At 62.9% G+C, this 60948-nt stretch overlaps 6 protein-coding genes across 15 annotated transcripts in view; 2 read left to right on the forward strand and 4 right to left on the reverse strand.

Annotated features, from left to right (window-relative positions):
- NFE2L1 (NFE2 like bZIP transcription factor 1) overlaps positions 1-6220 on the reverse strand; it is a 13472-nt gene extending 7252 nt beyond the window's left edge. For 5 of the 7 annotated variants that reach the window (XM_064174701.1, XM_064174702.1, XM_064174700.1 and 2 more), the window contains exons 1-4: positions 6153-6220; positions 5262-5455; positions 4335-4846; positions 1-43 (exon numbers count right to left, since the gene is read on the reverse strand). The exon at positions 1-43 is cut by the window's left edge and continues 173 nt beyond it. In XM_064174701.1, the coding sequence (XP_064030771.1) occupies positions 1-43; positions 4335-4844 (553 nt within the window). In that variant the 5' untranslated portion in view covers positions 4845-4846; positions 5262-5455; positions 6153-6220. Of the gene's footprint in view, positions 44-4334; positions 4847-5261; positions 5456-5892; positions 5972-6152 lie in introns of those variants that run through there. The other 2 variants (XM_064174698.1, XM_064174703.1) reach the window with 2 other exon arrangements.
- A 14828-nt stretch (positions 6221-21048) lies between these two features.
- On the reverse strand, positions 21049-27750 carry CDK5RAP3 (CDK5 regulatory subunit associated protein 3). 2 transcript variants are annotated; one of them, XM_064174587.1, is made up of 14 exons: positions 27711-27750; positions 27483-27540; positions 26942-27073; positions 26208-26308; positions 26073-26121; positions 25173-25351; positions 24180-24316; positions 23591-23735; positions 23341-23457; positions 23143-23218; positions 22730-22818; positions 22437-22642; positions 21364-21535; positions 21049-21267 (listed from the first exon to the last, which is right to left on the reverse strand). In XM_064174587.1, the coding sequence occupies exons 1-14, from the start codon at positions 27714-27716 to the stop codon at positions 21202-21204; spliced, it is 1533 nt and encodes a 510-aa protein (XP_064030657.1). In that variant the 5' UTR covers positions 27717-27750; the 3' UTR covers positions 21049-21201. The 2 variants fall into 2 exon arrangements, with proteins under 2 accessions (XP_064030657.1, XP_064030656.1); XM_064174586.1 differs by having other exon boundaries at positions 21364-21538.
- A 274-nt stretch (positions 27751-28024) lies between these two features.
- On the forward strand, positions 28025-30758 carry PRR15L (proline rich 15 like). 2 transcript variants are annotated; one of them, XM_064174463.1, is made up of 2 exons: positions 28025-28855; positions 29971-30758. In XM_064174463.1, the coding sequence occupies exons 1-2, from the start codon at positions 28775-28777 to the stop codon at positions 30280-30282; spliced, it is 393 nt and encodes a 130-aa protein (XP_064030533.1). In that variant the 5' UTR covers positions 28025-28774; the 3' UTR covers positions 30283-30758. The 2 variants fall into 2 exon arrangements, with proteins under 2 accessions (XP_064030533.1, XP_064030534.1); XM_064174464.1 differs by having other exon boundaries at positions 28776-29051.
- Positions 30759-32199: 1441 nt separating this feature from the next.
- PNPO (pyridoxamine 5'-phosphate oxidase) lies at positions 32200-36991 on the reverse strand. Its single transcript, XM_064174695.1, has 7 exons — positions 36841-36991; positions 35751-35875; positions 35560-35659; positions 34968-35021; positions 34537-34665; positions 33512-33582; positions 32200-33408 (listed from the first exon to the last, which is right to left on the reverse strand). The coding sequence occupies exons 1-7, from the start codon at positions 36883-36885 to the stop codon at positions 33240-33242; spliced, it is 693 nt and encodes a 230-aa protein (XP_064030765.1). The 5' UTR covers positions 36886-36991; the 3' UTR covers positions 32200-33239.
- A 97-nt stretch (positions 36992-37088) lies between these two features.
- Positions 37089-43354, forward strand: LOC135191958 (uncharacterized). The gene is made up of 7 exons (XM_064174694.1): positions 37089-37144; positions 37592-37757; positions 37870-38282; positions 39599-39669; positions 39775-40023; positions 40569-40815; positions 41207-43354. Exons 2-7 carry the CDS (start codon positions 37657-37659, stop codon positions 41314-41316), a joined length of 1191 nt encoding a protein of 396 aa, XP_064030764.1. The 5' UTR covers positions 37089-37144; positions 37592-37656; the 3' UTR covers positions 41317-43354.
- A 39-nt stretch (positions 43355-43393) lies between these two features.
- SP2 (Sp2 transcription factor) lies at positions 43394-60677 on the reverse strand. Of its 2 annotated transcripts, XR_010308885.1 has the most exons (8): positions 60602-60677; positions 55235-55310; positions 53200-54153; positions 51881-52205; positions 48277-48451; positions 47458-47651; positions 45687-46593; positions 43394-45278 (listed from the first exon to the last, which is right to left on the reverse strand). XR_010308885.1 is itself a non-coding variant. In XM_064174693.1 (7 exons), the coding sequence occupies exons 2-7, from the start codon at positions 55295-55297 to the stop codon at positions 46493-46495; spliced, it is 1812 nt and encodes a 603-aa protein (XP_064030763.1). In that variant the 5' UTR covers positions 55298-55310; positions 60602-60677; the 3' UTR covers positions 43394-46492. The 2 variants fall into 2 exon arrangements, 1 of the variants encoding a protein (XP_064030763.1); XM_064174693.1 differs by having other exon boundaries at positions 43394-46593.
- Between the last annotated feature and the right edge of the window lie 271 nt (positions 60678-60948).

The following is a 60948-nucleotide window of genomic DNA, read 5'->3' on the forward strand; positions in this document are numbered from 1 at the left end:
GATCAATATCCTGTCTCCACAGGATGTCAATCAAATCGATGTCCTGAAAGACAGACCACATCATTTCCTTCAGCCCCGCGCAGGGTCCCCACCCAGGGGACATCCCTAAAACCCCACCACGGTCCGACCCGCAGCCCACCCGCTGGGCACCCCGCTCCTCCTCCGGGTTAACCCGGGGCTGTTCTGCCCCCCGGGGTGCCCAAGAACGGCTCTGCGGGTTCTGCATGGCGGGTGAGGCAGGCCCTCCCCTCCCCACCGCCCATGGCCACCCTCCCGGCCGCGCCGGGAAAGGCGGTCGGGGCCGCCCGGGCCCCCGTCGCGGCGGTGCCTGCGTCGTGCCCGCCTTGCATCAGCCCCGTGGTGCCATCCCGGCCATTTGCATAAGGGGTGGGGTGCGCCGGCAGGAAAATCCCCGCATTTCCACCCACCTGATGCAACTTCAGCCGCCGCCGTCCCCGCCATCACCGGAGCTGCCCGCAGCCTCCCCCGGTTAACTCCCTTCACGCCTCCCCGGGGGTACCCCCGGAGCCCTGCCCTGCACCCGAACCACCGGCCCCCGCCCCGCAGCCCCCGCCTCCAGCAGCCCTGCGCCGCCGCCGCGCCTCCCCACCCCCCTCGTCCTTCCCCACCTCCCGGTCCCTCTACCCGCGTCGCGGTACCGGTGATCGGCCGCTCTCCCTCTGCCTCCCTCTCGGTACCTTTCTCATGTCCCCAGCTGCCGCCCGGGCCGCGGCGCACGCCGATCATGGTCCCCGGGGAAGGAGGAGAAGGAGGAGGAGGCGGCGGCAGCGGGGCGGGCTGGCCGGGGCGCGGCACCGCGCACGCATCGCCGGCCGGAGCGGCTAAAGAGAGCCGAGTTCCGCTCCGCGCCCACCGGCCACAGGTGCCCGTGGCCCCGGTGATGACGGCGGAGGCGGCAGCAGCGAGCTAATGGATCAGGCTCAAGCTCGGGCTGGGCCGGGTTCGGTTCGGTTGGGCCGGGCTGGGCTCGGCTCCCGCCGCCCTGCCCGGGCCGGGCTGCGGCTCGCCCCGCCCGCCCCTCCCCCGCCGGTACCGTGGCTGCGGCGGCAGCCAAGCCCCGCCCGCTGCGCCCCGCCGGGCCACGCCTCTCCCTCCCTCGCCGCCAATAGGCCCCGGCCGCGCCCTCCGCCAATCAGCGCCGCTCCGCTCCAACACCCCAACCAATCCCCGCCGATGGGGGCAGCCCTCTCGACCAATGAGAGACCGCGCGGTGCTGAGTGGGGCCACGCCCCCGCCCTGGCGCAGCGGAGCCGCCGCCGCCGCCTCCCCCTCCCCGCCCCGGGCCCGGCCTCGCCCTGCACCGCGCTGGGGTGGGGGAAGCTCGAAGCGGGGCTCGCTGCGCTCCCTCCGGGCCAGGGTCACCTTGGAACCTTCCCTAGGGAGACCCCGGCCTGGAGGGGCCGCTCCCGGCCGGCCAAGGCCGGAACCCCTCATCCCCGTTAAAGCCCCCGCTTGCTCCTCACCCCCACCCCTAAGCCGCCTCCGACCGGGCCCCGGGACTTAGCGAGGGCCACTGGAGAGGCAATGCCAAGTGTAAGGAGATCCCAGTCCTGCGCTGGGGGCGGGAGGAACCGCAGGGTTGGCGGCGGGGCCGGGCGGGAGGTGGGGGGAAAGCTGTGCCGGCAGGGCCGAGGCTGAGCACCGGCAGCTCATCACATGTCTGGCGGCCGCGTATTTTTATCCTCCTGTTGTGGAAACGGGCACCGGGGCAGCGGCTGCCTGCCTGCCTCCCGCCCTCCCCACCCCCAATGCTGCAGCGGCCCTCAACCAAGCTTTGTCTAGGAGGATAAAGAGGGATTGGGGCAAACCCCCTCCCTCCCCCTCCCCCCCAAACCAGGATCCAAGAGAGAAAAAAAATCTCCCAATCCCTGCTTTTGGATGATTCCCAACCTCTCAGCCAGCACTGCAAAGCTCCCTGAGCTCCACCCAGGGGTGAGCTCCAGCTCCCAAAATTCTCACCAGCCACCAGATTCCCCCCAGCAAGGTCGTGCCTCACCCACAGGACCCAATGGGAATATTTTAATCACCAGGGGAAAAAAAAAAAAGAAGATACGATGGAAAAAAAAATTTAACCCCAAATCCCCCCCAAAAAATTCCATAAATCCATCTGCAGCTTCATCATTATCCCCCTAATGAAGAGGGAATGGGAAAGGGGGGGAAGGATGAAGCCCTGCGGGTGCCTGCCAGAGGAAGCAGCTCCAGGAGCTGCCCAGCTCACACAACACTCCCATTGGAAGGGCAGTGCAAGGTTCTAGACAAAGACACCCCCACGCACACATCAAAGACCCCACCCCACTGGGGTGATGCTTTCCAAGGAGGCTCTGAGGTGTCACAGCAGCCAGCAGGGTCCTGCTGGCCCCAGGTGGAAGCAAGGACCAGAGGGTGAGGGTGTGACAATGTGACGTGGGTGTGTGAACCCTTGTGAGGCAGATGGGAGCTCCTGGCGCTGGGCACTCTCCCTTCCTTCTCACAACCACCTCCCACCCAGCCCACCCTACCCCACCCACCCAGCATTTGGGGGGAGAAAAAGCCCAAAGCAGGGGAGAAAAAGAGCCGAGAAGCAGCCCCTCTGCCTGCTTGGGATGAGGGATGGTGCAGACCTAACACCTCCCCACCCTTCCCTGGAGGAGTGAAACTGCAGCATGGTTAAGAAGCCTCTTCCCCGACCTGGCAGCTCCCAGGTGGAGTTTCAGCCTCAGTAAGCCCAGTCCAGGCTGGCTGAGGGCTTGCAGCTGCTGGCTGGGTTTGCAGCTGCGCAGGGGCAGCGGCCATGGATGGCATCTACTGCAGGGCTGGCTTTTAACAGACAGAAATAAACAGGCCTCTGGAGATCAGCAGCGTTCTCGGCCTCCTGCCACTGGAAGCTGCAGCATTTTCTCTCCAAAAGCTGCTTACTCTCCCCTAGATTTCCCTGGATTTCTCCCATTCTCTTCCCGGTTTTCTCCACACTGTGCTGGCAAAAGGCTTCCTCAGCCCCCACCACCCTCAGCCACCAGACTCGGGAGGAGGATGGCAAAAAGTCTTCCACAAGCTGTGTGCATGACCTTGTCCATGACAGTTTTCATCACATCCTTCCCCCTTCCCAAGACAGGGAATTGCCTCTCCTTCATTTATCAGGGAAGAAGCTGCCTGTGTGAACACCTCTCCTGCCTCTAGCACCCTCCAACCAAAGCTCCCCTCGCTGACACCTCCAAGGTCGCCGAGCAGGGCTTTTTCCCCACCACCACCTCAGTCCCACATCCCTGAAAACACCTCCAGAGCCTGGGAGATCCCAAAACCCCAGGGAAAAGCTGGCTGCAGGGAGAGCTGAAGCATCATCCCCACCTCCTTCAGCCTCAATCCACCAAATCCCAGCCCTGAAACTCGCTGTCACCTTTGTCACTGCACCGCGCACGCCTTCACAGCGCCTTCCTCACCCAGCTCCCTGCCCGCCGCGCCGGAGCCACACGACAAAAAGCCCCAGGGCACCGGTGCCAGCTGCCTGCCAAACTGCCCACCCCTTGCTGCCGGTAGCGTGGGGGGGGCAGGGGACACACACACACGACACGGACGCCAGCCAGGCTCTGCTGTCCCCATGCCCAGCAGTTCACCCGAGCCACGATTTACACCACGCAAGAACGGAGGCTGCAAATGGGCACCAAACCTTTCCCCGCAACCACCACCGCGGCGGCGGCGACACCGAACACGCCGTGACAAAGAGAACGGTGCCAGAAAGGACACACACACACACACGGGAGGGGGGTGGAGGGGTAAGAAAAAAGAGCAGCAGCTCATGGGGACCAGGATTGCATCACAGCCTCCCGACAGCAGAAAATAAACCTCTTTCCAGTTCACCTCTCCCCACCCGCCCGTGATGAAAACCCTGCAATAAACATCGCCACTGGATGAACTCCAGAGCCAAGTAACCCAACCGCCTCGTTCGACACCTGGGACCAGGCTGTTACCCAATGCCCCCCCCTCCCGCCCCCTTGTTGATTTCCCAGCCTGGGTTTATCGGTTTCACAACGCCAAAGCTATGTGCACAGGTTGAAACGTTGACCTCCCCCCGACCCCTTTCACTGTTCGTTTCAGACTCAGAATAAAACAAGGAGAGGGGAAAAAACCCTACCACCGCCTCACACATCTCTCTCCCCTCCTTGGGGGCCTCGAAGCTGAGTTTGACACCGTTCCCAAGCGGGGATCCACTTCTCCCAAACGCTAAACACACAAAACAATGCTCCCTTGAATGGATACCGAAGGCCAAGACATCTCCCCACCACCACAGGGCCTCCCTTTCCTCCCCCCTAGCCCAGCTGAAAGCAGCTCCTGCCTACCTCTTTGGTCAAGTCTCCATTCCCCGGGGCAGCCACCGCTCCCAAATCTTCCAGTTCTTCCCCAAATCCCTGCTCAGCTCCACTCTCCCTCACTCCGTTGTCAGGGCTGTTGCCATCCTGCAGGCCACTGCCATTCTCTAGGGCGATGCCAGCGCTGGGCTGGTTCCCAGCCACGGAGCTTTCGGGGTCTCTGTGCACCAACCAGGCGTTGACTTCGGTGGTGGGCACCTGAAACCTGTCCAGGGCCCTCACTTGGTTGAGCAACCTGCGAGCAGTGAAGTAATAGTCCAGGTCTACGCTTTTTGGGTGGATGCCATATCCATCCAAGGTGTTCCTCAGGTTGTGAAACTGGGTCTGGGTGTAAGCAGAGCTCTGGCCAAGAATGATCTCCCGGAGAGGGGGGAGCTGCGAGTTCAGGTAGGTGTCCACGTCCACACGAACGCCGATCAAGCTGAGCAGGATGGTGAACTGGATGAGGCCTTCGGTGAAGTATTTCTTCAGAGAAAGCATCTCTGGGAGAGGGAGAGGGAAAGGGGGGGGGGAAAGAAACCGAACACAACAAGAAAACAGGTGGAGGGTTTGGGAAGAACAACAAAACAAGCCCCAGCGCCAGACGAATTCTCCACACAACAGGTTGGTTGGGTTTGGCTTTCCTCTGCCCCACTTTCCACACAAACAAAGCAACAGCTCCAACCTTGGGAGTTGAGCAGGAGAAACAAAGCTACGGGATAAAAGTTCGCAGAAGCTTCCAGGCAGCTTTGTTTGCCTTTTAAAATCCCGGGGGCTCGACGGCCAGCGGAGTACAGATCAAAGATCCCGGAGAAGCACCGAACTCTCCTCAAGCAGCTTCCCTCCGCCCTCTCCTGCCCTTTCCCTCTCCCCAGAGCTGTTTTGCAACGCAGCCACCCAAGCCCCCATGTGACTTACTGTCCACAAACTCCACATGCAGCCTCTTCCTCTCACCCCCCCCAGCTCCCCACGCTCCAGGACAGGGGGTCTGCTCCCTTCGACTCTGCTCCTTTTGCTTCTGCCCTCGGAGGCTTCTCGAAGCAGCCTTTCACGAGTCAAAGGTCCAGACCAAGGAAAAGTCCAAAGACTTCTGGCTGCAATTTCATCAGCAGCTGAAAGAGAAGCGGAGAGAAAGCGATAAGACACCCGGGCCAGGCACCACCCTCTCCGGACGTCCCACATGCACCCACTACGGCGACACACGACAGGTTCTCATGCAGCGTGGGGCAGTAGCCCTCGAAGGGCTGATTTCCTCGACCCGGGCCCGGTAACCCACGCCGCGGAGGTTCTCTCCGGGGACAACACCGACCACGCTTCCCTCCCTGAGCTATTCTTAGGCCGGTGCGTCAACTTCCCCTCTCTGAAGGAATCCAGCCCCGGCTCCTTTCACTCCTTAACCCGGTTCCCAGCACCTCTACAAAACTTCGTCACGGGTGTCCTACCGGGGACCGAAGACCCCCGAGCCCGCCCGGGCACCCTCGGCCTCACCCGCCCCGACCTTCCCGGGCCACCCGCCCCTAGCCCTCCGGGGCGGCTCCCTGGTTCTCACCAGGCTCCGGCGCCCCGCCATTCTCCCCTCCCCAGCGCGGCGGAGGGGAGAGGTCCCGGTGCCACCGAGCGGGGACCATGTGCCGCCGCCGCCGCCGCCGCCTCCACCCCCCTCACCCCCCCTGCTTGGCCGCCGCCCCAGGGCCCTCTAAGACCCGCCCCGGCGTCTCGTGACTTGCCTCCCGCCGTGGCCCCGCCGTGCCCTCAGCACCGCCCGGCCCTACCCGCACCCCCCAGCCGTGACCGCGACCCCTCCGCTACCCGCTGGCCGCCGGCCCCTCCGCCGCCGCCGGCCCCGCTCCCGCTCCCCGCCCTGGCCGGGCCCTCCCGCTCCCCTCCCGCCTCAAGCGTCCTCGCCGCCAATCAGCGCCCGGAGACAGGGGGGAGGGACGCAGCAGAGGCCCTATGGGAAAAGGTGACAAGGTGCTTCCTCCCGCCCCCGTCGCGGCCCGGATTGGCAGACCGCCTGACCAATCGGAGCCTGGAGAGCGCAGCTGTACCCCGTGTTTGGCCCGGCGGCCGCGTGATGAGCCAATCGGAGCAGAGACACAGGCCAACACGACCCGCCCCCGCGGCGCTGGAGTGACAGAGCAGCTACCCAACGGGACGCGGGGGCTCCGCCGAGCGGCAGCAGCAGCCACCAACGAGACGCGGCGGAGCAGCCAGCCGCTTGAGTGGCAGGGGGCATGCACCAATCACTGCAAGGCACGGAACCGCCCCCTCCGCCCGGGGCTGTTGCCATGGCAGCGGCAGCCCCCGGCCCCCGGCGCAGGGCGAGGCTCGGGGCGGCCATGGCGGAGGCTGCGGCGAGCGGCAGGCCCCGGCACCGCCCCGGGGGCACCCCCTGCCCCCGGTGTCCCCAGTCCCGTCACCCCCGGGCGTTACAGCGAGCTTCGGGCCTCCCCTGGAGGGTACTGGTTTGGGCCTCCCCTCTGCAGCAGGGAGATGCCTCCTCGGCCTCGCTGCCCCCTCCCGGGGAGGCGCAGGAGGCTCTGCTGCGCTGCCCACGGCCGCTCGGGCTGATAGCGCTGCCCAAACACGGCCCTGCCCTCCGCCTCGCAGGTCCCAGGCCCTCAGCGAGCCCCTGGTGGATGGAAAGACTGAGTCAAAGCCGGAGCCGGAGCTTCGCCTCAGGCCCTGCAGTGAGTCAGGGGCAGGGCTGGGAGCGCAGCCAGGGCAGCGCCTGCTCAGCCTCTGCTTTGCTTTCTTCATTACTCCAGCCCTGAGCTAATTAATGGTCTTTAATGCCATGCTCAGGCAGCTGCCTGGTTGCTGTGTCCCTGCTCGTTACGCCCAGGCCTGTTTTGGGGCCAGATCAAAACAAGCACTGCTGGTCAGCTGCTGCAGGTGCCAATGGCTGTGCCAGAGGGAGGTGACCCCCAGCCCTGGGCAGGCTGAGAGCTTCGGGGAGGGGGAAAAAACATGGAGGGGGGCACCAGGCTGCTGGTGCTTGGAGCAGGATGGGTCTCCCCACCTCATAGAGCTGCTGCCTTTGAGCTGCTCCACAGCCACTTGCAACTGGGCTGCAGCAAGAGCAGTGTGGGCACAGGGCAAGGAGGGGATTCTGCCCCTTGGCTCTGCTCTCCTCACACCCCACCTGCAGCCCTGGGTGCAGTTCTGGAGCCCCCAGCACAAGCAGGACATGGAAGTGTTGGAGCCAGTGCAGAGGAGGCCACCAAGATGCTGAGAGGGCTGCAGCAGCTCTGCTCTGAGCACAGGCTGAGAGAGTTGGGGCTGTGCAGCCTGGAGAAGGCTTGGAGGAGCCCTTGGAGTGGCCTTGCAGGATCTGAAGCAGGCTACAGGAGAGCTGAGGAGGGACTATTGACAAGGTCTGGTGATGAGAAGAGGAGGAGGAATGGGTTTGAAGTGGCAGAGGGGAGATTGAAAGTGGATGTGAGGAAGAAGTTCTTGCCAGTGAGTGGTGGAGAGACAGGCACAGGTTGAGGGTGGTGAGACACTGGCACAGCTTGCCCAGGGAGGTTGTTGAGCACAGAAGCACCCAATGTGATCAAAGATCACATTGGGTGCTTCTGTGCTCCACAACCTCCCTGGAGTTGTTCAGGACCAGCTTGGATGAGACCTTGAGCAACCTGTCCTGGTGGGAGGTGTCCCTACCTATGGCAGGTTGGAACTGGCTGAGCTTTGATGTTCCTTCCAACCTAAACCATTCTGTGATTCAATAAATTGTGCCATGGTCTGTCTGTCTGTCTGTCTGTCCCTTGTCAACCTACATCAGTTGTGCATGCCATGACACTGTGGCTATTCATGGAGGAACCCACCAGCCCACTGGAGTTTGACCAAGGAACCAAGGTCTGGACGTTCAGTGCCTCTTGAGGCAGTAACTCTCCAGTGGAGGTGAGGGAAAGGCCACAAACAGCTCATCCCAAACACCTCACCCATGCCTGAGGACCCAACAGGCAGCTGGTGGCTTGGAAGCCACTCCACAAAGCACAACAGGATCATAGAATCCAAGAACCAAGCAGGTTGGGAGAGAGCTCCAAGCTCCCCCAGCCCAGCCTGGCACCCAGCCCTGCCCAACCAACCACACCATGGCATTCAGTGCCCCAGCCAGGCTTGGCCTCAACACCTCCAGCCATGGGCACTGCACCACCTCCCTGGGCAGCTCATTCCAGTGCCAATCACTCTCTCTGCCAACAACTTCCTCCTCACATCCAGCCTGAACCTGGCACAGCTTGAGGCTGTGTCCCCTTCTTCTGTTGCTGCCTGCCTGGCAGCAGAGCCCAACCCCACCTGGCTACAACCAGAGCTGCAGGCAGCAATGAGCTCTGCCCTGAGCCTCCCCTCTGCAGGCTGCACCCCCCCAGCTCCCTCAGCCTCTCCTCACAGGGCTGTGCTCCAGGCCCCTAAGGATATTGACCAGGCCTGTGCCCAGCACTGATCCCTGGGCACAGCACCAGTGCCAGCTGCCAGCTGGATGTGGCACCATTCACCACCACTCTCTGGGCCCTGCCTTCCAGCCAGTTCTTGACCCATACCAGAGTGCACCTGTCTCAACCACGAGCTGCCAGCTGTGCCAGGAGCTTCTTGTGGCAGGCAGTGTCAAAGGCCTTGCTGAAGTCCAGGCAGACTCCATCCACAGCCTGCCCCACATGCACCACACTCATCCTGGCAGGAGCAAGGCTGGCATCAGGCCCACATCCCACCCTTGCCTCTCTGGGACCATCAACCTGCAAACCACAGCTGGGAGCTCCACCAACTTTAAATACCTAAGCAGAGAGCAAGGTTGGTGCTAAAGCTGCTCCCTCTGAGCAGGCTGTTGGTACCTCCCCACCAGCCCAAATCAATGCCTGGCACCCACAGGGTGCTGGGCAGGTAGGAGGGAAGGGCAGGCAGGCAGCACCACCCCTGCCAGCTATTCCTGCCAGGCTGCAGCTGCCAAAACCAGACACCCTCTTCCCGTGCCCCAGAAACAGGCTGGGACAAACAGGATGCCAGAGACAATAGTTCATCCCAGAAGGGCTGTGGAAAATGAGCCTGGGCTCCCACGCCTGGCAGCAGCAGCCTGAGCCTTGCCAGCTCCGGGGGTGTCTTCCCGGGGCAGCAGCACAAGCAGAGTGCCCTCCCCCTGCCCACCTTCTCTATGGCAAGCACAGGGAGATGAGGAACCTGCTGCTTGGCCCCCAGGCAGGGGTGAAGCCTAACGCTGGGCTGCAGAGCACCTGGGAGCATCCCAGGAGAGAAGCTGAGCAGGGAGAGGGATTGGAGCAGCCAGGAGGAGGTCTTGAGGAGGTTGGAAGTGGCCAGATCCAGGGGAGATGAGCAGGGAATGGGATTGAAGCAGCCAGGAGGAGGTTGGAAGTGGCCAGATCCAGGGGATTCTGAGCAGGGAATGGGATTGAAGCAGCCAAGAGGAGGTTGGAAGTGGCCAGATCCAGGGGAGATGAGCAGGGAATGGGATTGAAGCAGCCAGGAGGAGGTTGGAAGTGGCCAGATCCAGGGGATTCTGAGCAGGGAATGGGATTGAAGCAGCCAGGAGGAGGTTGGAAGTGGCCAGATCCAGGGGATTCTGAGCAGGGAATGGGATTGAAGCAGCCAGGAGGAGGCTGGAAGTGGCCAGATCCAGGGGATTCTGAGCAGGGAAAGGGATTGAAGCAGCCAGGAGGAGGTTGGAAGTGGCCAGATCCAGGGGATTCTGAGCAGGGAATGGGATTGAAGCAGCCAGGAGGAGGTTGGAAGTGGCCAGATCCAGGGGATTCTGAGCAGGGAAAGGGATTGAAGCAGCCAGGAGGAGGCTGGAAGTGGCCAGATCCAGGGGATTCTGAGCAGGGAAAGGGATTGAAGCAGCCAGGAGGAGGTTGGAAGTGGCCAGATCCAGGGGATTCTGAGCAGGGAATGGGATTGAAGCAGCCAGGAGGAGGCTGGAAGTGGCCAGATCCAGGGGATTCTGAGCAGGGAATGGGATTGAAGCAGCCAGGAGGAGGTGCTGAGGAGGCTGGAAGCAGGCAGGTCCCGGGGATTTGGGGTGGTGAGTTGGCTCTGCACCCCCTGCTCCGTGTCCCCTACTCTCCTCCTGCCACCCCCAGCAGGCAGAGCTGTGCCACAGCCACGCATCTGCCGAGGCCAGGGCGGGCGAGCAGCTCCAGCCCCACTGCCAGCGATGCTCCCTCTCGGTGCCCGCAGCTGCCACTCGGCACATGGCACCCAGAAAGGGAGGGACATGTGGGGGTGCTGCCGGCCCCCCGAGGGCTGGCAGGGAGGCTGCCTCGCTCCAGAGCTTTATCCAGGCACCATCTCCTCACTTCCCACTGCACCCCCCCGGGGAGAACTGCAGTGTGGGAGCTCCTGGAAGCCTCCCCGGGGCTGTGGTCAGCAACCTGAGCCAGGCTGCCCCTCCTGGGGTTATTTTTAGTGCTCCCCCCCCGGGGGCTATTTGGAGGGCTGGCAGATGTCCCTGTCCCTGCACCCAGCCCTGGCAGAGGTGGCACAAAGCTCCTTCCCCAGCGCTCCCAGGGGGCAGCAGCAGGGACAATGGTGTGGGGGAGGACTGTGCCCCGCAGCTGGCATCACCTACGTTGGCATCTGGGGGGAGGGGGCACCGACACCCCCACCCCCCACCAAGCAAAGGCCACATCCCAGCCAGGAGCACCAGACCAGCTCCTCCCCTCCCCAGCCGCTGCCTCCAGAAGCTCCTTGTCAGGTCCTGCACCCACCCACATCATTAATAACGCCGAGGAATAAATGAAGCACTAATGAAGGAGAATTGCTTCACCCTTCCCACTCGCTCCCAGCCAGAGCTGGCTGCTCAGAACAGTTCCCCTCCCTACTTTGGGGTCCTCTCTCAGTCAGCCACACGGGGATGGTCCCCAGGGGTCTGTCATCCCTTGAAGCCAGGCTCTGGGAGCTCTGCCACTCCACCTGTTTCTTTTGGAGGCAAAGGTGACATTTGGAGGCTTTCTGATAAGGGCAACTCATAGAATCCCAGAGCCAAGCAGGCTGGAAGAGAGCTCCAAGCTCAGCCAGCCCAGCCTGGCACCCAGCCCTGCCCAACCAACCACACCATGGCACTCAGTGCCCCAGCCAGGCTTGGCTGCAACACCTCCAGCCATGGGCACTGCACCACCTCCCTGGGCAGCCCATTCCAGTGCCAATCACTCTCTCTGCCAGGAACTTCCTCCTCACATCCAGCCTGACCCTGCCCTGGCACAGCTTCAGCCTGGGTCCCTTCTTCTGTTGCTGGCTGCCTGGCAGCAGAGCCCAACCCCACCTGGCTACAGCCTCCCTGCAGGCAGCTGCAGGCAGCAATCAGCTCTGCCCTGAGCCTCCTCTGCTGCAGGCTGCACCCCCCCAGCTCCCTCAGCCTCTCCTCACAGGGCTGTGCTCCAGGCCCCTCCCCAGCCTTGCTGCCCTGCTCTGGGCACCTGCCAGCACCTCAGCAGCTCTCTGCAATGGAGGAGCCCAGAACTGGACACAGCACTCCAGGGTGGCCTGAGCAGTGCTGAGTACCATAGCAAAACAGGGTCTGGCAGAGGGTGGGATTGAGCTGGGAGGAAGCCTGCAGGGCCCCACAGGGGCATGGGGCTGGGAAAAGCAGAGTGGGAACCTCCCAGGCGCAGGGCGGGGATGGGTGCATGCCGCTGGGCAGTCACATCTTACCCACGTGGGTGGCAGTTACGGTGCTAGCACCCACAGGTGCCCACAGTCTGCTCTACCACGGCCACACTACGCCAGCCTAAGGACCCCTCTCCATCTCGGGGTCGCCGTTTTCCCGGGACCTTCCCAGCCCCGGGACCTTCCCTACCGCGCAGCCTCCGCCGGCTCTTGCGCGACGCTCCCTAAGCGCCGCGGCCGCAGCCTGACTCTTGCGCGACGCTCCCTGGCGGCGCCACGGCGCAGCCCCTGGGCACGGCGCCGCCCCTCGCGGAGCGCGCACCTCACTGGCTCACCGACACGCCAATCACCGGCCGAGCGCCTGCTGTGGCGAATGACCAGGCCCCTTCCTGCATCGGTAACGCCCCCCCAGCGCTGGCTCGGCGCCCGGCGGGATGCGCATTCGCGGTCCTGTAGCGCCACCTGCTGGCGGCTCTGGGGAAGTGGCGGAGCGGCCCCGCTCTGCGCTGGCAGTGCTCGTCCTGAGACCTCCCCACACACCCCCCGGGACCGCCCCTCCCCGGGACCCTTCCCCGAGCAGAGATCACCTACCCCAGCCCGGGACACCTCCCTGGACCGCGACTCTGGTCCTGAGACTGCGCCCCCAGCCCGGGACTCCCCCTCCCAGCGACCCCCACCCAAGCTCGGGGCATGCCAGGACCCTCCCCACCACGCCCCCCCCACTCCGCTCCCTGCTCTCTTGAGCTCACCCAAACCCGAACGATGCTCCCCTGCGGGGGACATCCCTTACCCCCCTCCCTCGAGTTCCAGCGCCCCCCTCCCCCCAGTCCTAGGGATACCTCTCCCCTGGAGCCATTCCCATCCTGGGTCGCCCACCCACACCGCCCCCGATCCCTTTCCCCTCCCCGTTTTGGGACCCCCCACCCAGGATTTGCTACCAGCTTGAGTCCCCCCACCAGGGACAGCCCAGCTCGGGGACCAACCACTTCCCAATGCCCTCCTTGTTCCTCACGCCCCTCCTGGATGCCCCCCTCCCAGCTTCAGAACCCCCTCCCCACCTTCCCCAGCCCCCTCCCCCCATCCTGCAGCCACCTGAACCCCAAAGCCCCCACTCAAAACCCAAATCAACACCCACGAGTGACACCCCAAAGTCTCCCTCGCGACCCCTCTCCCCACCCAGCCCAGCTGCAGCGGATCCGAGGTGGGGGGGGGGCAGACATTGATGGATGTTGTCCCCCCCCAGCCTGGGACCCCACACCCCTCCCTCACCAGAGGGCCGAGCAGGGGCAGCAGCTGGCAGAGCTGCCCTTGTCTCCCCGGGGGGGGGGCAGGCAGATGTCCCCGCAGCTGGGACCCCCTCTCCAGCCCCCTGCATCTTAACTGTGCCCCCAGCCCCGGGTCCCTAAAGCGTCTCCGCTCCTCTGGGCCGGGGGAGTCCTTTCGTGTGTCCCCCCAAGGAGGGGACAGTCCCAACCGGACACCCAAACATCTCCCCCCGTGGCCGTCCCGGGAGCCTGCAGCCCCCCCCGCCCCAGGCTGCCCCCCGAAACAGGCACCAGAGAGCTGCACTCAGTGTTCCCCCTCCCCACGTCTGTTATTTCCCACCCTGGGGATCCCCCAGACCTAGAGACACCCCCCCCCCCCCGGGGACACCCCAAGTCTGGGACAGGGCACAACAGAAGCCAGCGCAATGTGGGACCCCCGCCCCAAAACGGGGGGCAGTGAGGGGGGGTTGGGTGGGTGATTGCCCACCATGGGGACACCCAGCCCCAGGGGCGCGCCCCCGCACCCCTCAGCCCAGGGTCCCCCCAAGCTCAGGGTCCCCAGCCAGGGATGGAGCCCAGGTCCCTTCCTCCCTCCCCCAGTGATGGAGCAGAGAACAAAGAGGAAGAGGAGGAGGAGCAGGAAGGCCCCCGGGTCCCAGCCGCGACAGCTGGTGCCCCCCAAGCGACACGGGGACAAAGGCCTTGGGGACAAAGGGGCTCGGGTCCCCTGGGGGGCTGCGGGGGGGCCGCGAGTTGTCACTCAGAGGGGACACAGCACACAGGGACTGAGTGGAACCAGGGCCGGGAGGGGACCAACCCACCCCCACCGACAGACCCACAGCAGCCCTGCCTGTGGCACCCCCAAAATGTCCCTGACACCCCCAAACTTACCCTGACCCCACAGCCGTGAGACCCTCCCTTCCCTCTGCCCCCCCAAACCCTGGCAGCTGGCAGCTGTGCCACCCTGCACCCCAATTCCCTGCCAGGCTGAGGCCACATCACCTCCAAACCCCTGTCACCCCCAAACCTTTGTCACCCCAAATCCTGTGCCAGCCCTGATTCCATGACACCCCGGAAAACGTGACCCCCACACCCCCCCCAAAACCATGGCACCCCCCAGCCCTGCCACCTCCAGAACCTTCTCACCCTCCCATCTCATGTCACACTCAACACTGTCACCCCCCCCAGGTTCATGTCACCCCCAAACCCTTCTCACCTCAAATCCATGCCACCCCCAGACCCTTGTCACCCTCAATCCCTTGTCACCCCCCAGCTCCTTGTCACCCCCAAACCCTTGTGCCCCTCAATCCTTTGTCACCCCCCAGCCTCACATCACCTCCAGACCCTTGTCACCCCCAATCCCATGTCACTCCCATCCCTATCCTTTGTCGCCCCCCAGCCTCATGTCACCCCCAGCCTCATGTCACCCCAAATCCCATATCACCCCCAGACCCTTGTGCCCCCTCCCAGTCCTTTGTCACCTCCCCCCCAGCCTCACATCACTCCTAAACTATTCCACCCCCAGACCCTCACCACCCCCAGTCCCATGCCACCCCCAACCCTGTGTCACCACCCTGCATTCAGGTCACCTTATGCCCCCCCCCCTTTACTCCATCCCATCTGGAACCCCCAAGTCCAGGGGGGAGCTGTCTGGGGGTGCAGGGTACCAGGGTATGGAGGGGACACACATGCTGGGCGGGGGGGGGCTGACAGAGCCAGGATGGCCATGCTGGGGGGGGGGGCAAAGTGGGGGTGTGAGAGGTGACAGTGTGGGGGGTGGCCCTGTGGGGGTGCCGGGTGGCAGTGGGCCGGGAAGGGGACTTTGGGCGGGGGGAGATGGGGCCGGGGGGGAGGTGGTTCCAGCGGCAGCCTTGATTGATGGTTTGGTCTCCATCCTGGCAGGGAGGTTTTGTCTGCTGCCCGGGGGGGGGGCGGAAAAAACCCCCAGGGCTGGGGGGGGGGACGCGGGGGGGGGGGGACACACACACGACACAGCCGCGGTTGAGGTGCTGAGGGAGGGGCTCCCTCCTTGCCTGTCGTGGTGATGGATGGGTCCAGGCTGTCCCCTTGCACCATCCTCACCCTGGGGGGGGGGGACACACACGCACACAAGACCCTCCTCTGGTCCTCCCTGCTCCAATCTGGCCGTGCTGGGGGGGTGTGGGGGGGCTGAAGCTACAATAAGCCCCCAAAACTCCCTGGTTGAGGTCTTCTCCTCTCCCCCAGCTCATCACATCCATAGGTGCTGCCTGGCTGGGGGGTAGCTGCAGGCAGAGCCCCCCCCCCCTTCCCCCTGCTCACCCCAAAAATGAGCCCCCAGGGTTGTGCCTTCTTTTTTCTCCCTGGAAGAACCCTCAGGACCCCCATAAACCCCCCCGGGGGACGGGGGGGGGGGGCACTGCCCAGTAATTTTCACCCTAACTCTGTGCCCCCAACCCCAGGTTGTTTGAACAGACATTTGGAGCCCCTTCAGCTGCTGCAGCATCTGCCCCTCGGAGAGAGCAGGGTGGAGGGGCTCAGGTGGGGGTCCTGGGGGGGTTATGGGGAGCAGGAGGTGCCCCTCTGCCTTCCTCACCCTCTGGAGATGTTGGGAACTGCTGCTTCACCATGAAACATTGGCTGAGAGGGGAGGGAGAGGGCGAGGAGAGAGGGCTGGAGGGAGGGATGCAGGGATGGAGGGAAGGATGGAAGGAGGGAGGGAAGGAGGGATGAAAGGAAAGAGGGATGGAGGAAAGGAGAGATGGAGGGAAGGATGCCAAGGAGGAATGGATGCAGGGACAGGTAGAGGGGGGCAGGAATGAAGGAAGAAGGGATGCAGGGACACAGGAAACAATGCATGGAGAGATGGATGGAGGGAGAGACAGAAGGATGCAGGGAGGGATGGGAGGAGAGATGGACAGAGGGATAGGATAGATGCAGGGATGGACAGAAGGATGCAGGGATGGACAGAAGGATGCAGGAACAGTGCAAGGACACTGGGAGGGACAGAGGGATGCAGGGTGGGATAGATGGAGAGACAGAAGGATGGATGCAGGGATAGATGCAGGGACAGGGCAAGGACTGGGAGGGACAGAGGGATGCAGGGAGGGATAGATGCAGGGGCAGAAGGATAGATGCAGGGATAGATGCAGGGACAGGGCAAGGACAGGGAGGGACAGAGGGATGCGGGGTGGGATAGATGCAGGGACAGAAGGATGCAGGAACAGTGCAGGGACAGAGGGGATGTAAGGGACGGGCAAGGGCACCGGGACCGGATGGCCCAGGGAGAGCTGCAGGGAGGGTTGGGGACAGAGGAATGGGGGGGGGTGGGTGCCCCCCTCCCACCCCCCGCAGCTGCCCCCTCCCCCGCTCCCGGCTCTGCTGCGCCTGGCAGCTAATTGAGCGGAATGGCTGTCAGGGCTGCGCTGGGAGCGCTGGGGCTGGCCCGGGCCAGATGGAAGGGCTCTTAATTGGTAATTAAATTCCTCCCTGGCAGGTGAGATGGAGCAGCAGCAGCCGCCCCCCCCCCGCCCCCCCGCCCCCCTGCTCCCTCCCCTTCCCCGAGCCGTGGAAAAGAGGGGGGGGGGGGGGGGCAAAGATGATTCCCAGCCCAGGAGGGGGCTGAGAGAGATGTGGGGCTGGGGGTCCCTGTGCCCAGCTCTGAGTCTGGGGGTCCCTGTGCCCAGCTCTGAGTCTGGGGGTCCCTGTGCCCAGTTCTGGGGCTGGGGGTCTCTGTGCCCAGCTCTGAGTCTGGGGGTCTCTGTGCCCAGCTTTGGGGGTCCTTGTGCCCAGCTCTGAGTCTGGGGGTCCCTGTGCCCAGTTCTGGGGCTGGGGGTCTCTGTGTCCAGCTCTGGGGGTCCTTGTGCCCAGCTCTGAGTCTGGGGGTCTCTGTGCCCAGCTCTGGGGGTGGGGGTCCCTGTACCCAGCTCTGGGAGTCCCTGTGCCCAGCTCTGGGGCTGGGGGTCCCTGTGCCCAGTTCTGGGGGGTCTTTGTGCCCAGCTCTGAGTCTGGGGGTCCCTGTGCCCAGTTCTGGGGCTGGGGGTCTCTGTGTCCAGCTCTGGGGGTCCTTGTGCCCAGCTCTGAGTCTGGGGGTCTCTGTGCCCAGCTCTGGGGGTGGGGGTCCCTGTACCCAGCTCTGGGAGTCCCTGTGCCCAGCTCTGGGGCTGGGGGTCCCTGTGCCCAGTTCTGGGGGGTCTTTGTGCCCAGCTCTGGGGCTGGGGGTCTCTGTGCCCAGCTCTGGGAGTCCCTGTGCCCAGTTCTGGGGGGTCTTTGTGCCCAGCTCTGGGGCTGGGGGTCTCTGTGCCCAGCTCTAGGAGTCCCTGTGCCCAGCTCTGGGGGTCCCTGTGCCTGGGGCTGGGGGTCCCTGTGCCCAGCTCTGGGGGTCCCTGTGCCCAGCTCTGGCTCATCCTTTTGTCTGCTGCTTTCTGGAGTAAATGTGGTGCTGAGCACACCCCCAACCCCCCCTCCCAGGGCTGTGGTCTCCCCATTCCCACAGCCCCACTGGTGACCACCACCTGGCAAGGGGGGGGGGGAACCAGCCAGGCAGGGGGGATAGGGACCCACAGAGCAGTCCAATATTTTGGGGGGCTCCTGGGCTGAGATTGCAGGTCCCATCCAGTCACACATGCCCTTGGTCTGTGTCCCCCCCCCCCGCTATGTGTCCACCCTGTTCTCTGCGCCCCCCCAGCCACACAAGCCCTGACCCCCCCCTTGCTCCCTTCCATCCATCCCCAGGGGGTGCAGACACTGGGTGCAAGAGGACTCTAAACCCCCTCAAGCACCTGCTGCTCCCAACCCCCCCACACCCCCACAGCACCCCCCCCCAGGCCAGGACATTGTCCCCCAGTCATGGGAACAGCAACTGGCCCCCATATTTCATGCCTGATGGGGATGGAAGGGACAGACCCCCCCCAGATAATGTCCCCACCCCCTTAACAAAGCCCCTAACATGGGGGGGGGGGGCACCCTGGCTGGTGGGGGCACCCTCTGTGGAGGGGTGCAGTGGGGGACCTCTTGGCTTCCCCTCCCCCACCCACACACACTGACTCCTTTCATTCTCCTTAAAGCCCCTCGGTGCCACCAGCCCCCCCCCCCCCCGCCAGCTGTGACCCCCAGCCCTTGTCCCCAACCCCAGTGACCTGTGGGGCTGTCTGGGGAGGGGGCGTGGGGGGGTGTGAGGGGTGTCTGGGGTCAGAGGTTGGGGTCTGGACGGCAGCCCCGCAGCGGGGGGGCATTAGTTCCAGCGGGGTGGGTGGATAAAGGGGGCTTTATGCTTGGGGGACACCCCCCCACAGCCCGACCCCCCCCTTGCTGGATGCCTTCCTCACCACTCGCTATGGAGACGATGGTGATGGTGACCCCACAGCTGCAGCAGGACCCCTCCAGACCCGCGGGGCCCCTTTCTGCCCAGCACCCACCGGTGTGAGGCTGGGAGGGGAGGGATGGGGGGACGGGGACCGGTGGCGGGGGGGGGGTGGGGGTGGGACGGGACGGGCCACGGACGGACCCTTCACGGTTCCCAGCTCCATCGCCAGGCAGTGAGGAGCTGCAGGCACCGTTTAATTGCTCCGTTAATCACCGTTAGCTGGGTAATGAGGGGCTCCCGGCAGCCAGCCTGGCTCCCGCTGACCTTCACCCACCTCACCGCGGGTGGCACAAGGCTGGCAGCAAGTCACCCAGCGCCGCTGCTGTGCCAGCGGGATGGGAGCTGGGGGGGGAGAGAGCTGGGGCTGGGCTGGGACAGGGATGGGGACAGAGACGGGGACAGGGATGGCACAGAGATGGGGACAGAGGTTGGGACAGAGAGGAGACAGGGATGGCACAGGGATGGGCACAGAGTTGGGGACAGTTTGGGACAGAGAGGAGACAGGGATGGCACAGGGATGGGCACAGAGTTGGGGACAGGGATGGCACAGTGATGGTACAGGGATGGCACAGGGATGGCACAGGGATGGGGACAGGGATGGGGACAGAGGTTGGGACAGAGAGGAGACAGGGATGGGGACAGGGATGGGGACAGGGATGGCACAGTGATGAGACAGGGATGGGGACAGAGGGGAGACAGGGATGGGGACAGAGATGGCACAGGGATGGCACAGTGATGGTACAGGGATGGGGACAGGGATGGGGACAGAGGTGGGGACAGAGAGGAGACAGGGATGGGCACAGGACCCCACACAGCCTCTTGTCTCAGTGGGGTTTGATCCTGGGGCAGGATCCTCCGTGAGCCCGTGGTGGATGGGATCCTCCCAGGCCAAGTGGAGCAGGAGCCTCCCCAGCTCCATGAGTGGATCCCACGGAGCCAGACTCCCCCAGATCCAGCGTGGCAGAGGATCCCCCAGCCCCACAAGTGCATCCCGCCGGGCTGGGATCCCCCATACCCCCCAGGGACAGGTTCCCTATGCCCCACACCCACCCCGGGGGTGGGGGGGGACACAAACCAGCCCCCTGCTGCTGCACCCCCGGCCCCAGCAGCAAGAGACCCTCGGTGAGGACCTGCTTGGAGGACCCAGCCCTGGCCTGGGGGGCGCCGGAGGGGCAGCCCGCGGCCAATGAGCGAGGGTAGGGTGGCAGGGGGTGGCACAAGGGCAGCAGAGGGACCAATGGCCTGGCTGGGGGGGGGGGGGGGGGCAAGATGGGGCAGGGAAAGGGGGGGGGGGGGGTGACAAACGCATGACAGCAATGGGTGGGGAGACCCCTCCCAGAAGCTAGTGGGGAGCTGGGGAGGGGGCTCCAAGCACGCCCCAGGATATCAAAGGGGAGTTGGGGGGGGGAGGCATTTTTTGCCCTCCCACCAACTGATGGGAATGGATAGGAGGGGGGTGGGGGAGTGAGGGGTAAGGAGTGGGGGGGGGTGTGATTAATGGGGGCCATCGCTCACTGTCCAGCGGGGAGGCTAAGGGGGGGCCCCCCCCGGCCGGCGATAACGAGCGGCAGGAATAATGAGCGGTGTCACTCCGCTCCTCCCGGTGATGGAAAGTCATTACCGGCGTCACCGCCGGCGACAAGCGCCCATGAATCAACTGCTCTGCTATGAAATTAGAATCGAATCACACCCACGGACCCCCTCCCCCCCCGCCACAACCCCACCGCGACCCCCACCCCTCCTCCTCCTCCTCCTTCCTCCCTCCTTCCCCACCCCTCCGATAGGAGCTGGCAGCTCCCTGAAGGCTTTCGGCGCTGCCCTGCTGGGTACTGTCCCCTACCCTTGGGAGGGTCTCACCCCCTCAAAGCCACCACCCTAAGAGCTTCTTTCTGCCCTTCCCCCCCCCCCCCCAAAAGGGTGGATGAAAGGTTTCACACATTCCCCCCCCCCCAATGAAATTTAGGGGTTCCACTCCCCCCCCAATTCAGGTGCACGAAGCCAAACCTTTCACCCACTCCATTAAGCAACTCCCACCCCCAAAGTAAAGCAGAGAGTTAGGGGCTCCTCCCCCCCCCCCTCCCCCCAGGTCCAAAGGGATGGGGGAAGAGTTTCAACCCTTCCCACCCCACCCCCCCAAAGTAAAGCAGAGAGTTAGGGGCTCCTCCACCCCCACCCCAAAATCCAGATCAGTGGTGGTGAAGGGTTGGGTTTCATTCAGAAGCATCCACACCCCCCAGCAGAGATTTAGGGGCCCCTCTCTAGCCCCCTCCCAAGCCCAGATCCATGGTGGTGAAGGATTTGGGGTTCATTCAGCATCCACCCCCCAAGTGAAGCAGAGATCTGGGGGGAGGGGGGTCAGAGAAGAGCCCCCAGGCCCAGATCCATGGTGGTGAAGGGTTTGGGGTTCATTCAACATCCACCCCCCAAGTGAAGCAGAGATCTGGGGGGGGGCAGAGAGGAGCTCCTGGGACCAGGTTGCTGTCGGTGGAGTTTGTCTTTATTCAACAACATCTCCTCCCCCCACCCCCCCAGCAAAGCCACAGCCACAGTTCCAGCAGGCCAGGGCTGTGACTGGGAGGGGTCTGGGGAGCAGGACCCCCCCTCCACAGGGTGCCTGTGCCAGGGTTGGGGGTCACAAGGAGACCCCCATCAGGTTCACTGGGCGCCCACTGTAGCGCTTGGAGACGTCAGCCTCGATCTGCAAGACACAGCCAAGGAAGGTCAGGAGGTGTTGGGGGGGGGGAGTGGGGGGGAGCCTGTGGTGTCCCAGTGGGGTTCTACCTCCCTCCCTCACCAGCTTCTGCAGCTCCTTGGTCTTCTCCAGCAGCCTGTCGAGCTTGGGCTCCAGGGCAGCCTGCTCCGCCAGGGCCTCCTCCCGCCTCTGCCTCATCAGCTCCTTCTTGGCCAGCAGCAGCTCTGCCTGCCTCAGCCTCTGCCGCAGCAGCTCACTCACACGGTCCACATACCTGCTGGGGCACAGCCAGGGCCTCTGGCACCCCCCCGAGCTGCCAGCCCCACCCCGGGGCACCTCCCTCAAAGGGCAAGGTCCTGCAGCCCAGAAGAACCAAGCCCTGGCACCAGCGCGGGGCAGGGGCTGGGAAGGAGCTGGGGGACAGTAAGGTCACCCTGGGCCAGCAGTGTGCCCTCAGGAAGGAGCTGGGGGACAGTAAGGTCACCCTGGGCCAGCAGTGTGCCCTCAGGGAGGGAGCTGGGGGACAGTAAGGTCACCCTGGGCCAGCAGTGTGCTCCTCAGGGAGGGAGCTGGGGGACAGTAAGGTCACCCTGGGCCAGCAGTGTGCTCCTGAGGGAGGGAGCTGGGGGACAGTAAGGTCACCCTGGGCCAGCAGTGTGCTCCTGAGGGAGGAGCTGGGGGACAGTAAGGTCACCCTGGGCCAGCAGTGTGCCCTCATGGCCAAGAAGGGCAATGGGCTCCCAAGGAGGGGCATAGAGAAGAGTGTGGCCAGCAGGTCGAGGGAGGTTCTCCACCCCCACTGAGCCCTGGGTCCAGTTCTGGGCTCCCCAGTTCGAGAGGGGCAGGGAACAGCTGGAGAGAGCCCAGTGGAGGCTACAGAGATGCTGAGCCCTGGAGCAGGCTGCCCAGAGAGGTTGTGGAGGTTCCTCCTCTGCAGAGCTTCCAACCCTCACCCCCCAAACCACTGCTGCTGGGGCAGGCTGCTGTGGGTGCCCTGCTGTGGGAGTGGGCTTGGGTCTGGCTCATCTCCACAGGTCCCTTCCAACCCCCAGCCCCTCCCCCCACTCCGTGCTGGCATTTTGGGATCTCCTGCTCCCAGCTCTATCCCACAGAGCCCCACAGTGTGGCCCCCACAGTGTGGCCCCCACCCCGCCCCGAGCACCCCAAGTGAGCACCTGGGGGAGGCGAGGATCATGAAGAGGTGCTGCATGCTGCGGGTGCAGAGCTGGTCCAGCAGTGCCCGGGTGGCAGCCAGCAGGGCACTGACGTGGGCACTGCTCTGGCCCTGCAGCACGGCAGGGGCCAGCTGGAACTGGCTGATGGCCACGATGTCAGCCTCCTCCTGCATCTCTGCCAGCCGCTGGGACAGGAACAGCTCCAGCTGCGGGGACACGGTGTGGGCACAGCCTGGTACTGCCACCCTGGTGGTGGGGCTGGCTCCTTAGCCTGCTGCCACCTTGTAACCCACCTCCATGAGCTCATCGATGAACTGGCTCCGGGTCTGGGTGTGCTCCAGCAGCGTCAGGGCATCGGTGCCACAGGCCACCCCCTCGGGCACTGGGGGATGGAGCCAGGGGTGAGAAGGGCAAGGAAGGGACTCTGACAGCTCAGAGTGTGGTCACAGCTCCCCCTCCCCCCACTCCCGACCACAGCCCAGCCCATGCAGGGTGCTCAGCATCACCCCATGGCACCCTTTAGGGGGGTTCTGTCCACCCAAGCACCCAGCAGGCACCTGCCTGGCACTGCGCTGCCTTCTGCTCTGTGCCCAACAGGCCTGGGTGCCCAGGGTCACTGCAGGCAGGGAAGAGGGAACACAGGCAGGGTGGGTGCTGCCTGCCACCCTTTGGGACCCCTTTTGTGTCCCTTTACAGCCATGCTCACCCTCAGTGCCAGCCTCCAGCACCGTGATCTGCACCTCCTGGCCGTCCCCATCGCCCCAGTCGATGCCATCACCCTGCTGCACAACAGAGGTCACTCCATGAGATGGGGGGGCCTGGGACACCCCCAGGTCCCCAGCCTGGTTCTGGGGCAGGGCCAGAGCCCATAGGGGTGCCTGGGACACCCCCAGGGGTCACACACCTGTGGCTCAGGCTCTACTGTGATCCCCCAGTCGATCTCCTCGCTCTGGGCTCCCCCGTTGGCAGTGCCACCTTCGCCCCCCTGGGCTGGCTGCAGGGTGAAGTCTCCCCAGTCAATCTGTGGGGAGAAGGAGCAAGAGACCCCCTGGAAACCCTGGGGACAAAACCATCCTGACCCTAAGCAGCAGCAGTGGGGCAGAACCAGCCCCAGCCTCACGGCTTGGCCTTGCCCTCTGCTGGCTGGCACCTACCACATCCTCCTTGGGCTGCTCTGGCAGCTCCTCCACCCGTGGCCTGTCCACCCGCAGGGGCTGCAGCCCTGTCCTCCACTCGTAGACAGTTGTGTTGCCTCTCTTCCCCACGTACTGCAGCATGGGCACCACCAGCTCTGTGGAGCTGGCAGCCACCCACGAGGGACATCAGTGCCAGCTGTCAGGCTGGGAACCTTCCCCCCCACCCCACCCCAAAACCCAGCACCCCAAACCCTGCCGGGGATGGCAGCTGCCAGGATGATCACAGAATGGTTTAGGTTGGAAGGGACCTCAAGGAGCATCACTGCCTGGCACAGGCTGCCCAGGGAGGCTGTGGAGTCTCCTCTGGAGCCTTTCCAGCCCTGTCTGGCTGTGTTCCTGTGTGCCCTGAGCTGGACTGTGTGCTCCTGCCCTGGCAGGGGGTGGATTGGATGATCTCTCTGGGTCCCTTCCAACCCCTGACATCTGTGACCCTGTGATCCACTTCCAAGCCCCTGCCACAGGCAGGGACACCTCCCCCTGGAGCAGGTTGCTCACAGCCCCAGCCCCACACGTGTGGGAAGGTTGATCCCTCTGTGCCCACACCCACCTCTCACAGATGAACTCCACACAGGCCTGGTACAGCTCTATGGCCTCAGAGAGGGCACTGACCCCTGCTGCAATGCCAGACAGCAGCACTGGCAGATCCTTCACCAGGGCCAGCAGCTCCTGGCGCACATTTTCACCCTGGGGACAGAGCAGGGACACGTCAGGGAGAGGACACAAACTGCTCCTGAGCCAGCCCAGGCTGCCATTGGCTCTGCTGCCCACCTGGGCACTGCTGCCTCCTCTGCAGCTGCTCTCTCACAGCACCCCCAGGGCCCTCTCTGCCTGCCTGCTCTCAGCCACTCTGGCCCCAGCCTGCAGTGCTGCTTGGGGTTGCTGTGGCCAAAGTGCAGAACCTGCCCTTGGCCTTCTTCAGTCTCATCCCCTTGGCCTCTGCCCACCCATGCAGCCTGCCCAGGTCCCTCTGCAGGGCTCTGCCACCCTCCAACAGCTCCACACTGCTCCTAGCTTGGTGCCAGCTGCACACTCACTGCTGCTGGACTCAATGCCCTGCTCCAGAGCATCAATAAAGATTGATCCTGCTCTGCTGCAGGCTGCACCCCCCCAGCTCCCTCAGCCTCTCCTCACAGGGCTGTGCTCCAGGCCTCTCCCCAGCCTTGCTGCCCTGCTCTGGACACCCTCCAGCCCCGTAGTGCCCTTCTCTGGGCACCCTCCAGCCTCTCAGTGCCCTTCTCTAGACAGCCTCCAGCCCCCAATGCCCTTCTCTGGGCACCCTCCAGCCTCTCAGTGCCCTTCTCTAGATACCCTCCAGCCCCCAATGCCCTTCTCTGGGTACCCTCCAGCCTCTCAGTGCCCTTCTCTAGACACCCTCCAGCCCCCAATGCCCTTCTCTGGGTACCCTCCAGCCCCCTCCCCATGCCCTTCTCGGAGTGAGGTGCCCAAAACTGAACCAAGGCTCTGAAGCTGCCTACAGGACCCAGAGCCCCAGGCTGAGCCGTGCTGCGGGGGCGGGGGAGGTGCCCAGCAGGGCACTCACCGCGATGCCATACTGCCTGCAGCAGCCCAGGAAGCGCTGGCGCAGCTCCGCCGCCCGCAGCTGGCACTCCTCCTCCCGCCGGCTGCAGTCCTGCTGGGCCTGCTGGCACCTGCTGAGCTGCTTCCTCAGCGAGGGGATCTCGTAGCTGATGCTGCGCACCAGCAGGCTGGAGAGCTCGGCTGGGGGCGGGGGGGGGGGCATAAAGTGGGTGCTGAGAGGCTGTGCCAGGCACCGGCGGTGCCCCCAAGGGTACCCCCCAGACAGCCTGGCTGCAGTCAGCAGCTCACTGTGGCATAGGAGCACAGCATGGTGAGGGGTGGGAAGGGACCTCTGGAGCTCAGCCAGTCCAACTCCACCCCCCTGCTCCAGCAGGGCACCCCCAGCAGGGCACCCCCAGCAGGGCACCCACAGCAGCACAGTGCCCAGGGGGAGCTCTGCACACAAGGACACTCCACAGCCTCTCTGGGCAGCCTGCTCCAGGGCTCTGCACCCTCACACCAAACAACTTTCTCCTCCTGCTCAGATGGAACCTCCTGGCTGCCAGTTTGTGCCCAGTGCCCCCTGTGCTGCCCCTGGGCACAATCTGGCCCCAGCTTCTTGCCCTCCTCTATCTCTTGCTGAGCACTGATCAGCTGCTCTCCGATGCTGCTCTTCTGCAGGCTCTCAGCCTTCCCTCACCACACAGATGTTCCACTCCCTTGTTCCAGTCCCTTCACCACCCTCACAGCCTCTGTTGGACACTCTCCACTACTTCCCTGCCCGCCTTGAGCTGGGGAGCCCAGAACTGGACACCCTCTGCCTCTCCACCTCAACCCCATGCCAGTCTGGAGACAACAGAAGCCTCCCACTGCCACCCATCCCAGGCTCTCCCAGAGCTGCCCACAGCCAGAGCTGCCTCACCCAGGTAGGTGTTGTCCTTCTCATAGAGGGACACAATCTCCTGCCAGTCCTGAGGAAGAAGCAGAGGGTGGAGGGAGTGCTCCAAAGATGCCAGCCCCCAGCCCTCCCTGCTGCACACCCCCAGGCCCACCTTACCTTCATGCGCTGCGATGAGTAGCGCCCAAAGAGGTTCTTGGTGGAGGCCTCAGTGCCTTTGAGGATCTCCACAATCCTCAGGCAGTGGAAGTAGTGCAGGTCTGCATGGGAGGGAGGGGATCATGGAGTCAGCCAGGCTGGCAGAGAGCTCCAAGCTCCCCCAGCTCAGCCTGGCACCCAGCGCTGCCCAACCAACCACACCATGGCACTCAGTGCCCCAGCCAGGCTTGGCCTCAGCACCTCCAGCCATGGGCACTGCACCACCTCCCTGGGCAGCCCAGTCCAGTGCCAATCACTCTCTCTGCCAACAACTTCCTCCTCACATCCAGCCTGAGCCTGCCCTGCCACAGCTTCAGCCTGGGTCCCCTTCTGCTGCTGTCTGCCTGGCAGCAGAGCCCAACCCCACCTGGCTACAGCCTCCCTGCAGGCAGCTGCAGGCAGCAACCAGCTCTGCCCTGAGCCTCCTCTGCTGCAGGCTGCACCCCCCCAGCTCCCTCAGCCTCTCCTCACAGGGCTGTGCTCCAGGCCCCTCCCCAGCCTTGCTGCCCTGCTCTGGGCACCTGCCAGCACCTCAGCAGCTCTCTGGAATTAAGTTGCCCATTTCTGCTGGCTGCAGCCTTCTGCCCAGCTCCTCTTCAGCCAGGGGAACGTTGCCATAACCAACCCTCGGGCTCCTGGTGCAACACCCACCCCTAGGTCCCAGCTCTCCTGGGGTGCCCCCAGGCTCCACTCACAAGCCCCTGCCAGCAGCTGCTTGATCTCCTCGTTCTCTGGCATGTCCTGGATGGCCACATTGATCTTCTCACGGATGGCCAGCACCTGGCTCTGCCACTTCAGGTTGCAGTGCCTCCTGTCCACCAGCCAGTCTGAGAGGCAGGTGGGAGGGAGGCAAATTGGGGGGGGTCAACTGGGTGGGGGACCTAAGAGGAGGTCAACCCCACCCTGGGCTGCTCTGCGATGCCAGATGGAGGCAAGAAGCAAAGCTCTGGGGGCCCAGGTCCCGCTGAGTCCTGTCCCCGCTGAGCAGAGGGGGCTAAAAAGGCACTGGGGGGGGTCAAACGCAAGCTCCCACCCCAGGGCTGGAGAGGAAAGAGGAGGGCATGAGGCTGGGGGGGGGTCACCTCGCTGCTGCGTGTTGGGACAGCCCCACACGACCCCCGGCACTGGGCTCCCCGTGGGCTGCCACACGGCGAGGTGACAAACCCCCCCGGGGAAGAGGACAGGCGTGAGAGATGCCACCCTCCCCCCGCGGAGCCACCCTGCTGGGTGCCCTACCCAGGAGCTTGCCGGTCTGGATGTCGATGGGCACATTCCGGTAGTCCTGGGGAGAGACCTGCGCGGAGACCAGCGGCGGTGGGACACGGCGCAGCACAGCCCCCTCCGGGCCCGGTCCGTCCCCGCTCCGTGCTCCTCCCGCCCGGCCTCGGTCCCCTCCCGGCTCCCCCTGCCCGGACGCGACCTGTGCCCGCTCCTCCGAGCCGCAGCCTCATCACCAACCCCCACCTGCATCCCTGCCGCCGCCGCCGCCGCTCCTCTTCCGCCTTCTCCCGCCCCGCCCCACCTCAGCCAATCCCCTGCCACGGCTCCTACCTCTTACCCAATCAAAACGCCCCTAGTCATACCCGCCGCATCTCTCTACCAATCAGAAGAGAGCGCTGGAGGGACAACGCCACGTGCCGCGGCTCCGATTGGCTGGAAGGTGGGGAGGCGGAGATGACGTTGACCAATCGGAACGGGCTTGGGGGGGGACACGGGGAGGGGCGCGGGGCGCATCTGCGCAGGCGGCGGAGCTGGGACTGCGTCCGCGGCGAGCCCGGGGTCCCGCCCGGGGTCCCGCCCGGGGTCCCACCGGCAGTAGTGCCCCAGCGTGGAGCCCCCTGGGATCCTCAGCACCCCTGGAGCGCATCCCGCAGACCTCAGGGATGTTTGAGAGGCTCCCAGGCGGATCCCAGATCTCCTATGGAGATCCCCAGTTGCCCCCCGACCAGATCCCAGATGCCTCTGGCACCGCGTGGGTGCTCCAGCAAGGAGCCAGCATCCCTTAGGGACCTGGGAGCAGCCTCCTCGGGTTGCTCACGGCACTTGGGGCGGAGCAGCTTAAGTGCCGCCAGCACCCAGGGGTGCCGTGGCCGCAGGGACACCCGTGGGTGCCGCCCAGCCCCGACCCAACCTGTCCCCACGGCACACATCGCCACGAGCCCTGTCCCGGCGCAGAGGGCGAGGTGGTGACGCTCCCCTGTCCCTCGCAGCATCCGCCGTGTCCCCAGGCTGCCCGTGACCGAGAGCGGGGCGGTGGCAGCGTGGGGACAGCCCGGCGCAGGCCGGCGGGTGCCCGCGGGGCAGAAGGAGCCAACGGGGAGAAGCGGGAGCAGGAACCGGTCTGGCAGCCCCACCAGCCAGCCGCTGGTTTCGGTTAAAGCCGCCCAAAGCCACCGGAGGAGCCACGTTCCCGCCGGCTGCCCTTAACTCCTGGCTGCCCAAACGCGTGCCGGGGGCCGGCGCCCGCTGCCCACCCTGCCCTCGAGGGCAACGGGACCGTGACCGAACCGGGCCCTGTGCCACGGCTGATGCCACCACCCGGCGCCCGTGACGGGCGGGTGGCTGCGGCTGGGGCTCAACCCCGGGTTCCCCCCGTCATGAATATTCAGGTGAGCCCTGGCCCGGCCCCGCTGTTTGCTCAGGCGAGGAGGGGTTTGCGGCGGGTTCACCTTGACGGCAGAGAGCGAAGGGGCAGCCGCAGGTAGACGGCACCTGCCCGGGCACCGCAGCCAGCCCGGCACCCCCGGGAGGACCTCCCCACACAGCCCGGGCTGGGCGGCCGCAGCAGAGGCGTGGGAGGCGAAGGTACACAGAGAGGGGGGTGTCCGTGGTGGGGAGTGGGACGTGGAAAGTCCCCTTGCCAGCTCGGTGTCATGGCACGGCTGTGGTTCGGTGATGGGTCCCGAGAGGGCAGGTGGGGACATGATTTGGAGGGGGGGGACACAGCAAACCGGCCCAGGGGGCACCAGCCGTCTTCCCTAAGGGGAGCGGCACCAGGCTTCTTGGTGTCCTTGCCCTCCCATCCTGGCACCCAAAAGCAATGCTGGAGGCACCGTCCGGGAGGAGCTGGGCAGGGGTCGGTCACGGCTAAGTGGTGTGGAAACTTGGAGCTGTTCTTGGGCCATGGAGCTTGCTCCCGGGATGGGGACATGGTGCTGGGAATCCCCTCCCTGCTCGCTGCCAAGGAAGTGTTTGGTTCCACCACCCAGGAGCCGCCTTCCCTGTCCCTGCCCTGGAGCCACACCGAAGCCTTCCCGGACTCCCGGAGCTTTCCCAGCAGTGCTGGGTCCCCGCGATGTTCCTGCAGGGACAGGCAAGAGGGAAGCCCCAACCTCGGGGTGCAGCAGGCAGTGACATCTCAGTCAGGACCTCGACACCTCCCTGGCTCCCACCTGCTTCCCAGTTCCTGTTTCTGTTTGCTTTATTGGGCTCTCTCCCTGCCCTGCCACACGCAGGCAGCTCCTGGCAGTGCCCACGGCCTTTCCCTGGGGCTCAGCAATCCTGATGTCACCCCAAGCGTCCCCTCGGGGTTCACACAGCCCCATGCAAGTCCTCCACGAACATCCCAGCAGAGACGGTGGGTGGAGAGCCAGAGCCACCCACGGCGAACACAGCCCCGAGCCCATGTGCCTTGTCCCCATCGACAAGGGGATGGCAGGGCAGGGAGGGAGGAGGCTGAGCGACCCCCACCCCGAAGCTATCCTGACCCCCACCTCTATTTCAGGGGCCGGTGGCGATGGCCGACAGCCACGGCTGGTGGAAGTTAACCTTCCTGCGGAAGCGCCGCTCAGTGCCCACGGTGCTGTACGAGAGCCCCGACGGCCCCGCCGCTGCCGGCGGGGACAGCCAGGAGGCGCCGGGCGAGGAGGGGCCGCCAGGCTTCACCGCCCGGCTGGAGAAGATCGTGGACAAGAGCACCAAGGGCAAACACGTCAAAGTTTCCAACTCGGGGCGCTTCAAGGAGAAGAAGAAAGTGCGGGCGACGCTGGCAGACAACCCCAACCTCTGCGCTGCCGGGGAGCGGGAGGAGAAATGAGCCCACCGGTTGGCACCCCTCTGGCCACCACCGCCGGTTGCCCAGCCTGCCCTTGGCTCTGCCCCTCCTGGGGATGCTGGACCCTGAAGCTCCAGAAGGAGAAGGGACTCAGACCGGAGCTCATTCAAGGGAGAAGCAAAGACCCTGTTTAATCGCAGCCCCCCCGGGGCTCGCAGCACGCCGGGGGCGGAGGGAGAATTGTCCCTTTCGGTCCCCCACGGGCAGCAGGAGGCCACTGGGGCTGACTGGTTCATACTGGGATTAGGATGTTCAGCCCACTGGAGCCCATCGCTCACCCAGCTCTGCCCTGAGCACAACGGCCCCGATCCCAGTCCCCACCGGGGAGAAGGAGACTTGGGAGACCTCCAGCCCGGGAGGCTGCTTGGCCACGGGCAAAGCCACCAGCGCCACGTCCTCACCGGCAGTCGCCCCCAGAACAGGGGATGTGACACCTCCCTGCCCCGAGGGAACAGTCCTGCAGGGCTCCAGGCTTCCCGGGAGGGGTCCTATTCCCACTCCCACCCAGGAATCGCTCCTGGAAAAGGAAAGCTGAGCCCGGAGCGCGGCGCCGGAGCCGATTCCCCAGGGGAGGTCACCACGGCCGATCTGGGAGCTCCAGGATTTGTTGGGATTGTTGGAAGCTGAGCCTTCATCAGCCCTCACCGCTGCTGCTAATTAACGGCTGTTAATAAACCAGGTCTGGAATCAACAGCAGCTCGGGGCGGGGGAGCAGGGAGAGGAGCAGGAGTGGGCGCGGGCAGGGAGAGAGCTCAGTGGAACCTCCAGCCCCAGCTGAAGGACTGTGGATCCCTCCCGGGCATCCTTCTGGGAGTGGTGCTGGCCACCAGCCACACACAAAGAGTCCCCAGCCTCAGGGAGGTGGTGGGGGACACGCAAGGAGTGGCCACCACCAGCACTGCCAGCCCTGGGGGGTGCCCTCCCGTGGGGCAGGGCGCGGCTGTGCCGCGAGTCAACAGGAGCAGCCACTTCCCAGCTAGCACAAAAGCAGGATGGTGCCAAGCGCTGGAGTCCAACCCCCTGCTCTATGGCACAAGCCCTGTGCCAAGGCGGCCCGGGCCCCCCCCCCCCCCCCGCCCCCGTCACCATGGCCCCCGCCCTCAGCTCTGTTTGCTGTGCCCGCGCCCGCTGGCTCACAGGCTGCTCTTTGTCCCGGGCTGGCAGCGCCGGATGGATCCTGCCCGGGAGGGAAGGGAGTGGGGAGGAGGTCAGATGGTGCCAGCAGGCCCATTTATGCCCATCAGGTGGTGTCTGGACCCTCACCATGCTCTCAGGTGGGAAGGGAAGGAGGAAGCAGGGAGAAGGAGAGGTCAGCTGGTGCCAGCAGGCTCATTTGTGCCCATCAGGTGGTACCTGGCCTCCCACTATGCTCCATGTGCCAGGATGGGTAGGAGACCTGACTGTGTTGCCAGCCCCAGCAAAGCCCCCACCAAGCTGCCACCTCCTGCTGTCCCCCTCAAAGCAATGCCAGAAGCCACTCTTGTCCCCTCCTGTCCCACCATGTGGGCACCAAAGCCACCAAGCCAGCCTGCAGCAGTGGCACAAGGTTCCCCCTTCCCCCACAGCTGCCAAACCCAGCTGCCCTCATCCCTGTGCCAACATCCCCACTACCCCCTCCCCCTTGCCACCCAACGCAGGGCTCTGCCCAGCATGGCACAAGCTGGGAACCCACCGTGGGACCCTTTGGTTTGCTGGGGCATGGTCTTGCCCCCATGATTCAGCAGCTGCCAGAGCAAGCACAGAGCCAGGGACGGCAAAGGTTATCAGAGGCTGGTTTCACTGGGACTCTGCCCGGGGCAGTGAGTGCTGCCAGCCACCCTCTGCCAGGGCCACACCGGGCACCATTCCCGCCTGCACCGGGCACCCTTGGCCCCACACGGGTAAATATTAACCCACACCCACTGTGCCCATCGGGGTTTATTGTATCCATGCAGGCAGAGGCAGCTGCAGGGGTGGGACAGGGGGTGCTGTGCCACCCTCCAGCTCCAAACAAGCAGGCTGGCAGGGTTGGGCTGCCAGAGCCCACACGAGCAGTGGGGACACGAAGGCTGGTGGCAGGGTGGTGACAAAAAAGCTGCACTCACAGAAACTGCTGCACAGAGTGGTGGTGGCAAAGCCACAGCTGAAGAAGTTCCTGCCCAGAGGGAGCCACATTGCCTGGTTCAGGCTAAAAGCCAGGGTGGGAGAGGGGGCAGCAGCAGGACGCAGGCAGGGAGGCCTCGCTGGGGTCTTCCTTGGCCCCTCCATGATTATTAACATGATTAATTAAGCCACCAGCAGCACTGGGGGAGGTCATGACGAAGCAAATGGACTCAGGGACCCACCTGCTGCTCTCCCCCACCCCAGGGAGAGGCAAAAGGGGCTGAGGAGCTTTGGGGGGGTCAAATCAGCACATCCAGAGCTCAGCACCCTGCTCTCAGGGGAGGGCAGAGCCAGGCCAGTCCCTATGAGAAGCTGAGGGAGCTGGGGGGGTGCAGCCTGCAGCAGAGGAGGCTCAGGGCAGAGCTCATTGGTGTCTGCAGCTGCCTGCAGGGAGGCTGTAGCCAGGTGGGGTTGGGCTCTGCTGCCAGGCAGCCAGCAGCAGCAGAAGGGGACCCAGGCTGAAGCTGTGGCAGGGCAGGGTCAGGCTGGATGTGAGGAGGAAGCTGTTGGCAGAGAGAGTGATTGGCACTGGAATGGGCTGCCCAGGGAGGTGGAGTCACCACCCCTGGAGGTGTTTAAACCAAGCCTGGCTGGGGCACAGTGCCATGGTCTGGTTGGTTGGGCAGGGCTGGGTGCTAGGCTGGGCTGGAGGAGCTTGGAGCTCTCTTCCAACCTGCTTGGTTCTATGATCTATGATTCCCTGGGGCACAACGTCGGGGGTGGGGGGCACAAGGGGGACAGGTTGGGCACAGGCAATGCTGCTGACTGGCTGAAGGTGGCCAGGGGCAGTGGTGGCCTCACGGGGCGAGGCGTTGGAGGACCCAGTCCCCCTCTCCCGGGTGGGTCATGTCCCCCGGGGGGGCTGAGCTGTCCCGGGGGCGGCGGCGGAAGACGATGCGGTCGTGCAGACGGTTGGTTTGGCCCTGCCAGAACTCCACCACCTCTGGCTGCAGGATGTAACCCCCCCTGGCAGAGAAGCACAAAGCTTTAGGAAGGTGTAAGGGGGGGGAGGTTGCTGGCGGGCAGCAGCCTGCCCACAGCTCCCCCCCTGGCTCCGGCAGCGACTCACCAGTAGGCTGGCTTTGGCACCCTGGTCTCCCGGTACTGCTGCTCCAGCTCGGCGTTCTTCTTCCTCAGGTACTGGGAGGAAGAGGATGGTGGTCAACGAGGGGGCAGCCAGGGCAGCCCCAGTTCCCCACAGAGAGAGGCTGGGTGAGGAATGAGTTGGGAGCAGGCTTGAGGAGAAGGACAGAGCGGGGTGAGCTGATGGAAAACTCAGGGGGAGGAGGCAGCGGGCACAGAGCAGCCCAGCAGGCAGCCAGGGGCTGGGCTGCAGCCCAAGCAGGGAGAGCAGCAGGACAGGGAGGGGATTCTGCCCCTCTGCTCTGCTGAGCCCACACCTGCAGCACTGCCTCCAGTTCTGGGGCCCTCAACATAAGAAGGACCTGGAATTGATGGTGTGAGTCCAGAAGAGGTCATGAAGATGATCAGAGGGCTGGAGAACCTCCCCTGTGGGGACAGGCTGGGAGGGTTGGGGCTATGCAGCCTGCAGAAGGCTCCAGGGAGACCTTAGTGCAGCTTTCCAGTACCTGAAGGGGCTCCAAGAAGACCTTAGAGAAACCTTCCAGTATGTGCAAGGGCTCCAGGAGAGCTGGGGAGGGACTTGTGACAAGGGCTGGGAGTGCCAGGACGAGGGACAATGGCTTTGAGCTGGGAGAAGGGAGAGTGAGAGTGGAGATGAGGAAGGAGTTCATAGAATCAACCAGGTTGGAAGAGACCTCCGAGATCATCCAGTCCAACCTATCCCCCAGCCCTATCCAGTCTAGACCATGGCACTAAGTGCCTCATCCAGGCTTTTCCTGAACACCTCCAGGGATGACAATTGTTGAGGGTGAGGATGGGGAGACACTGGCACAGGTTGCCCAGGGAGGATGTGGATGCCCCTGCCTGGAGGTGTTCAAAGCCAGGCTGGATGAGGCCTTGAACACCTAGCAGGAGGTGTCCCTGCCCACGGCAGGGCACTGGAACTGGATGATCCTGAAGGTCCCTTCCAACCCAGCCTCACTCTGTGACTCTGGCTGTGATGCTGCTCACCTCCCGGTCGGGAATGACGCTGCTCTGCCTGCTGACCACGGCCCCGATCTGGCTGCCCTTGGGGCGGGACTGGAAGTAGCTCTCCGACTCCTCCTCTGGCAGCCGCTTCACGGAGCCCTCGATCCGGACCTGTGCCGGGCACCCAAAGCCCTCGTGTGGGCTCCCAGGCACGGAGCATCCCCATCCCTGACTCCCCCCACTATGGCATGGGCACCTCTCACCCTGTCTCACCCATCCGAGTGTGACCATCACCCAAAGTGCCACCCCCAGCCGAACTGTGGCCCCCAGCCAAAGTGTGACCCCCACCCCCCCACCTACCCTGAGGAAGTGAGCACCAACTGCTGGATGCCATGCCAGAGGCCCAGGCCTGCTCCCTGTGCTTCCTCTGCTCCCCATTACTGCTCCATCATCCCCAAGGGACCCCCACTCACCTGCCGGTGGAGGGGCTCCCAGTAAAAGACCAGGGAAGCAAAGGGGTTGGTGTCCTGGGGAGGGATGAGAGAGCTGTCAGCAGGCCAGCACTGCCCCCACTTCAGACAACTCCCCCCCCCGTTCTTTGTGCACCCCCAGCAGGTTTGCAGACGACACCAAGCTAAGCAGGGTGGGGGCCTGAAGGGTGGGACCCACCCAGGAGGACCTGGAGGAGCTGGAGGAGTGGGACCACATCAGCCTCATGGGGTTCAGCAAAGCCACTGCAAAGCAAGGTCCTGGACCTGGGTTGGGGCAGCTCCCAGTGTCAGTCCGAGGGGGAGGTGAAGGGCTGGAGAGGGCTGAGAAGCTGGACGTGAGCCGGGACCAAGCGCTGTCAGCTCGGCCCCAGCAGGGGGGGCAGGGTGCGGATCCTGCCCCTCCGCTGCGCTCTGCTCAGACCCTCCCCGCAGCGCTGGGGGCAGCTCTGCAGTCCTCAGCACCGGCACGGAGCTGCGGGAGCGGGGCCAGGGGAAGTCACGGGAGGAAGAGGCTCGGAAAGTGCTGTCCCCCGAGGAGGGAGCTCCCCCAGAGCCCCCCGGCCGCAGCCCTCACCAGCTCCTGCCCCTTCCGGCTCTCGTAGTTGGTGAAGAAGCGGAAGCCATCGGGGCCAAAGCCCTTCAGCAGCACCATGCGGGCCGAGGGCTTCCCGTCCCTGCGGCGGCAGAGGGGAGGCGATGACAGGGACGGGGGCGTGGGGACCCCTCCTGTCCCCCTGCCCCTGCCGCGGGCTCCGCCAGCCTCACCTGGTGCAGGTGGCCAGGCACATGGCGTTGGCCTCCCCAATGTCCGGGCAGCTCACAGCCTCCTGGAACCAGACCTCGAACTGCCGGACCGGGTCACGGGAGGCCAGGTGCTGCTCCTCGAAGGCCTGGGGACACAGGGGACACCGTAGGGGTCCCAGGGTCACCACCGGCAGAGAGTGGGGGGCAAGTCCCTTGGGCCCAACCTGGGGAGGTCGCCCCCGTTCCAGGGGCAAAACCAGCACGAGGAGCGGAGCCGCCCCCGCTGCAGGGTCCCGACCGGCACAGCGAGGAGGTCACCCTGGGTCCCGGGGACACGCGGGACGGGGTCGCCCCAGTCCCACTGTCCCCAGTCCCACGGTCCCCAGTCCCACTCTCCCCAGTCCCACTGTCCCCAGTCCCACTGTCCCCAGTCCCACTGTCCCCAGTTCCACTCTCCCCAGTCCCACTCTCCCCAGTCCCACTGTCCCCAGTCCCACGGTCCCCAGTCCCACGGTCCCCAGTTCCACTCTCCCCAGTCCCACTCTCCCCAGTCCCACTGTCCCCAGTCCCACGGTCCCCAGTCCCACGGTCCCCAGTCCCACTCTCCCCAGTTCCACTCTCCCCAGTCCCACTGTCCCCAGTCCCACTGTCCCCAGTTCCACTCTCCCCAGTCCCACTGTCCCCAGTCCCACTCTCCCCAGTCCTACTGTCCCCAGTTCCACTCTCCCCAGTCCCACTGTCCCCAGTCCCACTGTCCCCAGTCCCACTCTCCCCAGTCCCACGGTCCCCAGTCCCACTGTCCCCAGTTCCACTCTCCCCAGTCCTACTGTCCCCAGTTCCACTCTCCCCAGTTCCACTGTCCCCAGTCCCACTGTCCCCAGTCCCACTCTCCCCAGTCCCACTGTCCCCAGTTCCACTCTCCCCAGTCCCACTCTCCCCAGTCCCACTCTCCCCAGTCCCACTGTCCCCAGTCCCACTCTCCCCAGTCCCACGGTCCCCATCAACACAGTAACGGGAGGTCTCCAGGACCTTGGGGGCATCCCGAAGGGCCCCCCCCGGGACAGCGGCAGGACGGTTGTCCCCACGGCCCCCCGCACAGCTCCGTCCGCACCTCCTCATCCCTCCGGTAGCTCTTCCGCAGCGGCCCCAGGTCCATGCCGCTGCAGCCGACGGTAGCCGAGCGGGGCCAAACCGCGCAGCGCTCCCAGGTCTGCGGCCCCGCCGCTGCCCCGCCCTCCGGGGCGTGGCCAGATCAACCCCCGCCTTTTCCCTCCGCATTCCAGCCAATAGGAAGCGGGGAGGTGCCCCTGCCGCGGGGACAGCGTGAGCCAATTGGAGGGGGAGATGGGGGCGGGGCGCAGGAAGGCGGAAGTGGCGCCGGGGGAGGAACCAGGCGCATGGAGGGACTCTTAAAGGTACAGAGACCCCTCGGGGCGGGGGGCGAGCGGCGGCGGGGCCCGGGACGGGGCTGGGGGCGGCCGGGGACAGGGAGAGGGAGCGAGGGAGAACGCTGTGGGAACTGGACGCGGGGGGCGAGGGAATGGGGTACGCGGTCGGGGGCTGGGGAAGCAGCGGAGGGCCAGAGGGGAGGACATGGAAGCGGGAAGGGGCTTGGGGACACTGGGGACAAGGGAGGTGGGGAGAGGGGAGCTGGGGGCGCTGCGGGGAGTGTGGCGAAGGAGATGGGGGCCAGGGGCGGGCAGGACGCGGGCCGGAGGGAGACTGAGGCGAGGCAGGGCCTTGGTGACAGCGAGAGGCCGTAGCGGGGCTGAGGGGAGGTGAGTGTGGGGTGGGCAGGGGGCGCGGGCAGGGGGCACGGGCGGCTGCTGGAGGCGGGAGCCGCTCCGTGTGCCCCCGCGTAGGTCCCCTGGAAGCAGGCAGGGGGTCCCGGGGAGCCGGGGGCCGCCGCGCCCTGACCCTGGCACCGATGGCCGACGGCCGGGAGGAGCCTTGGAGCGAGGAGAAGCAGGCGGCGGAGCAGGACCCCCCAGCCCCGCACCGCCCCGCGCCCGGCCCGGGCCACGGCAGGTACGGGGCACGGACAGCTGCCAGGCGCCGCTGGCACCTCCTGTCCCCAGACCGAGGCGGGGGCCGGGACCGCCGGGGGCCGGCGCTGAGCCTGTTCCCTTGCCGCCGCCAGGACCCTGCCGCTCGCCGAGGATGCCGCAGCCAGGAAGAGACCTCGGCCGTGGCCGGGCACCCCCAGCCCCCCCGAGAACCCGCGGGTGCCAGGGGCTGCCGGCAGGAGCTGGGGGCCGCGGGCGGGCAGGGTGACGGGGCTGTATGCCAGGCTGCTGCGGGAGCTGGAGGCGGAGGTGGCAGAGCTGCAGCGGGCGCTGGCGGCCCGGGACGAGGCTGCGCTGCAGCGGGAGCGCCGCATCCGGCAGCTGGAGCTGGAGAACCGCCAGCTGCGGGGCCACGTCCGGAGCCTGGAGGAGGAGAACGATCTGCTGTCCTCCGGCCAGGGGCGGGGGGCGCCTGCCGCCGCCACCGCCGCCACCGCCGCCGCCGCCACCGCCAGGACCCTGCTGGCTTCGGGCACCGGCTGCATTGGTAAGGACCTGTGGGCAGGGGGACAGCTGAGTGTGCCAGGCATGGGCAGCCAGGGGGGGACAGCTGAGTGTGCCAGGCATGGGCAGCCATGGGGGGGACAGCTGAGTGTGCCAGGCATGGGCAGCCATGGGGGGGACAGCTGAGTGTGCCAGGCATGGGCAGCCAGGGGGGGACAGCTGAGTGTGCCAGGCATAGGCAGCCAGGGGGGAGGCAGCTGAGTGTGCCAGGGATGGGCAGCCATGGGGGGGACAGCTGAGTGTGCCAGGCATGGGCAGCCAGGGGGGAGGCAGCTGAGTGTGCCAGGGATGGGCAGCCATGGGGGGGACAGCTGAGTGTGCCAGGCATGGGCAGCCAGGGGGGGACAGCTGAGTGTGCCAGGCATAGGCAGCCATGGGGGAGGCAGCTGAGTGTGCCAGGCATGGGCAGCCAGGGGGGAGGCAGCTGAGTGTGCCAGGCATGGGCAGCCATGGGGGAGGCAGCTGAGTGTGCCAGGCATGGGCAGCCAGGGGGGGACAGCTGAGTGTGCCAGGGATGGGCAGCCATGGGGGGGACAGCTGAGTGTGCCAGGCATGGGCAGCCAGGGGGGGACAGCTGAGTGTGCCAGGCATAGGCAGCCATGGGGGAGGCAGCTGAGTGTGCCAGGCATGGGCAGCCAGGGGGGAGGCAGCTGAGTGTGCCAGGCATGGGCAGCCAGGGGGGAGGCAGCTGAGTGTGCCAAGCATGGGCAGCCGGGGGGGGGACAGCTGAGTGTGCCAGGCATGGGCAGCCATGGGGGGGACAGCTGAGTGTGCCAGGCATAGGCAGCCATGGGGGAGGCAGCTGAGTGTGCCAGGCATAGGCAGCCATGGGGGAGGCAGCTGAGTGTGCCAGGCATGGGCAGCCAGGGGGGGACAGCTGAGTGTGCCTGGCATGGGCAGCCAGGGGGGGACAGCTGAGTGGCCCTGCAGGGTCACAGCTGAGGGTGCCAGCCTTGGAGACCTAGGGTGCCAGCTGGTTTCCTGCCCATGGGCACCCAGTTTGTGGGGTGGCACTGGGACAGAAGAGAGTGAATGGAGGCAGAGGGCTGGAAGGGGACAGGGGTTGAAGAAGGTGGATGAGGACAGGAGGATGGAAGGGAGCAGGGACAGGAAAGGGTGGATGGGGACAGAAGGTTGGAAGGGGATAGAGGCAGGCAGGTGGCACTGGGGCAGAAGAGGGTGGATGGGCACAGAGGCCTGGGCCCAGAGGGCTGCAGGGCACAGGGGGCAGCTGCCTGCTCCTGCTCTGGGCAGGGGCAGGACCTGTCCCCCAGCTGAGCCCCCTGCGTGTCCCCACAGGTGTCAGTGACAGCAACATCCAGTTCCTGAAGGGCCTCCTGGGGCTGCTGGAGGCTGACACCACAGCTCAGGTGGGTCTTGGTGGCACAGGGTGGGGGTTTGGGGCACAGCAGTGCCCCACTGGGGCTCACTGCAGGAGGCACTCCTGCCCAGCCAGCCCTGCTCTGTGCCCGCAGGTTGGGGGGCTCCAGCCCTTCTCTGCTGCCAGCCCCCCCGGGGAGCAGAGCTGTGCCCCAGCTGATGTCCCCCGGAGTCCCCTGGCCTGGCAGCTGCGGGCAGGGCTGCCTGGTGGCTTCCCCTCCTGCCTGGGCACAGAGGAGGGGGCTGGCAGCCCGACCACGCTCACCGACAGCGCCTGCCTCTGGGAGGAGGGCGCCGGGGACAGGCTGCCCGAGGGCACCCCGCAGTGGGCATCGCCCGTCGAGGTGAGTGGGGCTTGGGCAGGGCTGGGGGGGTCCCACCAAAGCTCCTGGGGTGCCACTGGAGAACCATCTGAGGCTCTTGGAGTCCCACCAAAGCTCCTGGGGGCCCACCAGAGTCCAAACTGAGGCTCTTGGGGTCCCACCAAGGTTCCTGGGGTGCCACCGGTTCCAGCACTGTGGTGGAAAGGGCCCAGGAGGTACCCAAGGCACTGAGGAGGTCAGGGAGACCCTGAGGGAGCCTGGGCACAGCAGAGAGCCTGGGTACAGCAGGGATACCCTGAGGGAGCCTGGGCACAGCAGGGAGCCTGAGGGAGCTTGGGCACAACAGGGAGCCTGGGCACAGCAGGGATGCCCTGAGGGAGCCTGGGCACAGCAGGGAGCCTGGGCACAGCAGGGATACCCTGAGGGAGCCTGGGCACAGCAGAGAGCCTGGGCACAGCAGGGATACCCTGAGGGAGCCTGGGCACAGCAGGGAGCCTGGGCACAGCAGGGGCATGGCCAGCTCCATCCAGCCCGCCCCTGACAAGAGCTCTCCCCGCTCCCTACAGGAGAATGGGAGGCCCAAGCTGGAGCTGGTGCCCAACTCGGGGGTCTACATCACCCACCCGCAGCTGGACGACCTGGCCCAGGTGCCCACCGAGAAGCCCAAGCTGATGACCAGGCGCCTGCTGGGCTACTTCTTCTCCCGGGAGACTCTCGCCCGCTCCTCGGCCGCGGGGCAGAGGACTGCCCACAACAACCCCAGCATGGAGCGGCCTCAGCCCCTGCCCCTGCCAGTGCTCACTGCCATCAAAGGTAGGGCACCAGGGAGGGCTGCCAGGGGGGCACTTGGGCCCTGGGCTTTAGTGCCCCTGAGGAGCTCGAAGAGTTCTTGCAGCCTCAGCGCTTCAGTGCCACGTGGGGGGTGCAGGAGAGGTGCCAGTGCCATGTGGGGGGTGCAGGAGAGGTGCCAGTGCCACGTGGGGGGTGCAGGAGAGGTGCCAGTGCCATGTGGGGGGTGCAGGAAAGGTGCCAGTGCCACGCTGGTGGCTGTGGTGGATTCAGGAGAGGTGCCAGTGCCATGTGGGGGGTTCAGGAGAGGTGCCAGTGCCACGCTGGTGGCTGTGGGGGGTTCAGGAGAGGTCCTGGTGCCACGCTGGCCCTGGTGTCACCCAGTGACAGGCCTGTGTGCCCCTCTTGCCCACAGAGTATGTCACCAAGATGTGTGGCCGTGGCTGCAACTTCAACGCCGTCATCAACAGCAAGTGTGGCACCTCCCGCAGGGCAGTCAAGAAGAGGGTGGTGAAGATGGACTGAGCTGAGCCCCAGGGCATGCCCACGGCCCTTGGGCCATCTACTGGAGACAAGCCCCGAGCCTGGAGCCCCTCCAGGGGCTGGGAGAGGGCACAAGGAGGGCCCCAGCAGGGCTGGCAGGACCACCCCAGAGAGCAGCTGCAGCAGCGCCCAGAGCCACCTGCCCTGCGGGTGCTGGCAGGGACAGGACAGCAGCAGGGCACTGATGCCAGTGCCCCGAGGTCAGTGTGGTGCCAGGGGCAGAGCTGCTCCCTCACACACATCCATGGAGTCACACAGCATGGCAGGGGCTTGCAAAGGACCCTCTGGAGCACATCCATGCCAAGTCCCCTGCCAGGGCAGAGTCACCTAGAGAAGGGCACTCAGGAGCACAGCCAGGTGGGGCTGGAAGCTCTCCAGAGATGGAGACTCCAGAACCTCTCTGGGCAGCCTGCTCCAGGGCTCAGCACCCTTCAGTTCCAGAAGCTCCTCATGTTCCACTCTGTGCCCATTGCCCCTTGTCCTGGCACTGGGCACCACTGACAGCAGCCTGGCCCCATCCTGCTGCCACCCACCCTTGAAGGATTGCTCAGCACTGCTCAGCCCCCCTCAGGCTGCTCTTCTTTAGGCTCCACAGCCCCAACTCAGCCTCTCCTCCTCACAGAGCTGCTCCAGGTGCCCTCAGCATCTCTGCAGCCCTTTGCTGTGCCCTCTCCAGCAAGTCCCTGCCCCTCTTCAACTGGGCAGCCCAGAACTGGTCCCAGTGCCCCAGATGTGGCCTCAGCAGGGCTGAGCAGAAGGGCAGCAGAACCTCCCTCAGCCTGCTGGATGCACCCCAAGGCTCCTTTGACCTCCTTGGGCATGAGGGCACATTGCTGGCTCCTGGGCATCCTGTGCTTGGCCACCACACATCCCAGCAAGGTAGTGGGCAAAAGATGATGGACACCTTGTGCCCATTGCCCCTTGGCACTGGGCACCACTGACAGCAGCCTGGCCCCATCCTGCTGCCACCCACCCTTGAACAACTGCTCAGCACTGCTCAGACCCCCCCCACCAGGCTGCTCTTCTCCAGCCTCAGCAGCCCCAACTCAGCCTCTCCTCCTCACAGAGCTGCTCCAGTCCATCACCACAGCCCCCAGCAGCTCAGGTGTGTCACCTGTGGGGGCCTCTTTGCTCCCCCCAAACAAGGAGCATGGCCCAGGGCTCTTTTCCTCTCGTTCCCAGCAATTTGGGGCTATTTGGATTCCTGTCCACAAACTGTTTAGTGCCCAGGGTGGGCTTAGGTTGAAGGTTGGACCCCAATCATCTTAGAGGCTTCTTCCAATTGCTGCTACCCAGGAAGGACTTGGAACTGTTGGAGCAGGTCCAGAGGAGGCCATGAAGATGATCAGAGGGCTGAAGAACCTCCCTGTGGGCACAGGGGGTGCAGCCTGGAGAAGGCTCCAGGGAGACCTTGGAGCAGCCTGAAGGGGGCTGCAGGAGAGCTGGGGAGAGACTTCTGACAAGGGCTGATCGTGCCAGGAGGAGGGAGACCGAGTGCAGAGCAGGCTGAGATTGGATGTGAGGAACAAGTTCCGCACCAGGAGGCTGCTGCAGCACTGCCACAGCTTGCCCAGGGAGGTTGTTGAGGCCTCAGCCCTGGGAGGTACTCAAGGTGAGGCTCAACAAGGCTCTGAGCAACCTGCTCTAGTGGAAGATGTCCCTGCAGGGGAGGAGGTTAGACTGGATGAGCTTTGGAGATCCCTTTCAACCCAAACCATTCCAGGATTCTATCAGTTCCCATCTTCCACCCTACCACCAACCCCTCCCCACAGCTTCCAGCTGCACATCTCAGCACCACAACTGGAAAGGACCTTTTGGTGGCAGCTCCTGCCCTGGATTTGCCTCTGGCAACCGAATTGCTTTTAAACATGGACAAGCTCTCAGCTGCCTCCACCATCAGGGCCAAAACAGTTCCAGAGCAGCAAAAGAATGACCAAAAAACACCCAAACGACCCAAAATCCATCAAGGGAAGCAAAATAAACTTTGGAGGGGGGGGGGAGGGGGAGGTTAAGGACTAAACCAAAAGCCACAAGAAAAAATAAAACCCAAGGCAGAAGATTTGGGTTTGGTTTTTTGTTTTGCTTTCTTTAACCATGTAAAGTAAACCACAAAAAGCAATAGAATCTATGGTACAATGTACACTATACACAGTGGGGAGGGAGGGCAGCACCTGGAGGAGGGAAGGGGGAAAGAGAATGTCCCTAAAAATGGAAAAGGAAATTCCAAGTCAGGTGGAAAGGGAAAGGGGGGAGAGGGAGAGGTCAGCAGAGAGACACGAAGAAGCTTTTTGGTAGTGAGAGATAAAGAAGTAGTCAGAGGGAGGAGGGAAATCTCCTTGGTAGTGGTAAAGAAATGGTAGCAAGGGGGAAAAAAAGGGGATAGAGTCCCCAGAATCCCAAAGGAAATTCCATGTCAGGTGGAAGTGGAAATGTGGGAGAGGGAGAAGTCAGCAGAGAGACACAAGAGTTTTGGTAGTGGGAGATAAGTAGTTAGAGGGAGGGAAAAAAATCTCCTTGGTAGTGGGAAAGAAATGGTAGCAAGGGGGGGGGGGAAGGGGATAGAGTCCCCAGAATCCCAAAGGAAATTCCACATCAGGTGGAAGTGGAAATGTGGAGAGGGAGAAGTCAGCAGAGAGACACAAGGAAGCTTTTTGGTAGTGGGAAATAAAGTAGTAGTCAGAGAGGGGGGAAAAACCTTCTTGATAGTGGGGAAGAAATGGCAGGAGGGAAAAAAGGGTTGGGAAAGAAGTCAGGATGGAAAAGAGGGGTTGAAGTCCCCAAAATTCCAAAGGAAATTCCATGTCAGGTGGAAGTGGAAATGTAGGAGAGGGAGAAGTCAGCAGAGAGACACGAAGAAGCTTTTTGGTAGTGGGAGACAAAGAAGTAGTCAGAGAGGAAAACAATCTTGGTAGTGGGGAGGAAATGGCAGGAGGGAAAAAAGAAAGGGGACAGAGTCCCTAAAATCCCAAAGGAAATTCCATGTCAGATGGAAGTGGAAATGTGGAGAGGGAGAAGTCAGCAGAGAGACACAAAGAAGGGTTTTGGTAGTGGGAGAGAAAGTAGTCAGAGGTGGGGGGAAATCTTCTTGGTAGTGGGAAAGAAATTTGGTAGTGGGGAAAAATGGTAGGAAGGAGGAAAAAAAGGGATAGAGTCCCCAAAATTCCAAAGGAAATTCCATATCAGGTGGAAGTGGAAATGTGGGAGAGGGAGAAGTCAGCAGAGACACAAGGAAGCTTTTTGGTAGTGAGAGATGAAGTAGTCAAGGAGAGGGGAAAAAATCTTCTTGGTAGTGGGGAAGAAATGGCAGGAGGGAAATAAAAAGGGTTGGGAAAGAAGTCAGGATGGGAAAAAAAGGGTTGAAGTCCCCAAAATTCCAAAGGAAATTCCATGTGGAAATGAAAAAGTGTGAGAGAGAAATCTGGAAAAGTAAGAAAGAAATCAGAGAGACAAAAATCTTTCAGTATGGGAAAGGAAGTGGCAGGAGGAAAGGGAAAAGGAGTTGAAGTCCCCAGGAGGAACTAAAAAAAGAGTCTGAAGTCCCCAAAATTCCAAAGGAAATTCCATGGTAGGTGGAAATGGAAAAGTTGGGAGAGAGAAGTCAATAGAGAGACAAAAATCCTTCAGGAAATGGCAGGAGAAGGGGGAAAAAAAGGGGTGAGGAAAGGGGCAGGGAAGGGCAGAGAGCTGCAGAGCAGCACTCAGGCCCTGGGGGCAGGCAGCGTAAGGCAACGATCTCCATAGAAAACCTGGGAGCTTCCAAAGGGAACTCAGGGATGGGGAAGCTGTTTAGAGACTTTAAATAGAAAGTTAGGAATGTGCTGTGGAGCCTCTCCCAACCCACCCACCAGTGTCCAAGCCCCCTCCATCCCCAGCTCCCGGGAGCTTCTGGGCTGTTCCACCAAGCATCTGCAGAGCCATGCTCCAAGGAGCTCCAGGATCAGAGCCTTGCATCCATGCTCCAAGGAGCTCCAGGATCAGAGCCTTGCATCCATGCTCCAAGGAGCTCCAGGATCAGAGCCCTGCATCCATGCTCCAAGGATCAGAGCCTTGCATCCATGCTCCAAGGAGCTCCAGGATCAGAGCCTTGCATCCATGCTCCAAGGAGCTCCAGGATCAGAGCCTTGCATCCATGCTCCAAGGATCAGAGCCTTGCATCCATGCTCCAAGGATCAGAGCCTTGCATCCGTGCTCCAAGGAGCTCCAGGATCAGAGCCTTGCATCCATGCTCCAAGGATCAGAGCCTTGCATCCATGCTCCAAGGAGCTCCAGGATCAGAGCCTTGCATCCGTGCTCCAAGGAGCTCCAGGATCAGAGCCTTGCATCCATGCTCCAAGGAGCTCCAGGATCAGAGCCTTGCATCCGTGCTCCAAGGATCAGAGCCTTGCATCCATGTTCCAAGGAGTTCCAAGATCAGAGCCTTGCATCCATGCTCCAAAGATCTTCAGGATCAAGCCTTGCACTCTTCAGAAAGAGGCTTCTTCTTCCTTGGAAGTGCTCTGGATTGCTCCACCAGGGATCTGCAGATCCATGTTCCAAGGATCAAACCTTTGCATCCAAGTTCCAAGGATTTTCAGGATCAAACCATTTGCCCCTTCATGAAGAGGCTTCTTCCTTGGAGCAGCTCTGGATTGTTCCACCAAGGATCTGCAGCTCCATGTTGCAAGGATCTACAGGATCAAACTCTTGCACCCACATTCCAAGGATCTTCAGGATCAAATCCTTGCATCCATGTTGCAAGGATCTTCAGGATCAAATCCTTGCATCCATGTTGCAAGGATCTTCAGGATCAAACTCTCTGTTCCCTTCACAAAGAGGCTTCTTGCTTGGAGCAGCTCTGGACTGTTCCACCAAGGATCTGCAGCTCCATGTTGCAAGGACCTTCAGGATCAAATCCTTGCATCCACATTCCAAGGATCTTCAGGATCAAACCCTTAGACCCTTCCTAAAGAGGATTCTTCATCCTTGGGGGGTACCCAAGTGGCAGCAGAAGGAAAGGGCAGGAAGATGTCCCCCCCTCAGCTCAGAGGGCTGCTCTCCTTGGCCGGGGATGCTGGGAGTGCTGCGGGGGTCATGGGCATCGGTGGCCCAGCAGGGTGGTGGGGGGGAAGGGTCGGGGGGGAGTTTTTGTGCCCACACAGGCGTGGGGCAGCTGCTGGCCCTACAAGTTCTTGGTGACCAGGTGGGTCTTGTAGTGCTTGGTGAGGTGGTCGCTGCGCATGAAGCGCTTCTGGCACTGGGCGCACTCGAACCGCTTGTCACCTGCGGGGGGGCAGAGCAGAGAGGGGGCAGTCAGAGGTGGCACCCACCTGCTCTTGGCCCCTCCACACCATCAGGACCTTCCTGGAGTGGCAGTGAACCCCCACCCCCCAACCACCCCTCCCACCCCTTATCGACACCAGGTTGTGTCTGCTGCTCCGTCCCAGCCGCTTCATGCGATGGGTTGGGTGGGAAAGGACCTTCAAAGGTCACCCAGCACAGTGCCACCCTCCTGTGGGCAGGCAGGGACAGCCCAGCCAGAGCAGGCACAGAGCTGGGGGTGGGGGGGTACAGAGCTTCATGGGGGCGGGGGGCACAGACCTGCATGGGTGAGAGGGGCACAGAACCGTACAGGTGCAGGGGGGCACAGAGCCACAGGGGGGCGCAGAGCCACATGGGGGGCACAGAGCTGTGCAGATGCGGGGGGCACAAAGCCACAGGGGGGCACAAAGCCACGTGGGTGGCACAGAGCTGTGCAGGTGCGGGGGGGCACAGAGCCACAGGGGGGCACAGCCGCATGGGGGGCACAGAGCTGTGCAGGTGTGGGGGGCACAGAGCCACAGGGGGGCACAGAGCCACGTGGGGGGCACAGAGCTGTGCAGATGTGGGGGGCACAGAGCCACAGGGGGGTGCAGAGCCGCGTGGGGGGCACAGAGCCACAAGGGGGCACAGAGCCGTGCTGGGGGCACGGAGCCGTGCGGGGGAGGGGGTCACATTACTGCGTGGGTGCGGGGGACAAGAGCTGTGCGAGCGGCACAAAGCTGCACGGGTGCAGGCGGCACAGAGCTGAGCGAGGCAGGGGGCGGAGAGCTGTGTGGGTGCGGCGGGCACCGAGCCGTGCGGTTGGCGGGGGCGGGGGGCACGGACCTGTGTGGGTGCGGGCGTGGCGCTGCAGCTCGTCGCTGCGGGTGAAGCGCTTGCCGCAGAACACCCAGTTGCAGACGAAAGGCCTCTCGCCGGTGTGCAGGCGGACGTGGGCCCGCAGCAGGGAGGTCTTCCGGAAGGTTCTGCCGCACTCGGGGATGTGGCAGATGTGCTTCTTCTTGCCAGGGTCACCCGGCCTAGGGGAGGGGATCAAAGGGACAGGCTGGGGTGAAAGGGAACTTCTGAGGTTGGGTGGGAAGGGAATCCAAAGACCATTCAGTGCCAACTCCGCCTGCCACGGGCAGGGACACCTCCCACCAGCCCAGGCTGGTCAAGGCCTCACCCAACCTGACCTTCAGCACCTCCAGGGATGAGGCTTCCACAGCCTCCCTGGGCAACCCCTGCCAGCATCTCCCCACCCTCAGAATAAAGAACTTCCTAATGTCCAATCTCAGCCCATCCTGCTCTGGTTTCAGACCTCTGCTCCTGGTCCTGTCCATGTCAACTTCAGAACCATGGAATGGGTTGGGTTGGAAGGGACCTTCAAGATCAGCCAGTGCCAACCCCATGCCACGGGCAGGGACACCTCCTACCAGCACAGGTTGCTCAAGGCCTCATCCAACTTGACCTCCAGGGATGAGGCTTCCATGACCTCCCTGGGCAACCCCTTCCAGTGTCTTCCCACCCTCCTCCTGGTGTCCCAATCTAAATCTCTCCTGCTCTGGTTTCAAACCTCTACTCCTTGTGCTATCAATGTCACCATCAGCCTTGGGGACAAGGGAAGGTCCCCCCAGGGCTGTCCCTCACCCCCTCCACACTCACCTCTTCTCCCCATCCTTGCAGTTGGGGCAGGTGCAGGCCATGCGCCGCCTCTTCTCCCCTGGCTGAACCTCTCCGGACAATGCTTGCTCCATCTGGAGCTGGATCTGGGTGGGACTCAGGCCACTGATGGTCAGGTTGTTACCAGACACATTCTGCACTGTCAACTGCTGCTGACCTGGGATGGGAAGAGCAGGAAGGGAGCAGGACAGAAGGAAGACAGAAACAAAGAAGAGGGAGTCAGGTTGTGCCCCTCCGCTCCGGGAGGGTCCACACTGCGCCCAGGCCTCAGCTTCTGCTGCAACCTCCTGGAGGTGGTGAGGAGAGAGGGACGAAGCTCATCTGCTGCTCAGGCCACCTCAGGTGTTGCTGGCCAACCTCTCAAGGCCCACATGCAGCCCTCCCCCACCGTGCTGGTCCCCAGAGGGGGTTGGTAAGTCCCTTTTTTCTGAATATACTGTGCGGTTTTTCAAAGTTTTCAGCTTGGTTTGGGTTGGGTTTGGGTTGGGTTTGGGTTTTTTGGTTGTTGTTGGTTTGGTTTGGTTTTTTTTTGTTGTTTTTTTTTTTTGGGGGGGTGGTTTTTTGGTTTAGGTTCTTTTCTTTTCTTTGTTTTGAAGCCTTTGGGGTGAGGGGACCCAAAGAAGGGAAGCAAAAAAGAAACTTTGAAAAAACGTGCAATATATTGATGAAAAAAATGGGACTTACCCAGCACCCCTAAGGACCTCTCCTCCTTCTCAGAGGGCAGCAGCACCCAGCAGCTGGGACAGCGGCTGGAAAGAAGAAGATGGGGGTCAGCGTCAGCAAGCGGGGGAGGAGGAGGAGGGAGAGAGGAGGGAGGAGGAGGAGAGAAGGAGAGGGAGGAGGAGGAGAAGGAAGAGAAGAGGGAGGAGACGTGGGAGGAGAAGATTGGAAAGAGGGAGAAGAAGAGGGAGGAGGAGATTGGAAAGAGGGAGAAGAAGAGGGAGGAGGAGATTGGAAAGAGGGAGAAGAAGAGGGAGGAGGAGATGTGGGAGGAGAAGAGGAGAAGATAGGAAGGAGGAAGGAAGAGAAGGAGGAGGAGAACAAGAGGGAGGAGTGAGGAGGAGGAGGAGGAGAAGAGGGAGGGAGGGAGGAGGAGAAGAGGGAGGGAGGGAGGAGGAGAAGAGGGAGGGAGGGAGGAGGAGAAGAGGGAGGGAGGGAGGAGGAGGAGAGGGAGGGAGGAGGAGAAGAGGGAGGAGGGAGGAGGAGAAGAGGGAGGAGGGAGGAGAGGGAGGAGGGAGAAGGGAGGAGAAGAGGGAGGAGAAGAAGAGGGAGGAGGAGGTTGGGGAGTGCGGGCAAAGCAAAGATGCCAGCGGGAGGGAGAGCACACAGCCAGGGCAGCACTGCAAGACACGCTCAGGAGGTGGGCATGGCCTGGGGAATGCCAGGCTGAGACCAGGCTTGATTTGCTTCATCCACGGGCAGCAGCCAGCAGGGCAGAGGAGGAAAGAATGATTTAGGTTGGAAAAGACCTTGAAGATCATCCAGCCCAACCATGACCTAACCCTGCCCAACCATGCTCTGCCATCCAGCCCAACCAAGCCTGGTGCTCAGCCATGTCCCTCAGCACCAGTCTCTGTGCTGGGAGACCTCCCAGCTGTCCACAGCTCCCTGAAGGGAGGCTGCAGCGAGCTGGGGTTGGATTCTTCTCCCTAGTATCAAGTGATAGAAGGAAGAAATGGCCTGAGATTGTGCCAGGGGAGGGTTAGGTTGGCCATAAGGAACAACTTCTGTGCTGCCAGAGTGGTCAGGGATTGGCACAGGCTGCTCAGGGAGGTGGTGGAGTCCCCATCCCTGGAGATGCTCATGAAATCTGTGGCCTTGGCACTTGTGGCCATGGTTTGATGTCCATGGTGGTGCTGGGTTGATAGTTTGGACTGGATGATCTTAGAGGCCTTTCCCAAACCAAACAATTCCATGATTCTATGATTCTGCCTCTTTTAAACTCCTCCAGGGATGAGGATTCAACCCCCTTCTTGAGCAGCCTGTTCCAGTTTGCTTCTTCCCAGTGCCCTTCACCAGGGGGCTGCTTTGTGGCATCCCAACCACAGCCAGCACCAGGTAGGGCAGCAGCAAACATCTCCCTGTGGCATCATCTCCTCTGATGCTCAGGGCCTGGGCCCCACAGTTAGGGGCAAAGCAGCAACTGAAAAAGAAACAAGAAAACCAAACCCATAAAAGCAAGCCCAGGGAGGATGGAGGCCCCAGCTGCAGAGCACAAAACCACAGCAGCCTGAGTTTTGTGCTGACAAGGTTGAGGCAAGCAAGAAAGAAGAGCTGCTGACTGCAAAAAGATCTGCTGAGAGAGAAACCAACCCCTGGCAGCAGGTCTTTCTGGATCAGAAGAGAGATAAAACCTCCCTCAGATAGGGCTTCTACCCTGGGTGACAGCCCACAGCAGCAGCACTGGGCTGGGGAAGGGTTGGTGGGCAGGAGGAAAGGGCACAGGACCTGTCTGGCCTGGTGGTGCAGGCACAGACGTGCAAGCAGAGCTGTCTGAGGCTCACAGGTTGCTCCAGCCACCAGCCAGGGCCATGTCTGGGTGGTTTTGGCTTGAAGAAGACATTTGTCCCACGGAGGTGAGGGCTTGGGTTGACTCTCAGGGTGGTCAGGGATTAGAACAGGTTGCCCAAGGAGGTGGTGGAGTCCCCATCCCTGGGGCTGCTCTAGAACCCTGTGGCACCGGCACCTGCGGCCACGGTTTGGTGGCTGTGGTGGTGCTGGGTGGATGGTTGGGACTGGATGATCTGAGAGGGCTTTTCCAACCCAAACAGTTCTCTGGTTCCATGATTAGAGTTCCAGGGGCACAGAACTTCTGTTTTGGCTACTGGAAACCCAAGCCAGCAGCCAGCACACTCAGTGGATGTGAGGACATGTCCCAGCCCCTAGGGCGCTGGAGCTGCTGGAGGGAAAGCCTCAGTGCCCCACATCCCTCTGCCTGGCTGAGTCCCTCTTGTCCCCACTATGAGGTGACAGAACAAGAGGAAAGGGCCTCAAGCTGGGGCAGCACTGTGACACATTCAGGAGGTGAGCATGGCCTGCAGGATGCCAGGCTGAGCCCAGCCTTGATTTGTTTCATCCACAGGCAGCAGGTCAGAGAGGGAGAGAATGATTGGAGAAGACCTTGAAGATCATCCAGCCCAACCATGATCTAACTCTGCCAAGCCTGGTGCTCAGCCAAGTCCCTCAGCACCACATCACTGTGCTGGCAGACCTCACTGCTCTCTGCAGCTCCCTGAGAGGAGGTTGGAGTGAGCTGGGGTTGGTCTCTTCTGCCTCAGATCGGGTGGCAGAAGGAGAGGAAATGGTCTGAGATTGTGCCAGGGGAGGGTTTAGCTTGGCCATGAGGAATAACTTCTGTCCTGCAAGAGTGGTCAGAGATTGGAACAGGCTGCCCAGAGAGTTGGTGGAGTCTCCATCCTTGGAGGTGTTCAAGAAACCTGTGGCCACAGCCCTTGTGGCCATGGTTTGATGCCCATCCCACAGTGGTGCTGGGCTGGGGACTGGACTCGATGACCTTTGGAGGTCTTTCCCATACCCAAACAATTCCATAACTCCCAGCCCACTGCAGAGCAGGACAGCAGCCTACCTCCAGTGTTGGTGATGGTGACAGGGACCCCTTGGACCTGCACACCGTTGATGTTGATGGTCTGCATGGCCTGGGCAGCAGCTGCCAGCTGGGCAGCGTTCAGGCTGATGATGCCTCCAGCAGGGGCGATCTTGGGCAGGGTTCGCTCCTTGCGTGCAGCTCCTTTCCTGCTGCTGCTGCTGCTGCTCCCCGCGGGGCCAGAGCTGCTGCTGCTGCTGCGGGACACTGGGCTGCTGCAGGAGCTTGCAGATCCACTTATGGGAATGCCAGGAGGGTCCTGGAGTACAACTGTCTGCAGCTCACCCGATGGGGATTTGAAGTAGATCTGATGGGAGGAGAGAAGAGGAACGAGAGCAGTCAATGGCAGCAGGGGGCTGCCCCCACCCCCAGCCTGTGCCCACACAACCCAGGGATCTGGGCTTGTGATGAGACAAAGAGCTGGAGAAGTTCAGCCTAGAGAAGAGAAGGTTCCAGGGAGACCTTCGAGTAGCCTTCCAGTGCCTGGAGGGGGCTGCAGGAGAGCCGAGGAGGGACTTTTGACAAGGGCTGAAGCTGTAGCCAGGTGGGGTTGGGCTCCTCTCCCAGGCAACCAGCAACAGAGCAAGGGGACACAGCCTCAAGTTGTGCCAGGGGAGGCACAGACTGGATGTCAGAAGGAAGTTCTTGCCAGAGAGTGATTGGCACTGGAATGGGCTGCCCAGGGAGGTGGTGCAGTGCCCATGGCTGGAGGTGTTGAAGCCAAGCCTGGCTGGGGCACTGAGTGCCATGCTCTGGTTGGTTGGACAGGGCTGGGTGCTAGGTTGGGCTGGAGGAGCTTGAAGCTCTCTTCCAACCTGGCTGATTCTATGATTCTGTGAATGGCTTTGAGCTGCAAGAAGGGAGATTGAGAGTGGAGAGAGGGCAGAAATGTTTGACACTGGGGGTGGTGAGACCCTGGCCCAAATTACCCAGAGAGGTGGGAGCTGCCCCATCCCTGGAACCATTCCAAGTGAGACTGCTGGGGGCTCCGAGTAACCTGCTCTAGCTGGGAGTGTCCCTGCTGGCCGCAGGGGGATTGCACTGGATGAGCTTTCTTGAACGGTCACTTCCAACCCAACCCATTCTGTGAGCCTCCAAGTCCTGTAACAGCAGGTGGCCAGCAAAGGAGACCTCACAGAGCCCTGTGGAGGGAAGAGCTCCAAACCCTTCTCAGACACCAAGGCATGGGCAATCCGGATGCCAAGCTGGGAACATCTGGCAGCTCCACAACCCCCTTCTAAATCCTGGGTGAGAAGCTTGGAGAAGAAAAGAGAGCAAGGAAAGCATAGAGCAGATGGTACCTGGGTAGGAACAGGATCCGTCGTCTGGATCTGGAAGTTCTGGGAAGGCTTTTGGGGCACGGTGGGGAGGGTGGCAGAGGCAGCCTGGACCACACGCAGGGCCTGCTGTGGGATCTGCACCACCTGAGTTTCCTGTTTGGGCTGCACCACCTGGACCTGCTGCACCACAGCTGGCTGGCCAGAGCCTGGGCTCTGCACGATGAGCAGGTTGTTGCCTGCCTGGATGATGTTCTCCGCCGTGGTCTCTATCAGCACCGTCTCCACCTGCTCGGCCACGGCCACGGCAGCAGCTTGGGCCGGGGACACTGCCTTCTTCCGAGTCTTTTTGCTGGGCTTGGAGGGGCTCTCAGCCATGACCTGAGCCTGGCTGCCCTGCTCGGGGGCGTTCACCAGGTTGTTGACAGGGAGGGTGAGAGTCACGTTGCTGGCCCCGGCCAGCTTGACCACGTTGCTCGTGCCCTGCGCTGGGGAAGCTCCACCCTTCTGCGCTGGAGCCGGTTTGATGGGCACAGGCTTGTGAGAGGAAGAGGAAGGAGTGAGGATGGCTTGGTTGGTGCCAGGAATAATTTGGATCTGGTTGGTGAGGTTGGGCTGGACCTGGATGGTCTGTCCCCCCGCAGCCTGCAGCTGGGGCACCGCCTGGTACTGGATGTTGGCGGACGAGCGCGGGCCCTTGTTGATGACAGCCGGGTTCTGAATGGCAAAGACCAGCTGCCCCCCGGGGTAGGAGGTGCCAACCTGAGAGCCTTGGATCTGGAAGAGGTTCCCTTTCGACGAGAGGATGCCAATGCTGTTCTTACCAGAGCCCAGAGGCAGAGGAGCGGGTTTGATGGGCACGAGTTTGCGAGGCGTTGGCTGAGGAGGGGCAGGAGGGGTCACGGCGGCTTCCACGGCAGGGGGACCGATCTTGCTACATGTGGCTGCCAGCAGGGCCAGAGGAGAGGGCTGGGAGTCCTGGGGAGCCAGGAAGGAGATGGGTGAGATAGAGACCTTGTGCCCAGCAAATGGAGATGGCAGGCAGCAAAGGGCACAGGCTACCCAAAGCGACCCATGCCAAGGAGACAGCCCTGACTGAGGGAGCTGCTTCATGCCCCTGCTGTGTGCCTGCCTCCAGCTAAGCCTCCTCTTTGTTTTAGCCTTTTAATTGTGTCCTTCTGGTCCCACAACCTCGACAGAGCTGCACACCCCCTGCAAACCTGCTGCTGTCTACACCCAGAGCTGTCAGAGGCAGTTTTAAGGCCAAGACTTGGATGTGTTCCTGTGTGATCTGCTTTGGGTGATCCTGACCTGGCAGGGGGGCTTTGGGCTGGATGATCTCCAGAGGTCCCTTCCAATCCCTGACATTCTGTGACATCAGCTACTAATAGCAGCCAAGAGAATCCTTAAGGAAAGGATCCTTAAAGAAAGCTCTGGGAAGACCTTAGAGCTGTCTTGCAGTATCTGAAAGGGGACTGCAGGAGAGCTGAGGAGGGATTCTGGAGTGATAGGATGAGGGACAATGGCTTTGAGCTGGGAGAGGAGACATTGAGAGTGGAGATTAGGAAGAAACTGTTGAGAATGAGGGTGGTGAGAGCCTGGCACAGGTTGCCCAGGGAGGTTGTGGAGCACAGAAGCACCCAAAGTGATCAAAGATCACATTCTGTGCTTCTGTGCTCCACAACCTCCCTGGAGGTGTTCAGGGCCAGGCTGGATGAGGCCTTGAGCATCCTGTGCTGGTGGGAGCTGTCCCTGCCCATGGCAGGGGAGGGTTGGAACTGGTTGATCTTAAAGCTCCCTTCTAACCCAACCCATTCTGTGAATCTATAAAACCATAACATGAGGAGGAGGAGGAGAAATAACAGCACTGGGGCTGGGAAGAAGTCCAGAGCGCAGCTTCCCAGCCTGTCCTACACCCAACCCTTCTCCTGACACAGCACCACTGGCTGTGACTGAGGCAGGAGGTGCCAAATGATGTGGCATTTGCTGCCCTGTGCCCAGGACATGTCACTCTGTCCCCCACAGGGAGCTGGCAGCCTGCTGATGCCCCAGAGCTCACCTGGGCAGTGGAGGCAGCCGGCTGCAGGTACTCACTGGGGCTGACAGCAGCAGTGGCAGCCATGCTGGCTCTGGATCTGCGAGGAGCAAGCAGAGAGGAGGAGGAGTAAGACCAGCAGCAAGAGCACAGACTGCAGCAAACTGATCCCAAGCCCCCCCACACCCAGTGCCACGATGGGGTTGGGTTGATGATTGGACTGGATGAGCTTGGAGGCTGTTTCCAATCTTCATGATTAGAGTCATAGAATCAGGCAGGGTTGAAAGGGACCACAAGGAGCAGCCAGTGCCAACCCCCCTGCCATGGCCAGGGATGACCTACCCTAGAGCAGGCTGCCCACAGCCTCATCCAGCCTGGCCTTAAACACCTCCAGGGATGGGGCCTCAAAAACATCTCCCTGGGCAACCCATTCCAGGGTCTCACCACTCTCATGGTGAAGAACTTCCTCCTCACCTCCAGTCTGAACCTACCCAGCTCCAGCTTCGCTCCATTCCCCCCAGTCCTGTCACTCCCTCTGAGGTCCACCAAGGGCCAAGAGGGAATGGCCTCAGGTTGCAGCAGGGGAGGTTGTGTCCCCTCCACTGCATCACCCAGAATGTCACAGCTCACCACATGCTCTCAACCAGGGGGTGACAAAGAGGGGCAAGAGGAATCCCTCCAGCTCATCACCTTCCTCCCATGCTTCCCTTTGGCCTCTGTTGGCCACCAAAGGGAGAAGCCTGGAACAGGGAGGGGGGGGTGAGCAGCCAGCTGCAGGCTTCACCCATCTGCACCCCAGCACAGCCCTGACCTAAAGCCATGCCCCCCCCCCGAGGCTGCAGAGGCAGGTTCCTGTTCCCAGCCCTGCTACCTGATTGTTTAACTTGGGAACCCAAAAAGACAGAGTTTGGGGACAGAAATGTGGGCTTGGGGGCTGGGAAAGATTGGTTTGGTTATTTTGGTGAGTTGGGTAACGAAAAGGTCACTGGGGGGGGGAAAGGGGGGGGCAAGAAAAGGCATAGGAGAAAAAACTGGGGGCCGGGGGCAAAAAATGGGGAGGGGGCAAGAAAAGGGGGAGAGGAAGGGGACAGGAAAAGGGGAGAGGAAGGGGGGAGTGAGAAGAGGGCAGGAAGGGAGGTGGGGGGCAAAAGGCAGGGGGGGAAAGGGTGGGGCTGGGAGGGCAGGTGCAAAGTGAGCCCCAGGACTGGGCTCTGGGAAGGTGGAATGAGGATCGGGCAGCGTCGATGTTTAACGACTGCCAGTCCTGCCCAGGGAGGTGTGGGAGATGCAGGGCAGGAGGAGGGTGCAGAGGAGGAGCTGTGGGGTTTGCTTCCCTGCTCTGCAGCCCAGCCCAGCAGAGGCTCAGCAGCAGGGGAGGTGAGAGGCATCAGCATGGGCTGGCTGGAGCTGACAGGGCCAGCAGCCAGCCTCAGGAAGGGCAAACTCGACCTTCTGTGAAGCTGCATCCACCCTCAGAGTGTGGCTGCAGGAGCTGCTGGGCAAAAGGCAGAGCTGCCCTGGGAAAAGGGCTTTGGAGCTGGGAGATGGCAGAGGAGCTGCTGCCCACACAAGGGCTGCTTAAGCTTAAAGCTGGGAGAAAAGTCCTGCAGGTAATGGAGCCAAAAGCAACCTAAAAACAGAGGTGAGGGCCCTCAGCCCCCCTCCTGCACCCCCCTGGCTGCCCAGGAGACAGACATCTCCTCCTTGGGAACGTGAAGCCTCTCACCAAACACAAACCACTAAGCAAACAAGTGCCCAGGCCCTGGGCCAGATCTCCACGGAGCCCAATTCCCAAAGGCTGGCAGTTCAGCCTCCACCGAGGCTCTCCCACAGCCCTGCCATGACCCAGGGCAGAAATCCCTAGGGAAGAGCCAGGGCTGAGTCCCAGGCGCCTGGGCTGGGTCGGTCCTTTGCTAAGGAATGTGGCCCAGCGATGCCAGCTCGGGGTGGGCATTCCTGGCCCCGTTCCTTGGCAAAGGGCAACCATTTCCCTGGGAGCTGCTGGCTGGGGGCAGCCTCCTGCAGATGAAAGCATCAGCTGCTGGCAGGCAGCGAGCTGGCTGGTGATAAAAGGGAGGCTTTCTTCCTCCTTCAGAGAGGGCCGGGAGCTTGTCCTGGTGCCCAAGCTCGGGCTGCACCCTCCCTTTCAGCAGAATTAGGGCACTGCTGAGGATTAACAGCCCTGACTACAAATAAGAGCAACGCTGAGCTGGCCAGAAGAAGAGAGACGCAGAGCAGGAGAGATCCCATTAGCTCAGGATAACGATGGGGGGCGTGGGGGAGGTGGTGTGGCAAAGATTTGTGTCCCTGCTGGGTGACAAGAGGCTGTCACTTGGGTAAGTCACATCTAAGGCCAGCAGTGATCAATTTCACATCTTAAAAGTGGGACCTGGCACAAACTCACTCAGCAAAGCAGCAAAAGCAAGCAGGTGGCAAAGCCCCCAGCCAGGAGAGGAGCAGGAGTGGAGCTGTCACTGGGAATGTTTCTGGAGCTGGGATATATAGAGGCAGGAGGTCTCCTCTGCCAGCCTCTCACTGATGTGCAGCAGGAGAACTGAGCCACTCTGCTTTGAATGCTGAACAAAGACTCTGCTGAGTGATTCGGGTCCAGTTTGCCCTCCTGTGAACCCCCAGCCAAGCCTCCAGAGGAAGAGGACTCTCCCTTGAGGCAATTAAAGAGCAGTGATTCATAAAAGTCATTTTTCCCTGGCCACCTCCTCTTCCTCTGCTGGTCACAAGAGCAGGTTTTTTATGGAAACCATCTCCCTGCATCCTGGAAGCAGCAACCTCCTCACCCCCTGCCTGTTCCCAGCCCTGGAAAAGGGCAAAACGACCAAACCTCAGCAATGTCTGGCTCCTTTGTGACATTCTATCCCAGGAAACATGGATCAAGCACCTCAGCACCTCACATCCCACCAGCTGAAGCTGTGAGGAGCTGCCTGGAATGGACTGCCCAGGGAGGTGGTTGAAGGCCCATCCCTGGAAGTGTTTCAGGCCAGGCTGGCTGAGGCTGTGGGCAGCCTGCTCTAGGGTAGGGTGTCCCTGGGCATGGCAGGGGGGTTGGAACTGGCTGCTCCTTGTGCTCCCTTCCAACCCTGACTGATTCTATGAATAAAGAATTCTAGAATGGATTAGGTTGGAAAGGACCTCTGGGATCATCTGCTCCAATCTCCCTGCCATGGGCAGCTCTCAGCTAAGCTCAGCTGCTTGAGGCCTCATCCAGCCTGGCCTTGAACACCCCCAGGCAGGAGGCAGCCACAGCCACCCCGGCACAGCCTGTGCCAGGCTCTCACCACCCTCACACTCAACAGCTCCTTCCTCAGCTCCACTCTCAGCCTGCTCTGCCTCAGCTCCAAACCATTCCCCTTTGGGCTGGCTCCAGATCCCCTCAGCAGAAGTCTCTCTGCAGCCTCCCTGCAGGCTCCCTTCAGGCACTGGCAGCAGCTCTCAGCTGCCCCTGGAGCCTTCTCCTCCCCAGCTCCCTCAGTCTGTGCTCACAGCAGAGCTGCTCCAGCCCTGGGCTCACCTTTGTGGCCTCCCTCCTAGCTCCTCCTGCCACCTGCCCTAGAGGTACTAATCAGTATCGATCTCCAGTTGTCTTGGGGGAGGTCTGGGCTAGACATTAGGAGGAAATTGTTGGCAGAGAGACTGATTTGCATTGGAATGGGCTGCCCAGGGAGGTGGTGGAGCGCCCATCCCTGGAGGCGCCTGAATGGGGCACTGAGTGCCATGGTCTGGTTGATTGGCCAGGGCTGGGTGCTAGGTTGGACTGGATGAGCTTGGAGCTCTCTTCCAACCTGCTTGATTCCGTGATCAGATCCCCCCCTTCAGGCTGCTCTTCTCCAACCTAAACAGCCCCAACTCACTCAACCCATCCCTCACCACAGAGACATTCCAATCCATCACCACAGACCCCCCCACACACACCACTTCACAGACCCCAACAGCTCAGCTACTCCTCTTTGCTCCCCCAAAAGACCCTTCCCATCTTGCCCGAGGGACATTCAGGACCACCACCCTAACTTCCAGCCCCAGATTTAAGCCAGCTGCCCAGCCCTGACCCGAGTTAACACAGGCTTTAATTAACACCTCCAGCCTGAAGGTGAATCAGAGCTTCCTAAATAAAACAGAATATCCATGAAAGGACCTTAGAGGCTGCAAAGGGAAAAAAAAAACAGAACACAAAAGGCTGCCCAGGGATGATGAAGCTGAGCAGAGTCATCGGGGAAACAAAACAACCAACCCCACGCCGGTGGTGCCAACCCCATTTGTTTGTCATGGCCATAAGCAAATAGGTTCCAAGTTGGGCACACAAAAGGAGCTCAAACACCTGCATAATTTACATCTTAACAGCAGGAAATCAAGAGAGCTCTTTTAGAGCAAAGCAGCCAGGAGGTTTTATTTCTCTTGGTGTCTTTTTTTTTACCTCCTGGTCTGACACATCAAGAGTTTTGGGTTGGGGTTTTTTGGTTGGTTGTTGGTTGGGTTTTTCTTCCCCTTGCCTTAAAGCTGGAGAAGGAAATTTCCTGAAGCTTTGGGAGGGGTAAAAAGAAGCAGCAGCTCAAATACGAAGCCAGCCAGGATGGATGGGGATGGTGTGGAAGTGCCAGCCTAGGGGGGAGGAGGAGGAGGGAGCAGCTCTTGGCTCCGCACAGGCAGGGAAGGAGAAGTTTTGCGGCGCTGAGTGGGCAGCTCCCTGCAGAGCAATCAGAGACCCCCGTGGAGCCTTCCAGCACCATCGCTCCCTGCTTCCCTAAGCAGCCTGCTGCACCGCACAGCCCCGGGGACCGACGTGACCACCTCGGCCCTTGCCTCCCTGCTGCACCCCCAGCTCCGGGACGGCTCTTTCAGCCCTGCCCTGCGGCTCCTCTGTACCCCCAGGCTGCCCGGCAGCAGCGAGCCCACAGCCCCGTCCGCATCCCGAGCGCCAGAACAGGGACGGAACTGAACCGTCCGAGCTCACAGAGACTCCTCCCGGCCCCAAAGACCCCGGCGGCAGCCCGAGCACTCCCGGGACAGCCACACGACGCCGCCGGGAACCCGCGGAGCACAGCGCAGCCCCTCGGGGACCCCCAGCAGCCCCGAACTCGCTCCACCACACACCGGGACGTTCCCCCACGCACGGCGGGGCCCACCCAGGCCCCGGGACCGCCTCGCCCAACCCCTCCCGGTAGCGGCGGCGGTCCCCGGGGAGGCGGGCCGAGGTGACGGGCCCGCCTCCGACCGGGCCCCGGCCCCGGAAGCGCCGCCTGCCCGCCCGCCCGGCGCTCGGCGAGGGCGGGCCGCGAAGGCCGCACGCCCCTTCCGGGCCCGCCGGCACCGCCGCGGCCGCCCCCCACGCCGCCGCCCCCCGCCCCAGCGCGCCCGACCCCGCCGCGGGCTCGCACAGACCGGCCGGAGAGGCGGCGGCGGCTCCGACCCCCTCACGGCGCCATCTTCCTCCTCCGGGGCCGCCCGGGCACCGCCCTGGGTGACTCTCCCCTCGGAGACCTCCTGACCAATCGCCACCAGGCTTTCCGCAGCTCTGGCCAATAGGCGGAGAGATGTTTTATCGCTGGCCAATCCCCTGCGGCTTGCCTCTTGATTAGCAGCTCCTCCGAGCAATGGGATGCGTGATGGAGTGACTGCTCGCCCAATGAATGCGGATCTCCAAGGTGACGGACGGAAGGAAAGACCCAATGGGAGGGCAGATCTTTGATTGACAGGGCGCCTGGCTAATGGCAGCGAGCTCAGCCTGT

Source organism: Pogoniulus pusillus, chromosome 40 (assembly GCF_015220805.1).
Source record: "Pogoniulus pusillus isolate bPogPus1 chromosome 40, bPogPus1.pri, whole genome shotgun sequence".
In the NCBI taxonomy this organism is placed as follows: domain Eukaryota; kingdom Metazoa; phylum Chordata; class Aves; order Piciformes; family Lybiidae; genus Pogoniulus; species Pogoniulus pusillus.

Bases quoted from the DNA above. Each gene is read 5' to 3' on its own strand.
- CDK5RAP3 (XM_064174586.1), bottom strand. The intron at 24,317-25,172 runs GTGAGTGCCCTG...CTCTGTCCCCAG, and splicing joins GCAGGCAGTATGGCATCGCG to GGTGAAAATGTGCGCCAGGA. The intron at 23,458-23,590 runs GTAGGTGCCAGC...TTCTCCCCACAG, and splicing joins AGCAGCCCAAGGAGGATGTG to ATTGACTGGGGAGACTTCAC.
- PRR15L (XM_064174463.1), top strand. From the start codon at position 28,775: ATGCCACCACCCGGCGCCCGTGACGGGCGGGTGGCTGCGGCTGGGGCT. The intron at 28,856-29,970 runs GTGAGCCCTGGC...CCTCTATTTCAG, and splicing joins CCCCCGTCATGAATATTCAG to GGGCCGGTGGCGATGGCCGA.
- PNPO (XM_064174695.1), bottom strand. From the start codon at position 36,885: ATGGACCTGGGGCCGCTGCGGAAGAGCTACCGGAGGGATGAGGAG. The intron at 35,022-35,559 runs GTGAGGGCTGCG...ATCCCTCCCCAG, and splicing joins GCCGGAAGGGGCAGGAGCTG to GACACCAACCCCTTTGCTTC. The intron at 34,666-34,967 runs GTGAGTGGGGGT...TGCCCGGCACAG, and splicing joins GGGAGCCCCTCCACCGGCAG to GTCCGGATCGAGGGCTCCGT.
- LOC135191958 (XM_064174694.1), top strand. From the start codon at position 37,657: ATGGCCGACGGCCGGGAGGAGCCTTGGAGCGAGGAGAAGCAGGCGGCG. The intron at 39,670-39,774 runs GTGGGTCTTGGT...CTGTGCCCGCAG, and splicing joins AGGCTGACACCACAGCTCAG to GTTGGGGGGCTCCAGCCCTT. The intron at 40,816-41,206 runs GTAGGGCACCAG...TCTTGCCCACAG, and splicing joins AGTGCTCACTGCCATCAAAG to AGTATGTCACCAAGATGTGT.
- SP2 (XM_064174693.1), bottom strand. From the start codon at position 55,297: ATGGCTGCCACTGCTGCTGTCAGCCCCAGTGAGTACCTGCAGCCGGCT. The intron at 54,154-55,234 runs GTGAGCTCTGGG...CTGGCTCCCCAG, and splicing joins CGGCTGCCTCCACTGCCCAG to GACTCCCAGCCCTCTCCTCT. The intron at 48,452-51,880 runs GTAGGCTGCTGT...TTCCCATCCCAG, and splicing joins CACCATCACCAACACTGGAG to GTCAGCAGCAGTTGACAGTG.